This window comes from Eubalaena glacialis, chromosome 4, assembly GCF_028564815.1.
Source record: "Eubalaena glacialis isolate mEubGla1 chromosome 4, mEubGla1.1.hap2.+ XY, whole genome shotgun sequence".
In the NCBI taxonomy this organism is placed as follows: domain Eukaryota; kingdom Metazoa; phylum Chordata; class Mammalia; order Artiodactyla; family Balaenidae; genus Eubalaena; species Eubalaena glacialis.
This window is the reverse complement of record NC_083719.1, coordinates 125,131,303-125,203,391: the sequence shown is the minus strand read 5'-3', so window position 1 is coordinate 125,203,391 and position 72,089 is coordinate 125,131,303. Positions and strand designations below refer to the sequence as shown.

Genomic DNA, 72,089 nt, shown 5'->3' with positions numbered 1-72,089 from the left:
TGTGGGAAAGTAGATTAAACTCACTGCTGCTGTTGCTGCCCAGACCCAAGAACAAAAACTAGGGCCAAAGTTTGGGAATTAGAAGGAAACATTTTAGGCCAAAACAATTAGGAAATATTCCACGAGTCAAAGTTGTGAAAAAGAAAATTTTAAATATCTATCATTTTTTAATATATTCTCTGTGCTGGAGGCTGTGCTGTTTGATCACACTTAAGTTTCTTAACAAGTCTGAGAGCTAAGTATTATAATCTCTGCTTTACAGACAGGAAAACTGAGGTTTAGAGAGCTTAAGTAACTTGCCCAAGATATCATTGGTAGAGCAGCAACCGAACCTAGTTCTGCCTGACTTCAGAGCCTGGAACAGAGCAGAAGCCTGCAGCACACCCCCCGTCCCCCAAGTTCCAAGGTTCCTCCATGTCCCCTGCCTCTTGTTTGTAGAAAAGCTGAACTCTCCCAGGCCTCCCTGAGTCACAAAAGAGCAGGCTCAAGCAGTTAATGATTAGGACAACAGAGTCACAGATTCAATATCTGATCCACATTCCTGAGTCATTTGACAGATACTACAGCTGCCACCAGAGGGGAAAAGTTACCTGCATGATGACCAGACTGCAGCCGTGACATAAGCTGCTCCATCTTGTGCGGTACTCAATCTATGGCTAGCACGATTCCAAGAACTAGCCCTAAGAGAATGGGATTAACACTGTTGCTCAGAATAATCCATATTTTTGTGGGCATCAAAATAATTGTAGCTTGTTCCGCCCGTATATGTAAACGGGCAACTCAAACTGTCAGCAAAGGGCTTCCCTGGTGGCGCAGTGGTTGAGAATCCGCCTGCCAATGCAGGGGACACGGGTTCGAGCCCTGGTCTGGGAAGATCCCACATGCCGCGGAGCAACTGGGCCCGTGAGCCACAATTACTGAGCCTGTGCTCCGCAACAAGAGAGGCCGCGATAGTGAGAGGCCCGCGCACCGCAATGAAGAGTGGTCCCCACTTGCCGCAACTAGAGAAAGCCCTCGCACAGAAACGAAGACCCAACACAGCCATGTAAATAAATAAATAAATAAAATAAAATAAATAAAATTTCTTAAAAAAAAAAAAAAAACTGTCAGCAAAGAGATGTGACAGACCCATGTCTACATCTTCCACACTAAGAATACAGCACCCTATGTCAGCATGAAGAAGTACAGAAGACGGACCTTTGTTCCTAATTCCATAGAAATCGAATGATGTTCTGAGAAGTGGGGATTGGTAAGCAGCTTCTGGCAGGAAAGAACTCTCTGCAGGAGGCTCCCTTTCTCTTGTCACTTTAGCAAAACTATATTGTAACTAAACAAACCTGGCACCCCCATGCTCTACTCTTCTCTGGCCCAAGCACACCTTTCAAATCTTTTGATCACACAATACCTTGCCTAACCCATTCTTTCTACAGCTCAGAGAATTAGAAATGAAGAAAAAGTAATTAACAGATGACCAGATCTCTTCCCTAGCTTCCCCTTCAGTAATCTCAAGAACAAACTGTGTGATCAAACTGTGTGAATGAGAAAGCATCTAAATAAAGATCACAAGAAGTTGACGAGCCTGCACGCAGTGAGGGATGGTGACAACTCTGATGCCCTATCTCAATGATTAACTGAGATTACTTCCCTCTTTCCCTTTAAAAACTTTCATGGCTGGACAGAATCTTGGGAGTTGGTTTTTGGGAACACTGAGTCTGCCTTCTCCCCAGATTTCTGGCTTTCTGATTAAAAGCAATGTTTTCCCTTTCTACTAACACTTGCCTCTCGGGTATTGATTTTCGAGCTTCTAGCAGCCGGACCTGAGTTCAGTAACAAGCCAATGCCATGGAGCCACCACTATGCTGTCTGAAGAGGTAGTGAATGCCCATCTCTAGAAGTGTAAAAGCAGTCTGGATGCACACTTGGGGGAACAATAGAATGAGGCTCTAAGCAGCTGAGGAGCTGAATGCAACCTTTGAGAATAATTCCAACCCTGACTTTAGCCGTCCCAATCACATGAACCTTTAAATTTTAAATAGTTCTATAATATGATAAATTCGACAGGACATTTAAGATGCAAGCAGCAGAATTAGCAAGAGCAGAATATGATTTCTCTCTGTCTCCTCTCTATGCCAAGATTATGACTTCATCATATTCTGCTTTATATGAATGTTCTTTATATTTCATGTACTTCTGAAATGGAGTGGGGCTGTCAACACCTGTGTTTCACAGATAAGGAAACCAGCTCTGAGACATGCTTGTTCTCATGGAATCTACTTCCTTGATTCTCTCACAGCGTGTAATGAGGCTTATCACCACCACTCCACTGGCACTCCTACAAGTGACCAAAGACCTAGCTGCTATAGTTATAAAATATCACAAACCTTGTCTTCCTTGATCTCTGAGCCACATCCAACACAGCAGAACGGTACCCTCTTCCGTTAAGCCTCTCTTCCCTTAGCTTCTGTAGTATCTAAATATCCTCTTTTTTCCTTCTTTATTTCTAACAGCTTTTTCTAAATTTCTCCTACAGGGCCTTCTTGCTTTGTGGGGTCCTTACGTGATGATATTTCTCAAGTTCCTGTGTAAGTGCTCGTCTAATTCTATCCACTATCCTTGAATAGTCTCATCTATTCCCATGGCTTTATTTTTCAGTGATGACTCTATCTTATGCGAAGTCCTCTCTTCTGAGTATAGGTCAGAAAATATTTGTTGATAAATGAGTAAATGCAGGAATTAATAAATAAGTTTATGAGAAGTAACCAGGTTCCCACATTTCAGACTAGAAACAAGTAAAATGCATTCTTATCACTGGTTTTGTTCAAGTCTAAGCTCTCCCTTACTAGTAGCATGACACTGGATTAGTGAATTAAAAGGCCTACACCTTAGTTTGTTTTACTTTGTCATTGTCGCTGTTAATTTTTTTCTTTTTAATAATTTACAAAATGAGGATAATTATACCCACTCTGACCTACATTTCAGGTAGGGTAATTGTGAGGAATGCATGAGTTCTCACATGGGAGAGGGCCTTAGGAATAGGAATTAATCTTACTAAACTGTATTGAACTCTTCTATCAAGAAAGGCAGATAGCAGGATGCCTAGCAGTGTGCAAGACAGACGTTTGGCTTTGTTCTGTTTATCCCAAGGCTCTGGGGAAATATTGATGGTACCTGTTCACAGCTCAGCCATTAACAGCTTGGTAAAGGAAGGCTATGAAGGATACATAGTGGTGGCCAGATTAACTCCAGCCCTAGACATCCCCAACACACACCTACCTGTAATGTATGGTAATGGCTCAGAACGTGAGCCCAGCCCAAACCTCAACCAAAGTGCCTGGTCTCAAAGACTGAGGGAATAAATACAAAGCAACTAGAGAAATCACCTCCTCAGTCATCATAGAATGCCAAGACTAGAAGGCATTTTATTCTAGTCATTATCCCATTCAACATTTTCATTGGAAAAACAGAGAAACTTGGGCCCAGAAAGGGGAAAAACAAGTTAGCTGCATAGCTGGAGTACAAACGTAAGCCACCACCCCACTATACATCCCAGCCTCTCCGACTACCTCCACCATCCACAAGGCTATTATAATATTTGTTTCTTTTTCTTGATTTGGATATAACTTACTTACAGTAAAATATTAAGGTATAATTTACACACGGTTTAAATTTACCCTTTTTAACATGAAGTTCTGTGAGTTGTACCAACAAAAAAAATTATAACTAAAACCTTCCTCATGGCATAAAATGTCCATCACCCTGAAAATTCCCTCATGCCCATTTATAGTGCTATTAGAAATGATATATTTTAATTTCAACTTCTATTTGTTCTTTGCAAGCACAGAAACATCCAATTGACTTTTGTACCTTAGTCCTGTGTCCTGCAATCTCATTAAATTCATTTATCAGTTCTAATAGCATTTTTGTAGTTTATTTAGGATTCTATACATAGACAGTCATGTCCTCGAATAGAAACAGTTTTATTTCTTCCTTTCCAATCAGTATGCCTTTTAACTCTTTTTCTTGCTGTACTGCACTGGTAAGGACTTCCAGTGCAATATCAAAAAGAAGTAATGACAGAGTATATCTGTATTTTGTTCCTGATCTAAGGGGGAAATCATTCATCTTTCAATATTAAACATGAAGTTAGCTGTGGATATTTTACAGATACTCTTTATCAAGTTGAGGAATTTCCCTTTTATTCTGGTTTGTTGAGAGGTATGTGCATATAATGAGTATGGAATTTTGTTAAATGATTTTTATATCTATCGAGATGATTACATGGGTTTTCTTCTTTAATCTAGCCACATGATAAATTGCATTTATTGATTTTCAAATTGCATTCCAGTTATAAGCCTAACTTACTTGATCTGCTAGTACTTTCTTTGGGGTTTTTATGTTTATGTTTCTGAGGGATATTGATCTGTAATTTTCTTGTCTTGTAGTTTCATTTTCTGATTTTGGTAGCAGGGCAATTTTGGTCTCAAAATGAGAGGGCCAATAAGCACAATGAAAGATGCTTAGTATTAAGCTATTAAGGAAATGCATATCAAAATCAAAATTATATACTACTTTGCACCTACTAGGATGGCTAGAATCAAAAAGACAAGGGTTGGTTAGGAAATGGAAAAACTCATACACTGCTAGTGAGAATGTAAAATAGTGTAGCTGTTTTGGAAGAGTATGGCGATTCCTCAAAAGATTAAACACACAGTTAGCATATGACCCAGCAGTTCCACTCCTACCTATGTATATACGTATGAGAAATAAAAACATACATCCATTTAAGCACCTGTATAAGAATATTCATAGCAGCATTATCCATAATAGCCAAATAGTGGAAACAATCCATATTTCTATCAACTGATGAATGGATAAATAAAATTCAGTATATCCATACTTTGAATATTATTTGGTAATAAAAATGAATGAAGTGTGATACAGGCTACAACGTAACTGAACCTTGAAAACATTATGCTAATGAAAGAAGCTTGGCACAAAAGGCCACATATTGTATGGTTACATTTATATGAAATGTCCATTACAGGCAAATCTATAGAGACCAAAAGCAGATTAATGACTGCCTAGGGCTGGAGGGGGAAGGATTAGGGAGAGATGAGGAGTGGCTACTAACAGGTATAGGTTTCTTTGGGGGGGCAATGAAAAAATGATAAAATTGGTATGACAACTCCATTAATACACTAAAAAAGATTGAACTGTGCACTTTAAGTGGCTGATTTGTATGGTATGTGAAATATATCTCAATAAATCTCTTAAAACAATTAGTGGGGAACAGTTCCCTCCTCTTCTACATGCTGAATGAGTGTTCTGTAGATCCATTATTATTTGTTCCCTGATAGAATTTACTAGTGAAATTATCTTATCCTGGAGTTTCTTCTATTGGAAAGTTTTAAATTATGAATTTCATTTTTTAATAGATATGAAACTATTCAAATTAGCAATTTACTCATGAATGACCTTCTTCAGTTTGTGTCAAGGAATGTATCCATTTCATCTAAGTTATATCTATGGGCCTAGAGTCGTTCATATTATTTCTTATTATTTTTAATAACTGTACAGTCTATAATGATATCCCCCCTCCAATCCTGATATTGGTAATTTGTGTCTTTAATTTCTCTGTCTCTCTGATTGGCAAGTGTGCCCAGATATTTATCAATTTTATTGTATTTTTCAAAGGGCCAGATTCTGGTTTTACTGATTTTTCTCTTTCTCAATTTAATTGATTCATGTTCTTATCATTATAGTTATTTCTTCCATTTGAGTTTATCTTGAACTTTTTCTAGTTTCTTAAGGTAGAAGGTGAAGTCATTGATTTTCTTCTCTTTTAATATAGGTCTTTAACGCTATAAATTCACTGCTAAGCTCTGCATTAGCTGCTCTCATAAATTTTCATATATATATTTTTTAGTTTTTATTGGAATATAGTTGATTTACAATGTTTAGTTTCAGGTGTACAGCAAAGTGAATCAGTTATACATATACATATATCCACTCTTTTTTTTTTAGATTCTTTCCCCATATAGGCCATTACAGAGTATTGAGTAGAGATCCCTTTGCTATACAGCAGGTTCTTATCAGTTATCTATTTTATATATAGTAGTGTATATATGTCAGTCCCAATCTCCCAATTTATCCCTCCCCCTTTATCCCCTAGTAACCATATGTTTGTTTTCTACATCCGTGACTCCTGTTCTGTAAATAAGTTCATTTGTACCCCTTTTTTTAAGATTCCACATATAAGCAATATCATATGATATTTGTCTTTCTCTGTCTGACTTACTTCATTCAGTATGGCAATATCTAAGTCCATCCATGTTGCTGCAAATGGCATTATTTTGTTCTTTTTTATGGCTGAGCAATATTCTATTGTATATATGTACCACATCTTCTTTATCCATTCCTCCGTTGATGGACATTTAGCTTGCTTCCATGTCCTGACTATTCTAAATAGTTTTTTAATCCAATTCAAAATATGTTTCAGTATCTCTTGGGGCATCCTCTTTGATCCATGGATTATTTAAGACTTTTAAAATTTAATTTCCAAATATTTAAGAACTTTTGACATACCTGATTTTTTGATTTCTAGTTTGATTCCATTAAGTAAAAAATATACTTTGTATTATTTCAATTCTCTTAAATGTGTGAGGCTTATTTAATGATCCAATAAAGTCTATCTTGAACAATGTTTCCTTTGCAAACAAAAAAATGTGTATTCCACTGTATGAGGCAGCATATTTTATAATGTAATTTAGGTCAATTTGGTTAATAGTGGTATTCAGGTTTTTTGCATCTTTCCTGATTTTCTATCTTGTTCTATCGACCACTGAGAGACTAGTTTTGAAGCCTTTATCTGTAATTGTGGACTTGTTTATTTATCCTTTCTTGTCTGTCAGTTTTTGCTACATAGATTTTGAGGCTCAATTGTAAGCTGCATACACATACAAGATTATTATATATTCTTAAGGAATTGATTCCTATATGATTATGTAATGACTCTGTCTCTGGTAATATTCCTTGATCTGAATACTACATTTTCTGATATTAATATAACCACTCCAGGTTTCTTTTGATTAGCGTTTGATGATATATGTTTTTGCATTCACTTATTCTCACCTATGTCTTTATATTTAAAGTGAGTTTCTTTATACAGTGTAGTCTGACAATCTCTGTCTTATTTTTGATGGGTTTATATTGTTTACATTTAATATAATTATTAATATGGTTGTGTTAAAATCTACAATGTTGTGAGATGTTTTCTTTTGATCCCATCTATTCGTTCTTTTCCCCTACTTTTTGCCTACTTTTAGATTAAATGAGTATTTTTTATAGATCTATTTTTATCTCCATTATTATCATTATTATTATTTTGGCTACATCGGGTCTTCGTTGCAGCATGTGGGATCTTCACTGCGACATGTGGGATCTTTTGTTGCAGTGCGCGGGCTCTTCATTGCAGCCCATGGGCTTCTCTCTAGTTGTGGCGTAAGGGTTTTCTCTTTTTAGTTGTGGTGTGTGGGCTCCAGAGTGTGTGGGCTCTGTAGTTGTGGCGCACGAGCTCCAGAGCGCATGGGCTCTGTAGTTTGTGGCACATGGGCTCTCTAGTTGAGGCGCGTGGGCTCAGTAGTTGTGGTACGCAGGCTTAGTTGCCCCGCAGCATGTGGGATCTCAGTTCCCTGACCAGGGATCGAACCTGGGCCCCCTGCATTGGGGTGTGGAGTCTTACTCACTGGACCACCAGGGAAGTCCCTATCTTCATTATTGACTCAGTAGACATGCCTCCTTTAATTAATCACAGTTTTTCTTCTATTTATAGTTCTCAATTTATAGTTTGACAATTTGTAGTTTTCAAATCAATTCTGTATCCACTACCTCATTTGATATCAGAAAAGCCTTGTGATTTAAGTATTATTATACCCTGATCTGGCAAAGATAAATTATATATGACTGGCATAGAAATTTTTACACTGTGAATTTAGTGCTAGGGTCTTCATAATTTGGGGGAAAGTCACTATTTCCATGTGATTGATTTATGCTTAATTTTTTGTTAACTCCGCATCATTCCATCCCGTGTGCCAAAGGCATGACCAAGTACCTCTTCTGGAATGTTGCCTCCACCCTCGGCTGTAGCTCTAGCTGCTAGAAAAACAAAAGCCACTAGACTCTTAACTAACCTTCCTTGTTTATACCTGGTCTGTTAGTCTGAGTTTTGGCTCTCATTCCAGTGGGGCTCATGAATCGCCTCTGCCACTGACTCCAAACGTCCATTTACACATTTAATGAGCATCCACTGAACACTCATTGCATTTATTCATCACTGTCTACTTGCGAGTCATGGTTGTGGGCGAATGGTATTTGAGGACAAATAAGGCATGGCCCACACTTGAGGAACTTGTAGCTTAATGAAGGTGTCAGAAATAAAACAATAACTTATGATTCAATGCAATACATACTGCAATAGAGGTGTGTGCAGTGTGGGCCCACAGCAGAAGTGGTGAATTCTGCCATGGATTAGGTCAGGGATGTGACCATGATGTTTTTCTGAAGGATGTAATATTTGAAGTTGAGTTGGTGTGGGTTGGATAATCCATGCAAAACTAACAGGGTGATAGAATAAGAAACAGTCTGGAGGTATGCCTAGTAAAGTAGGAGGGGAAGTCATGTGCTCAGAGAGTGGTGGGAAGTTATAATGCAAATAGTAACATGTATTAGACCCACACTGTGCTGAGTTTTTTGTAGCATGATCTCATTTATTCTACAAAAATTTTATGAGGCTGCCACTCTTGTTATTTTCATAATGAAGAAGGAAAACTGAAGTTAGAAGAGTATCACCAACTTGCCAAATCACACTGCAAAGGACTGGGAGGATATTGTACTATATAACAATGAGAATACAAATACTGACCCTTCATAGTGGACCGGATATAAACAAACAGTGTGAGCATTCCAGTACATGCCAGGCAAATACTAACCCTGATGAAATCAGAAATGGAATCCAGGCCATCAAACTGTAGACCCTGTGCTCTAAGACTTATTCTATACCACAACTAAGATAAAACTGGAACTATTGATTGAGAATAAAACATGAAGGGCTTTAGGTATACACAGTAAGGAGGCATGGAAATTATTAGAGATGGGAAATGACAGAAGATGTAAACATAATTATGTTTGAGAAAGATTAAATGACAGCAATATTTAGGAGATGGGGGAGACATACATCAGGAAGACTAGACTACTATTGCAATAGTCAAGACAATGGCCCAAACTATGACACTTATTGTGGAAATGAAGAGAATTTGATAAAGCTGAAGGCTATTTGAGTGGAGAATTGATAGGACTTTGTGAGCAAATAGGTTCTGTGATGAAAAAAGAGTTAAAGAAAATTTGTACTTCAGGTAATTGGATGGATGGCAATATGCTTATCTAAGATTGGAACAGGGAAACAAGAGCAGGGGAGAAGCTGACTCTGAGCTCTAATACGTAGTGACTTGTGATTTCTTACTCCCCCCAGTGTTCTCTGTTTCCTCTTCTCCCTTTCTCTCTCTCTATTATCTCTTCCTAGCATGTTCATTAATTAAAACGAATTTCAAGATTCAGTTAGCTCACTTTAATTTTCACTTCTAATATCAAAACTCAGGAATTTGAGGGGTCATTCTTAGAAATATGCTCAGTCTTCCATGCCTCTGTGCCTTTGCAGATGCCATTCCTCCCACCAAGGAGTCTTCTCCATACCTTGCTTGCATAGTGAACACCTACAAACCCACTTTTCCAGGCTCCAAACAAATGATACCCCCATGATTTCCTCCCCAGGCAATGTTACCACTCCCTGATTGTCTTCCATAGGAATCTGTTCATACCTCCATCAGCATTTCTTATATTTATATTGCAATTGTTTGGTTACTTGTTCACCTCCTCAACAAAGGCGAGGTCAGGGACTGGTGTTTTGCATTTTTTTTTGTCCCTGTTGCCTAGCAGAGCACCTGGCAAACAGTGAAAGCTCAAGATGTGTCCACTGAATAAGAAATTAATGAATTGATGGGTGGCATGAGGATTAAATAAGTTATAACGTATGTGTAGAAAGGTGATTAGGGTGACAAAGACTATAGCCACTTCTCAGCACATGGATACCATGGGAATGGGAGCTCTTCCTGCAGCCACGTGCATCCCTTCCAGGGCTGGTCTGAAACTTTAGGTAGAGTGAACCAAGGACAAGAGAGGGGCTAATGATTTTCTTATGAGGAATACAGGTGTGAAATATGCCCCAGATGTGATATTAAAGAGGAACTGGGGCTTTTCAGTAACTTCCACTTTCCATATATGATTTTAACTTCTCACATACTATGTTTTAATCATTTCTTTGATCCCCCCCTCAGTCCTGTCCTTTACTCTCTGATCTGAGGTTCAAAGTAAGAAAACACTGATGAGGGCCTCTCCAGGAAGGGTTGCCAGATTCAGCAAACAAAACTACAGGATGCCCAGTTAAATTTAAATTTCAGCTAACCAACAAAATTTCTTTTAGTAAAGTGTCCTGTGAAATGTTTGGGACATACTTATACTTAAAAAATTACTCACTGATGATCTGAAATTCAAATTTCATGATGCATCCTGTATTTAATTCTGTAGCCTTAGCTCCAGTTCACTTTCTGCCAAGGATCGAGAAGGTGCTCTGTACCCTGCACCTTTGATAGATCAAACTGAGCTCAAACACAGGTGAATGATGCAGGTCAATGGGAACTCTAGAGACGAATGGGGAAAACAGAGCAGATACAGAGGGATCTGTGCACAAACAGGCCGGTGACTGCAGGGTTCATTGCGTGACCCAGTCTTTCCACCAGTTACAGCACTGAGCATGTGCCGGCGCAAATAATTTAATAGTTAAGAGCACAGACTTTGACAGGGAAACTTACTCAATACTCTGTAATGACCTATATGGGAAAAGAATCTAAAAAAGAGTGGATATATGTAGTATGTATAACTGATTCACTTTCCTGTACAGCAGAAACGAATACAACATTGTAAATCAACTATACTCCAATAAAAATTAATTTTAAAAAAAAGAGCACAAGCTCTGAAGTCACATGTCCTTGAGTTCAATTCCTTGTTCTGGCTTATACATGATTTGTAATGCTAGGCAAATTATTTAACTTCTCCAAGCTTGAATTTCCTTATATAAAATTAGGATAATAATGGCAGCCTCTCAATAGCTTTGTTGATATTTTTCATCTAGTTTGATTCCTGGTCAGAGTCAACAACATTAGCCTACTACTATTATTATTATTATTATCATCATCCCTAATGCTGCTTGCATGACTAACTCTCACTCCCTCCTCTGGGACAATCCAAGGTAGAACAGGAAAAGGATAGGGTAGGATAGGATAGGATAGAATAGAATAGAAAAGCAAGTTTACTGTTTAATTTTCGCTTAGTATATACAAGATACTGTGTTGTTTGCATGTGTTTTTCATCCAGTCCTCATAACAACCCTGAGAGATATCATTATTCCTATTTTGTAGACATTGGATCCAAGGCATAAAGAAATTAGGAACTATTTCTAAGATCACATAGATACACAACTTGTAAGTGGCAATCTGAAACTTAAACTCAGTTGTCTGATCCCAAAGCTCAACCACTAACACACACATCAAGATCTGGCTATGAGATTTCCAAATCAGACTACAGGTATTTCCTACCTGAAGAAAGTACTCCGATGACTTTCAGTTACACAAGGAAATGTTCATTGGAATTACAGCATGCCATATTCCTTTTATTTTCATATCCTCTTGCCAAGCTAGAATGGCATTCTGAAATAAGGTACTCATTTCCTCTTCCTAGCTTGGGTAAAACTGTCTTTCATAATCCCAGTTTCTCCTCTACCTAAAGTCAAATTCATTTGCTTATGCCAATGGAGGGTAAGTCACAAGTTCTTGACTGCTTTTGATATGGCACACATTAAAGGTTCTGTACATTTTAACAGGCATTTTATCTGCTGTCTCCTATGTCCTTAAGATAGTGCAGATGACTAGGCGGGAAAATATGTTTCAGTTTTACAGATGAGGAACCTGAGACTTAGAGTGGTGTCAGCCATTTGCCAGAGTTACAAAGATAATAACTGATGGAACTATTACATGAGTCCATGCTTCTCTTCTGAAAATTATTTATTAACTCATTTATTCAGTACATATTGATGGGTATCTTTTATATGTAAGGCACTATCCTAGAAACCAGAGCTACCTCAGTGAACAACATAGACCAGATTTTAACATTTCTTGGGAAGAGAGATATTAAATAATCAAACAAAAATATAATATTTAAGTGCTAAGAAGGAAGAATACAGAGTGTATAAAAGATTATAATAGAGGGATCTGAGTTGGATTAGAGGGTCACAGAAGTTTTCACCAAAAAAAAAAAAAAAAAAGAGAGAGAGACATTTTAGCTGACACCTGAAGCCAAAAGGAATCAACCAAAAGAAGGGAAGTGATAAGAACACGAAGAGAAAACAATGTCAGGCCTGGAGAGTATTTAATCAGGGGTACTGACAGGAATAGAAGCCAGCTATTCCGCCCCTCAGGATGATGCTGTTTCCTTGACACCAGACCACTGAAAGAAGCTGATTCAGGACTAGTCTGCATACCCCATTTAGTTGATATCCTTGAGAAGCCAGCAGGCCTCTCATAGGTTGTAACATCCAGAACCTTTGCTTGCCTGTACAGTGTTTTTGTGGTGAATTAGAAAAATATACCCCCTTCTGGGCTGACTAAGCCCTGAGGACTCGAAGCTTGTGCAAAGTAAAAGGTATTTTTGGCCTTTCTCAGGCAAATACAGCCACTTGTCAGGGTCCATGGCAGGGCTAACTTGAATGTTATTTCCCCTTGGACAGCACAGTGCTCAGTCCTAAGCAGTGACCCTGATGGCACAAATCTAACTTGCTGAGATCTCCCTACTGTGAACACTATCTCCAGATCACAATGCTTTGTATAGGAGAGACAGGACCAGAGTCTTCTTTTTTTTTTTTTTTTTTTTAAATAAATTTATTTATTTATTTTCGGTTGCGTTGGGTCTTCCTTGCTGCACAGGGGCTTTCTCTAGTTGCGGCGAGCAGGGGTTACTCTTTGTTGTGGTGAGCAGGCTTCTCACTGCGGTGGCTTCTCTTGTTGCGGAGCACGGGCTCTAGGTGTGCGGGCTTCAGTAGTTGTGGCACGTGGGCTCAGTAGTTGTGGCTCACGGGCTCTAGAGCTCAGGCTCAGTAGTTCTGACACACGGGCTTAGTTGCTCTGTGGCATGTGGGATCTTCCCGGACCAGGGCTCGAACCCGTGTCCCCTGCATTGGCAGGCAGATTCTTAACCACCGCGCCACCAGGGTAGCCCCAGAGTCTTCTTGAGAGGATAGGTTGGAGAGGCCTGGAAGGGTCCAAGCAGAGCTGCCTGATGGCTTTCGAGTGCTAAACCAGGAGAAAGAGGGCCTAGCCTTGGCCCTGTGACACCAGACAAGCCCCCGTTTTCTGTACTTCAGTTAATTTCTCCATTTATTAAAAGGACCCTCTGACACTCACAATGTATAAGTTTTGGTCAATCTGTAAGTTTAGGGACCACCCCAAGTCCTCATCGCAGGTAACTGTTTTATTATAGCATTCCTCAAGGTAATCAGTATCATCCAGACTTGAACCAAATTTTATCCCCTTGAATGTTTGTATCCAAAAGGAAGGGTATTTTACACCTGAGCTATATAACAACATCTCAAACCCAATATTCCTTTACACTGAGTGCAGTAATTTAATTATTTTTTTCTCTTTTTTAATGTTTGCAATAGTCCTTGAGTAATATACATTCGACTCCGGCAAAGATAGTCTTGCCCTCAAGGAGCCTACGGGCAACTGGTGGAGATATTTAAACAGGTACCTATCAGGTACATAAGAAGAACAATTAGCTCTGCCTGGGAGAACCAGAACAACCTTTCCAAGGAAGTAAAGTCAAAGCTGAGACCAATGCCAAGCACTATATTAGTCTCCTTGAGGATTCAAAAGTGAATAAAATACTCTTCCCTTAACATATCTATAGGCTAAAGGAGAAGAGAGCTATTAAAGTACTTAGTTCCCAGACAACTGGTCAAGGGTGATATGGCAGGTGATGGAGCAACTATCTGGAGTAGGGTGGAATGGCCATGATGGAGATTTTGCAGAGAAGGGGGCATTTGAACCTGAGCCTGAGGAATAAGTAGGAATGCGCCAAGGAGAGATAATAGGGAAGCTATCCCAGGAAAAATAAAGGGCATGAGTAACGGCATGGGAGTGTGAATGGGCACGCCCAGGTGGAGACAAGATACTAGCTCAGAGCATGGGAAAGAAGCAGAGCACACAGGGAGGCAAGTAGGCACACCTCACCAACTGCTGTTGCTTGCTCCTTGGCACTGAAAAGCACTTCTGCCTGATCCCCATCTAATTGTGAATGCTGGCAGTGGAACTAACTCCAAAAGAATGATTCCAGTGCCATTTATAAACACACATTAGAAAAACCAGGAGGGTTTTTCTTTCCTTATCTGTAAAACTCTTAGTTTGAAAGCTAGGGCAGGGCTCATTAGTAGAGATCCAAAAGCAAGTTGTGTCTATATCTTATGCAACAACCTAAATTCCATAGCAGATGATGTCACCTATAAATGCCCTATAAATGGAGCAAGGCTTCAGGTGCATCTGAACAATTTAACTGCATCGATACCCACTGCTACAAACATGGCTGTCTCAGTGCTACGGCTGACACTTGTTTGGGGACTGCTTGTCTTAATCCTGACTTGCCAAGCCGGTAAGTACCTGCAATCGCAGCACATGCATTGTGCAGTAGTTAGCCATGACTGGAGGAAGTCAGTGGCACAGATCCAGAACATAAAGGGGAGAGAGGGGAACTTTGGGCACTGCAGAAAGAGCACTGGACTGGAAGACAAGAGACAGATCTTCTAACAAAAAGAAAGTAGGACTTTTATTCAAATGTGCTTAGGTTACAGTCTCTATCCTCAGTGAATGTATGAAGTTTAGAATGATTTTTTTTCTTATATCTTCATGTGATATAGTGACACTATTATAAATTCCTTGAGAGCTGGGGGTGTTTATTTTTTAATGATTATAACTAATAATACTCAAAGGCGAAGAGTCTGGAATAAGACTCCTAGGTCTCGCTCTACCACGAGTCAGAAATGTAACTTCAGGCATGCTCTTTAACCTCTAAGGGCTTCACACTTAAAAGGGAATATCAATAGTTAACTTTCTCATTTAGTTGTCATGAAAATTAAATAAAAGAGACAAAACATATTGGAAAAGTATCTGGTCCATCATAAGCACCCAATAAATATTAACTGTTATTGTTATCATGTATCATCTCATTTGATTCTCATAATCTTTTTAAGTAAACATGCACCGTTTTATCATTTCCCTTTTTGCAGGTAAATAAACTGAGCTTGCAGAGGGAAAGTTACTTGAGCATAGACACAGGTAGAAGTGGCACACCTGGGATTGAAACCCAAGTCTTTCGATTCTTTCTATTCTAAAGCATCTACTTCTTTCATGTCTGTTCCAAGCACATAGAGGACCAAAAGGCAACATGCAGAATTCTCATTAATTAATTTTTGGTTTACAGAAGACAGTGAGCTCTTAACTTGTCTCCAATCAGAATGATAGGTCAGAAAACACAGACAGTACAAATAGTAACAGAGCTTTCTGAGCTCTTCTAAATGTAACTTGGCAGAACTCCCACCCTCCGTCACCCACTGTCCACTGGCACAACCCACAGGCAGACACTCCAACAAAGCTACAACAGGGATGGGCTCAGAGACTACTGTGCCCATCTACCTCTATAGTAATCACCGTGGTAAAGTAAAAAGTAAGATTTATATCCTAGAGACCAGTCCCAGGTCTGTCTCTCATGAACTCTGAAACTGGTTAAATCAGTTCACTGCTTTGAACCTCAGTTTCCTCATCTGTAAAATGGGATAATTACCAACTGCACCAGGTGAAATGAGCATGCTTTTGTCACTTTGTAAACTATAAAAACTGTATAAATATCAGCATTACTGTGTTTTTTCAGAACTTTATGATTATATTGACTAAGAAACTCAATCAGGTAGTTAATGTAAATAAAGGCTACCCCATATTTTAACTGAAAGGAGAAAATATTCAACTATTGGCTTTGATAATTTGTTTCTGGTATGTCAAATTTCTTAATTTTTATTATTTTTCAGCATTTTCAAAGTTCTTAATATTTTAGCAGCATTTTAAAATTTTTGTATCTTTAAGCACTAGCAGAGAAAGCTACTATGAATCATTCTGTTGCTACTATTATTAACAATAGTAATAATAATACAATGAGCATTTATTGTGGGCTCACCTTAGACCTGGTACTGCAATAAGTGATTTATATAATATAGATATAGAGATACATAGATATGCATATATATACATACATATATATGATATACATCACACATAAATAAAGTATCTTTCCATCTTGACAATAAGAAACTGAGAGAGTAATTAAATATTGTTTATACAGTTACATGGTGAACTTTTTGCTGAAGACAGAATCAAACTCAGGTATATAGGACTCCAAAACATCACCCACCATACTCTCATACCTCTCATTATATATGCGATCCAAAGGCTGGAGCCAAGGATTTGATCTTCACACACACTGCAATCCAGGGCTCCTTGCATTTTGAAAAGTTAGCATTTAGCATCATATTACAATAAAAAGTTAAAGTAAAAATAATAAAATTAAATTGTTATGCAAGTAGGCAGATAGGAACACAGAAAAAAGGAACTCACTTTTCATGCACAGAATTTCTGGTTCGCAGCTGGTAAATGTCTCCAGGGGACAGTTGTTTGAAGGCAGTATTATATCAAATGAGGAACATGCTCTGTGAAATTAAAAAAAAATAAAAGTTCAAACCCTGGCTCAGCCACTTTCTATATGTGTGACTTTAAGAATTTCTCTGAGCATCTGTTTTCTCTCCTGTAATCCTATCACTGAACTGAATAAGGATTAGGCATGTGATGAAAGCACATCCTAGTACCTGAGCATCACAAATATACCTTCTCTTTCCTTCCCCTTCATGTAATGAAAACAAAGCAATTCTGGTCACCGTGGTTGCCCTGTGCTTTATGTAAGGGTCAGGTCCATATATGCCCATTTTTGCCTTAACTCTTAGCAGCATATGCTATGTACATAATAGTAGGCTCAAAAACACTTGTTGAATGAAAAAAACCAACAGCTGAATAAATGAATACTTGGTGGTTAGTATATTGATCTTGGTTATAGGTCCCAGACTGGTAGTGCTCCTATTGAATCTTTTGCAGTGGCATAGTAAACAATAAATGTCTGCAGAATTGAAAGCCATATTTTTTACTAAGACTTTCTATTTTAGGATATAATATAAATGCAACTCTTCTCACTAATTTGACAGCCTCCACACCAAAAGCTAGTTACATCTCCTTCATTCAGAGTAATGGGATACATTGTATAGAAGTTGCGTCTTCTTGAGTCAAAATTTGTGGTGGGATTGACAGATAAAATACAGGGCACCCAGCTAAAGTTGAATTTCAGATAAACAATAATTTTTTCGTTTAATTATGTACTAAATATTTCATGGGTCATTCTTACACTTAAAAAGTATTGTTATTTATCTGAAATTCAACTTTAACTGGGCATCCTGTAATTTTATTTACCAAATCTGCCAACACTACTTGTGAGGCTACAGTAAAACTAAAAGATAAAGGTCCTACTTCATCCTGGCACCAGGGTGCAAAGGTGGGGCTGTTCGTATCTTTAATTGCCGCTCTTGCATTGCTTTTTAATCTCCCAAACCACTTAGACCACTAAGCAAAGCCAAAACCCCCCAAGGGACCTTGCACGTCACCAACTTCACTCTGGATCTTTGGCCTCATTCCAAAAGGCACTTGACTAAATATCAAAAGTAAGAGACCTGCAGTTACAGTACCATCTTCTCTTGCTATTTGTAAGATCTTCTGCAAGTCACTTAATGTTCTCAGTTTCTGAGTCCAGTGAGCTCTGCATACCCCACAAGATTGGTCAAGCTTAAACTTACACAGTAGATGTAAAATCATTATTTACAGAACTATCACATGCTGTACAAGTGACAGAATTTCTCCTTGTCATCATTATTATACTACTTTCAACCTTATAACACACTTGTAGTTAGATCATACCTTTTCTGTCAAAGACTATGCAGTTCATCACAGAGTGCTTAAGAACCTGGATTTTAATACCAGGCAAACATGGGATTGAATTCTGATTCTGCCACTTACCATCTCTGTGACTTTGACCCCCTCCTAAACCTCTCTCAGCTTCCATTTCTTTACCTTTAACTTCGGATAATAACTTTGCCTCCCTCATAGTGTTGCTGTGAGAATAAAATGAGATAATGCACGTAGATTGCCTGTCATAGGTATGTGCTCAGAAAACGCTACCTATTATTATATCATCCTCCTTATTATCATTTCCATAGGTCCAGGGATTACATGAGAAAAATACATTAAAACCAAGCAATCTGCATTTCGGTCCCAGCATTGGCATTTACTAGCTGCTTTAACTCTGAACAAGTTACTTAACCTCCATGAGCTTCAGTTTTTTCATCTGGAAAGAGAACCAATGTCTGCCTAAGCATCAATATCTGTTGCTCTGTTTGTTTTCAGGAATAAATGACACAATGCACGTGAAGACAATCACCAGGCAGGCACTAGATACGCAATAAATATAACTATATGAGGCTATATAATTAGTGAGAGGGGGTATATAGAGCTCTAGTGTTCCCTACAATGAAAGAAACTTCCCTTTCTTCTTGCTGAGAATCACCCCGACATTCCATTCTGTTTTTCAGATGACAAACCAGATAGCAAGCCAGATGACAAGCCAGATGACTCAGGCAAAAGCCTAAAACCAGACTTTCCAAAATTCCTAAACCTCTTGGGCTCGGAGATCATTAAGAATGCGGTGGGGTTCATCGTCTGCTCCATGATAAGGAGCAAGTAAGCACTGAGATAAACCTTGCTTTTGTCCAGTTCGCCGTTGGTAATGACCACATTGCATTAAAATGAATGAGAAACAAAATTGCATGCATGCCAATGTATTGTTTTAATTGAAACTTGTTGCCTACCTTAAGATATATTTGCATCTGCATGAATTTCCCTGAACTCTTTTGAGGTGAACACATTCCCAAGGAATTTATGGAACAAGGGGTTCCATAAAATATTTTTTATTTCAGGACCAAGTAGAGAGGAAGAAGAGCACCGGACCAAGGGACAGAAAGCCAGGTTCCAGTCTTGACACAGGTGTTATTTATCCAGGTGTTATTTACTGGGTGATCTGGAGTTAGGCTTTCCCTCCCTGAGTGCCTCTGTTTGCTAATCCGTAAAATTAAAGGAATAAAGGACCCGCCCAGTGCAGACACAGTAATTTGCTGATGAAGGTGGTGGGTAGAGGTGTGCTCATTAGTGAGAGGTATGATGAGTTCTGTCTTTATTTTCTGGTTTGAGTAATTCAAGAGGGTTAGCAGACACAGTAGCTAATCTCTCCTCAGAGGCAATCTGGAGAACCTCTCTTATGAGGGTTTGTTTTGATCACGAGAGATTGCCTTGATGGCAAATTCCACAACCCAGAATCTTCCCATTATTTTCAACCTGCTTTCAAGCTCCTGTGCCCAACTCCTAATACATCCTACCCAAGTTTACATAGCTCTGATTTTTACATCTACTTTACCCTTTCTTCATTCTTCCGACATTAATCTCCCCAAGTTCAGCTCTCCAGGGTCTATTTCGTTCTTTTGAATTTCTAGGTGCTTTCAATCTCCACCTCTCTGAGGCTCTGCTCTCTAATTCTCTCCTTCACAGCCCCCTAAGCAGAGTTTGACAAAGTGCAGTCTATTACCTGCTTCAGAATCGCCTGGAGAACTATCCAAAACGCAGGTCCCTTCATCCCATCTTGCACCTTCCTGGGGCAAGGCTATATAACATGCCTTTATAACAAGCGTTATAACAAGCTTTCAGGTGATTCTTATATACAACAAATTTTGAGAGCCCTTGATTGGATGCTCTGGGTTACATGGCTGAGCCTTAAAGTTCCACACAGCCTTTAAATTTGTATTCATCTTTTGTGTAGATGTGAATCTTTGTATTTTTCTAGGGAGAGTGCTTCTGACTTTATAAGATTCTCAAAAAGGTCTATCACCAGTAACAGATTAAGAGCCACTTCTATATAGAAGTGATAAGTGGCCATTTTGTATCCCTTGATCTGCTTAAATCCATATATTACTATCATGTGAATGGGCATGATTCTGCATACAATCATCATGAACAAACTGTTAAAACACAGATGTTTATTTTGTGTTTTTATTTTTCATATTGTGGTTGCTTTTGCAACTGTTGAGTTCCCATGACTGTTAGTGTAAACAAGGAAAAAACTGAATAATACCTATTATGTACAAAGTAGAGTTTAGACTCCAGTTGAATTCATATTGTTATAAATCACAACAATAGCAAGGCAAAGAATTAGAATAATAATTCTTTTTATTCCTTCCCTGGGGAATTCCCTAGATATAAAATAGCACACGTTTTCTCTGTTAACTCTGAAAGTTGACTATCTGAAATACTAAAGAATTGTTGTCAGCTCTGGGTTCAGAAATGGCACGTCTACCATTTTCTTTTTCCCTCATTTTATTCTGGGTATATGATATTCTTTCTGTTCTTGGAACTTACAACTGTCTCAGGCTCTCTGCTCTTGCTTTAATTTCTGCCTAAAATGCTCTTTTTTCCCTCCTAGCTAGTGCTTTGTCCTGCCTCTCATCTAAAAGTCACCTCCTCCGAAAACGATTCTATAACCACTCTTATTAATACAAACTTCTTTTATTCCCTGGTTATTCTCTATCACTTTACCTTGTCATTATGTCTTTATAACATATCAGCATCTCAAATGATTAATTTATTTTTAATCATGTAACTATATGAAAGTAGAGATCAGATATCTCTAGCTCATTGCTATAGCACAGTACCCTATAAGTCATATCGGGCACTTAGTAAATAATTGTTGAATTAATTAAATAAGGAAAGGAATCTTAGAGATCAGATCTAAAGCCCACATACCCCAATTTGACTGAGACATTTTGAGGGATCTTTGTTGAAAGATACAGCAGTCCTTGCTCAAGGGAACAAATCTAACTGTCCTCACTCTGTCCAAGAAAAGACCATAAATATAACAGGGGATGGGAAATGGGAAGAGACCAGCAAGAAGTATTCCTAAGAACTTAATACATGCTTAGGAAAGTAGGGGCAGATATTGTGAAGGAAAAAAGTCTAGACTGTAAGCCCCTTCTCCTCAAAGAATTTGCTGTCCTTATTGTATAAGATGGCATGAGCAAATGCAATGATAACTAAAATACTGAATAAGGTAAATGTCAGCCAAACATCACAGTTAATGTCTAAGGAAAGGAGCTGTCACTGAGGCCAGGATGCTTAGGGGAGAGTTTATGGCAAAGGTGAGAAGAAATTTGGGTCGTAAAGGACTCAATGAGATTTGATTAGAAAGAGAGAATTGCAAAAATATGGAACTTCATAAAGATAGAGAATTTGCTTTATTTACTCCTATGTATCCGATGCCTAAATACTGTGTCAAGCACATAATAAATGCTGGACCATAATTTACTCATCTCTTACCTTCTCAGCAGCTACCCCACACCCAATCCTTAAACAGTGGAATGGCCTCTGGCATTAATTCATGCTTCTGGAGACCTAAGTTTTAGACTTTGCTTTGCAATTTACCAGCCATGTGACTTGGACAGGTTTTTAATCTCTTTGAGCTTCAGAGGTTCTTTTCATATGTAAAATGATTAAAATTCATTCACTTATCCGTTCAACAAATATTTATTAATTCATACTATATGCTAGGCACTGTTCTAGGTGCTGGGGATATATTATGAAACAAATATATCAGAATATCTGTCTGTATAGAGTTTATATAGGAATAGACACCAAACTAATAGATTTGTTGGCAGATTTAAAGAGATAGTTATGCATAATGGCTTGTCAAATTTGAACTATTATGGAAATCTTAGACCTTACTACTGTAAGGTAGTAAGAAAAGTATTGCTCAAATATTATAAGATACCTTAGTGATGATTCTAACATTCCTGATCAGTCTAAATCATAATTCATTTTTTTCTCTTTTTTTTTAAGAGGATTTATGGAATGTGATGATAAACAAGAAGATAAACAAGAAGAAGAACATTCATCAAAGTGACTTCAACCAGGTGATTTTAACCTAAAAACTTACAACCAAAAAATAGTATATTGAACAAAGGAAAAAGGGTCTGTCTGATTTACTTAATAAATTTGGGCACCCATATTTACCCATAAGCAGAAAAGGGGTATTTTTTGTGTGTGTGTTTGCTTTATTCTTGCAGTCGTTTTTTTTAAATTGATTTTAAGTAGATGTATTTTTATCATCTCAAAGTCACTGACTTAATAAGATTCTCTTAAGAGAAGAAGCACAGTTGTGGGGTGAAACAAGTAAGCACTGGAAGTGAGGAGATCTGGTCCTGTCACAACTCTGCTTGGAACTTGACTTGTGCAAGTTCCGCCTATGAAAGGAGGGGCTTATATGCACTAAAATCTAAAGACCCAGGTAAACAGGCAATTAGTTACTCATGAGAAGAGTGAGATTTACTGAACCTAATTCCAGGAGAAAAGACTAGTAAGTTCTCTAATCCTGCAGTTAGATTTATGTGCAAATAGTCTGGTTTGAGTCCTCAGAGATACCTGCTGTTTCCTTATCCAGTTCTCTCCTGAGAATGGATATCGAAATATAAATACAGAAATGTTAGACTTGAGAAAGTAATTCTATAAGTAACTAGCATGAAATTAGTACTTCTGTTTTAGGCAGTAAGCTAAATGCTGTATATGTAGTACCTAATTTAATTCTAACATTCCCTATGAAAAATATGTATTGTTATTCTAGATTTTATAAATAATGAAACCAAGTCTCAGGGAGCTTAATTAATTGGCCAAGTTAATAAGGGAGGAGGGGTGGATCTGAATTCAAACAGCCTGATTCCAGTCTGTGCTCTATCACTCAGCAATAGAGCTGCTGAACAGCGAATAGTGTAGGAAGAGGCAGTAGAGAATAGTGATTAAGCTGTGTGATCTTAGACATACCTCGAGGTGCCCATAGAAATAAAACCCTACCCCTTTGGTTAGTTGAATTACCTTATATGCATCTCCAGGAATCATGGCCTTTCCCAACTTTTTCCCTACCGGCTTCATTTCATAACAAGGGAGTGATTGGCGTGAGCTTAGAAAGCTACTATCATATTACCCTGGAACTTAGCCCACCCTTTTCCTTAAGCTTCTAAGGATGGAAATCAGACTTGCGCATTGGAATCAAGGTGTGCCCAACGCAGACACGCCTGAATCTCACCCCAAAGACAGCTAAGCTTCTAAAAACACTCACTTATGTTTGCATCTTCCCATTCCCATCTTCTCAGGGAACAGCCTACCTCTTGTTGCAGGTATCCTAACCCTTTGCCTTCATTCAGGCTCATTGGTGCTCACACCCTGAATCTTTGGAGTGCCACCCTAGAGGTTCAATGTATGAGACAGTCCAATAAGCAAGGCAACATGAAATTTTAGAAAGAGCAAAAGCCATAGAGAAGATGTAAGTTCAGCTTCTATCTTGGCCTCTTATTGGTTGTGTGACCATGGGGAGGTCAGTTGGTCTCCTTGAGTCTCACTTTACTCCTTATTAATATTTAAAACGTTTGGAACTTAATTGTTCCAGACCTTAATGTCGGAAATTTTTTAACTGCATATAAAAAAACTTTGAGTGGATTCACGAACCAACTGTAGATGCCCTAATGGGCAGAGAGGAATGGCTCTGTCTAGGGATATAAACCAAATGGACTAGAGAGAAAGAAGCCTCTAAGGCAGAGATTAAATTTTGGATGGTTTGATCAAGGCTGTCTCTCCTAACTCCAGTGACTGTTCATTTAATAAATAGTTTTAAAAGTTGCATTTGTATGATAAGTGCCTCATCTAATCAAAAGCAAATCATGACTTTAGAATTAGTGATTCACAGCAATGCCTATTTCTCCAGTATAGAAAATTTGGCCAAAGTTTTAGGTATTTCCTAAATTAAGATAGGTAGATAAATAGATACATATATAGATATCCCATTTTTCTCCTACGACATATGCCTCTTTCTTACATAGTCCTTTAATGCTTATTTAACCCATGCGTACTATGTGTCAGATTCTGCCAATGCTACCAAGATGAATAACACTGTCTCATGATTAACAAGTTTATGGTTTGGACTATCACCTAGCACAGTGCACCCCAGGATTGTGCAGGAAAATAATGAAGTTCTATGTACAAGTGCCGTGGGCATGCCTTGGAGAAAGAATATAAAAAGGAAGCCCTGGAGGAAAGGGTGGGCATTAAGAGGGCTTCACAAAGAAGGTGAATTTCTGCATGCAATCTCAGATGATGAGCAGAAAAGGGCAAGTTCTCAAAAACTAATCATCCAATAATTGGACACCTAATTAATCTGAGATTCTCCCAACCTCAGCTCAATCACATTGATATGATTTCCTTATGTTAATAAACTTACAATCTTAACTCCTAATGTCCTGCATCACTTGAAATCATGGGGATTCAAGTCTCCCAGTGTCTTAAGTCATTTGACATCTTAAAGTATAAATTACCTTTCTTGTGTTAAAATAAGAATCCAATGAACCTCACCAAGATTATGGAAGAAGTAAAAGATGGGAAAGCACCTTGTGAATTCTTAATATCTATGTACATTTTTAAAATTAAGAACATAATATACTTGGACACACTAGATGACATGTTTAGACCTGCTGAGTCAGAACTTCCTAGGGAGGGAGCTAGGAATAAATAAATTTAATAGGAAATCCTCAAGTAACTAATGAGTAAAATTGCAGATGGGCATGACATCACTCAATATCCACCCCATGAAGTCTGATGGGAAATATTTCTTTTAGAATTTAGAGCAAGAAAAAAAAAATTTCCTTCCCTCAGGACTGCTTCCTCATTTCTGGTTATAAGATTTATGTAGCTTGGTTTATTTCATTTATTTAATTTTCCTGTCTATCCAGAAACTCAAAGAGAAACTGATGACTCAGTTTACCCCAGTAAACATATGTGCATTCTCCCTTCATCCCTGTTGTTGATTCTTGCCTTTTCATTTTTGTTGTTGTTGCTTGTTTCTTCAAATATATATTATAGTTGATTTCATTATAAATCATCTCAAGTTCTAAAGTGGAGAGACATAAAAATGTTAAAGAAAAGATTAAAATATCTTTGTATTTTTCTTAAGTCTTTAAGCCCTCTTCAGCTGGTAATTGTTTCCCTGTCTCTGGTTTGTGTTTCTAAGGACATACGTGCATGGCTCCAGAATAAGGCAAGGGCAGCTGAATCCTGCTTTTCCAGTTCTTTTGTTTCACAAGTCCTCCAGGACAGAGGCCTCAAAGCAGCTCCCAGCAAGTTCTCAGGATTCAGGTCCTGGCTTCAACCAAAGACAGCTTCTTTTGAACATCCTGACTTTGCATTTTTGCTTCTAGAAGTCAAAATAAATGTGTCCTCTTTAGGGACACATATCCTACTTCATTAAGATTTTTGTTGGAGGAAGTAATTTTTCCTGAAGCATGTTTAAAGTTTTTAATGATGCAAAAAATATGAAATATATAAAAATTATTATTATCCAGAATAACTGAAGAACATATCAAATTAAGAAAACTAAATTTCAGATAACATAAGGCCAAAGTCACAGAACCAGTAAACAACAGAAAGAAGATTTGAACCTGACTCCAAAGAAAAAACCATTAACCCTTAAAAATGCATGAGATTTCAGAGTTAAAAGTTTCATAAATCCTTTTTGGAAAAGTCTTTCAAAAAATCTGAGCCTACACTCCTGGGCTAGTAAAAACCGACCTATAAAAAAAAAAATTAACAAGGTTATTGCTGTTCCACAGTTTTTATTTTTCTCATAGAATAGCAGAGTGCCCTTGAAGACATTTGAAAACGGTGGATGGAAGAGTCCTTGACAAGTCTAGTGCAGTTCTTTCATTTCTTCTACCACTTGTTACACAGATGTGGGTCCTCAGTGGCAATTGGTGTGGTTCTTGCCCACTTGGTCATAAAGGATTGAACCATTGTCAAACCTGACCCAGCTGAGCCAAGAAGATTCTCCCAGAATTATTTAATGTGGACAGTAAGACAAGACTGAAATCATAAAGCACAATGACAATTATGGTAGCACTCTAGTCTAGATGGGAGGGAAGCTCAAGAGGGAGGGGATATGGGGATATATGTATACTTATAGCTGATTCACATTGTTGTATGACAGAAACTAACACAACATTGTAAAGTAATTACACTAAGATAAAGATATTAAAAAAAAAAACTATGTGCTTCTGTCCTGGATTCCTGTTCTTCCCAAGCACTTTGACTCTGAAAGCAACTCCAGTGTATTTTCAATAAACCTTTTTCTTTTTAACATCTTTATCGGAGTATAATTGCTGTACAATGGTGTGTTAGTTTCTGCTGTATAACAAAGTGAATCAGCTGTACGTATACATATATCCCCATATCCCCTCCCTCTTGCATCTCCCTCCCACCCACCATATCCCACCCCTCTAGGTGGTCACAAAGCACCGAGCTGATCTCCCTGTGCTATGTGGCTGCTTCCCACTAGCTATCTATTTTACATTTGGTAGTGTATACATGTCCATGCCACTCTCTCACTTCGTCCCAGCTTACCCTTCCCCCTCCCTGTGTCCTCAAGTCCATTCTCTACGTCTGCATCTTTAGTCTATTCCTGTCCTGCCCCTAGGTTATTCAGAACCTTTCTTTCTTTTTTTTTTTAGATTCCATATATATGTGTTAGCATACGGTATTTGTTTTTCTCTTTCTGACTTACTTCACTCTGTATGACAGACTCTAGGTCCATCCACCTCACTACAAATAACTCAATTTCGTTTCTTTTTATGGCTGAGTAATAGTCCATTGTATATATGTGCCACATCTTCTTTATCCATTCATCTGTTGATGGAAACTTAGGTTGCTTCCATGCCCTGGCTATTGTAAATAGAGCTGCAATGAACATTTTGGTACATGACTCATTTTGAATTCTGGTTTTCTCAGGGTATATGCCCAGTAGTGGGATTGCTGGGTCATATGGTAGTTCTATTTTTAGTTTTTTAAGGAACTTCCATACTGTTCTCCATAGTGGCTGTATCAATTTACATTCCACCAACAGTGCAAGAGGGTTCCCTTTTCTCCACACCCTCTCCAGCATTTACTGTTTGTAGATTTTTTGATGATGGCCATTCTGACTGGTGTGAGGTGATAGCTCATTGTAGTTTTGATTTGCATTTCTCTAATGATTAATGATGTTGAGCATCCTTTCATGTGTTTGTTGGCAATCTGTATATCTTCTTTGGAGAAATGTCTATTTAGGTCTTCTGCCCATATTAGGATTGGGTTATTTGGTTTTTTTTGATATTGAGCTTCATGAGTTGCTTGCATATTTTGGAGATTAATCCTTTGTCAGTTGTTTCATTTGCAAACATATTCTCCCATTCTGAGGGTTGTCTCTTTGTCTTGTTTATGGTTTCCTCTGCTGTGCAAAAGCTTATGTTTCATTAGGTCCCATTTGTTTATTTTTGTTTTCATTTCCATTTCTCCAGGAGGTGGGTCAAAAAGGATCTTGCTGTGATTTATGTCATAGAGTGTTCTGCATATGTTTTCCTCTAAGAGTTTTATAGTGTCTGGCCTTACATTTAGGTCTTTAATCCATTTTGAGTTTATTTTGGGGTATGGTGTTAGGGAGTGTTCTAATTTCATTCTTTTACATGTAGCTGTCCAGTTTTCTCAGCACCACTTATTGAAGAGGCTGTCTTTTCTCCATTGTATATTCTTGCCTCCTTTATCAAAGATAAGGTGACCATATGTGTGTGGCTTTATCTCTGGGCTTTCTATCCTGTTCCATTGATCTATATTTCTGATTTTGTGCCAGTACCATACTGTCATGATTACTGTAGCTTTGAAGTATAGTCTGAGGTCAGAGAGCTTGATTCCTCCAGCTCCGTTTTTCTTTCTCAAGATTGCTTTCGCTATTTGGGGTCTTTTGTGTTTCCATACAAATTGCGCAATTTTTTGTTCTAGCTCTGTGAAAAATGCCATTGGTAGTTTCATAGGGATTACATTGAATTTGTAGATTGCTTTGGGTAGTATAGTCATTTTCACAATGTTGATTCTTCCAATCCAAGAACATGGTGTATCTCTCCATCTGTTTGTATCATCTTTAATTTCTTTCATCAGTGTCCTATGGTTTTCTGCATAAAGGTCTTTTGTCTTCTTAAGTAGGTTTATTCCTAGGTATTTTATTCTTTTTCTGGCAATGGTAAATGGGAGTGTTTCCTTAATTTCTCTTTCAGATTTTTCATCATTAATGTATAGGAATGCAAGAGATTTCTGTGCATTAATTTTGTATCCTGCTACTTTACCAAATTCACTGATTAGCTCTAGTAGTTTTCTGGTAGCACATTTAGGATTCTCTATGTATATTATCATGTCATCTGCAAACAGTGACAGTTTTACTTCTTCTTTTCTGATTTGTAGTCCTTTTATTTCTTTTTCTTCTCTGATTGCTGTGGCTAAAACTTCCAAAACTATGTTGAATAATAGTGGTGAGATGGGGCAACCTTGTCTTGTTCCTGATCTTAGTGGAAATGGTTTCAGTTGTTCACCATTGAGAATGATGTTGGCTGTGGGTTTGTCATATATGGCCTTTATTATGTTGAGGTAAGTTCTCTCTATGTCTACTTTCTGGAGGGTTTTTATCATAAATAGGTGTTGAATTTTGTCAGAAGGTTTTTCTGCATCTGTTGAGATTATCATATGGTTTTTATCCTTCTATTTGTTAATATGGTGTATCACGTTGATTGATTTGCATATATTGAAGAATCCTGGCATTCCTGGGATAAACCCCACTTGATCATGGTGTATGAACATTTTAATATGTTGTTGGATTCTGTTTGCTAGTATTTTGTTGAGGATTTTTGCATCTATGTTCATCAGTGACATTGGCCTGTAGTTTTCTTTTTTTGTGACATCATTGTCTGATTTTGTTATCAGTGGATGGTGGCCTTGTAGAATGAGTTTGGGAGTGTTCCTCCCTCTGCTATATTTTGGAAGAGTTTGAGAAGGATAGGTGTTAGCTTTTCTCTAAACGTTTCATAGAATTCGCCTGTGAAGCCATTGGGTCCTGGGTTTTTGTTTGTTGGAAGATTTTTAATCACAGTTTCAATTTCAGTGCTTGTAATTTGTCTTTATATTTCTGTTTCTTCCTGGTTCAGTTGTGGAAGGTTGTGCTTTTCTAAGAATTTTTCCATTTCTTCCAGGTTGTCCATTTTATTGGTATAGAGTTGCTTGTGGTAATCTCTCATGATCCTTTGTATTTCTGCAGTGTCAGTTGTTACTTCTCCATTTTCATTTCTAATTCTATTGATTTGAATCTTCTCCCTATTTTTCTTGATGAGTCTGGCTAATGCTTTATCAATTTTGTTAACTTCTCTAGACACAGCTTTTAGTTATATTGGTCTTTCCTATCATTTCCTTCATTTCTTTTTCATTTATTTCTGATCTGATCTTTATGATTTCTTTCCTTCTGCTAACTTTGGGGGTTTTTTGTTCTTCTTTCTCTAACTGATTTAGGTGTAAGGTTAGTTTTTTTATTTGAGATGTTTCTTGTTTCTTGAGGTAGGATTATATTGCTATAAACTTCCCCCTTAGAACTGCTTTGGCTGCATCCCATGGGTTTTGGGTCGCTGTGTTTTCATTGTCATTTGTTTCTAGGTATTTTTTGATTACCTCTTTGATTTCCTTAGTGATCTCTTGGTTATTTAGTAGTGTATTGTTTAGCCTCCATGTGTTTGTATTTGTTACAGATTTTTTCCTGTAATTGATATCTAGTCTCATAGTGCTGTGGTTGGAAAATGTACTTGGTACGATTTCAATTTTCTTAAATTTAGTAAAGCTTGATTTGTTACCCAAGATATGTTCTATCCTAGAGAATGTTCCATGAGCACTTGAGAAGAAAGTGTATTCTGTTCTTTTTGGATGGAATGTCCTATATATATATCAATTAAGTCCATCTTGTTTAATGTATCATTTAAGGCTTGTGTTTCCTTACTTATTTGCATTTTGGATGATCTGTCCATTGGTTAAAGTGGGGTGTTAAAGTCCCCTACTATGATTGTGGTACTGTTGATTTCCCATTTTATGGCTGTTAGCATTTACTTTAGGCATTGAGGTGATCCTATGTTGGGTGCATAAATATTTACAACTGTTATATCTTCTTCTTGGATTGATCCCTTGATCATTATGTAGTGTCGCTCTTTGCCTTCTGTAATAGTCCTTATTTTAAAGTCTATTTTGTCTGATATGAGAATTGTTACTCCTGCTTTCTTTTGATTTCCATTTGCATGGAATATCTTTTTCCAACCCCTCACTTTCAGTCTGTATGTGTCCCTAGGTCTGAAGTGGGTCTCTTGTAGACAACATATATATGGGTTTTTTTTTTGTATCCATTCAGGCAGTCTATGTCTTTTGGTTGGAGCATTTAATCCATTTACATTTAAGGTAGTTATCGATATGTATGTTCCTATTACCATTTTCTTAATTGTTTTGGGTTTGTTATTGTAGGTCTTTTCCTTCTCTAGTATTTCCTGCCTAGAGAAGTTCCTTTAGCATTTGTTGTAAAGGTGGCTTGGTGGTGCTGGATTCTCTTAGCGTTTGCTTGTCTGTAAAGGTTTTAATTTTTCCGTCGAATCTGAATGACATCCTTGTTCGGTAGAGTAATCTTGGTTGTAGGTTTTTCCCTTTCATCACTTTCAATATGTCCTGCCACTCCCTTCTGGCTTGCAGAGTTTCTGCTGAAAGATCAGCTGTTAACCTTATGGGGATTCCCTTGTATGTTATTTGTTGCTTTTCCCTTGCTGCTTTTAATATTTTTTCTTTGTATGTAATTTTTGATAGTTTGCTTAATATGTGTTTTGGCATGTTTCTCCTTGGATTTATCCTGTATGGGACTCTCTGCCCTTCCTGGACTTGACTGACTATTTCCTTTCCCATATTAGGGAAGTTTTCAACTAAAATCTCTTCAAATATTTTCTCAGTCCCTTTTTCTTTTTCTTCTTCTTCTGAGACCCCTATTATTTGAATGTTGGTGCTTTTAATGTTGTCACAGAAGTCTCTGAGACTGTCCTCAATTCTTTTCATTTTTTTTTCTTTATTCTGCTCTGCATTAGTTATTTCCATTATTTTATCTTCTAGGTCACTTCTCCATTCTCTGCCTCAGTTATTCTGCTATTGATCCCTTCTAGAGAATTTTTAATTTCATTTATTGTGTTGCTCATCATTGTTTGTTTTCTCTTTAGTTCTTCTAGGTCCTTGTTAATTGTTTCTTGTATTTTCTCCATTCTATTTCCAAGGTTTTGGATCATCTTTACTCTCACTACTCAATTCTTTTTTAGGTAGACTGCCTATTTCCTCTTCATTTGTTTGGTCTGGTGGGTTTTTACCTTGCTCCTTCATCTGCTGTGTATTTCTCTGTCTTCTCATTTTGCTTAACTTACTGTGTTTGGGGTCTCCTTTTCACAGGCTGCAGGTTCATAGTTCCTGTTGTTTTTGGTGTCTGCCCCCAGTGGGTAAGGTTGGTTCAGTGGGTTGTGTTGGTTTCCTGGTGGAAGGGACTGGTGCCTTTGTTCTGGAGGATGAGGCTGGATCTTGTCTTTTTGGTGAGCAGGACTGCACCCGGTGGTGTGTTTTGGGGTGTCTGTGACCTTATTATGATTTTAGACAGCTTCTCTGCTAATAGATGTGGTTGTGTTCCTGTCTTGCTAGTTGTTTGGCATCGGGTGTCCAGCACTGTAGCTTGCTGGTCGTTGAGTGTAGCTGGGTCTTAGCGTTGAGATGGAGGTCTCTGGGACAGCTTTCACCATTTGATATTACATGGGGCCGGGAGGTCTCTGGTGGACCAATGTCCTGAACTCGGCTCTCCCACCTCAGAGGCTCAGGCCTGACACTCGGCCAGAGCACCAAGACCCTGTCAGCCACACGGATCCCATCTGCATAGTCTGTATCTGCTCCACCCCACCAGACATCCGAGTCAACCTCCTCTGCGTCTGCTGTGTCAATCCAATAAATCTTTTGTTTGTTGTCTTCCTATTTATACTAAGCCAGGATAGGTTTGCATGCAACACAAAGAACTTTTAATAATGCAGATAGCTAAACAAAGAGCGAATTTGTACTAAATATTGAAAAATATATATTACTTTCTACAATAAATTTAGATAATCCACCCTCTAATTTTCCAGAGACCTCCAGTTTCTTTTTATCCCCAACTTCATTGAAATATAATAGACATATAACATTGTGGAAATTTAAGACGTACAACGTGAGGATTTGATATACATATATATTGCAAAATGATTCCCACAACAAGGTTAGTTAACACATCCATCACCTCACATGGTTACCTTTTTGTTTGTTTGTTTTGTACTGAGAACTTTTAAGATCTACTTTGTTAGCAACTGTCAAGTACACAATACAGTATTATTAACTACAGTCACCATGTTGTATATTAGATCTCCAACTTATTGATCTTATAACTGGAAGTTTGAAACCTTTGGCCAGCTTCACCCATTTCTCCCACCACCTCCTCTGCCCCTGGCAACCACCAATCTACTCTCGACTTCAATGACTTCCATTTATTTTTTAAGATTTCATATATAAATGAGGTCATACAATATTTGTCTTTCTTTGTCTAACTTACTTCACTTAGCATAACATCCTCATAATTCATCTATATTGTTGCAAGTGGCAGGATTTCCTTCTTTTTTAAGGTTGAACAATATTCCATTATATATATATACCACATTCATCCTTTGACAGACATAGGTTGTTTGCATGTCTTGTTTATTGTAATTAATGCTGCAATGAATGTGGAGGTACAGATATCTCTTTGAGATAGTGGTTTTATTTCCCTTGGATATATAACCAGAAGTAGGATTGCTGGATCATATGGTAGTTCTATTTTTATTTTTTTGAGGAACCTCCATACTGTTTTTCTTTATGGCTACACCAATTTACATTCCCACCAACAGTGCACAAGTGTTCCCTTTTCTCCACACCCTTGTCAGCACTTGTTATCTCTCGTATTTTGATCATAGCCATTGTAACAGGTGTGAGGTCATATCTCATCATGGCCTTGTTTTGTATTTTCCTAGTGATTAGTGATGTTGAGCACCTTTTCATATACCTGTCAGCCATTTTTATGTCTTCTTTGGAAAAATGTCTATTCAGGTTTTTTTAGGTCTTTTTCCTATTTTTTTAATAAAAATATTTGTTTTTGCTATTGATCAGTATGAGCTCCTTACATATTTTGGAAGTTAATTCCTTACCAGATATGTGATTTGCACATATTTTCTCCTATTCCATAGGTTACCTTTTCTTTTTGTTGATCATTTCAATACTGTGCTAAATTTAAACATCACATCCTCTTAATCAAAGTTACCTAAGATTTCTATGATATTCAGCATCTGACATGCAGACTGCTTCTTCCCAACAAATGTGACCCAAGAATCCCTCTTCATATTCTGAGTGCCTAACTTGTGCTTGGGAAATATATTTACTATAAGTAAAAGAATCGGTGTACTCCCTATGTGAGAGAGACGTGCCCTATCAGAGCTTTGTCTTTATCTTCACCTGTTTGTTGTACAATTTGAAATCTCTCTTTCATGTTGGTAAAATAGCAAAACACAACACAACAAAACAAGCAACAACAACAAAAAAAGCAGGTACCGAATCAGTACTGGATTTTGCGCACTACAAAGAAATACCTGTCTAAGATCTCCAGCAACCTATAGAGATTTTGAAGATTTCCCAATTTCTTTACAATGCATGTTACTTCTCTTCCCACCCTCCAATAAGACCCCTCTACTGCAGCCAGCAGGAACACCTGTTTTTGAAGATGAATCTCTCACATCTTCATGGTGTTTTTGTTTTGTTTTGTTTTGTTTTTATGGTCCCTTCACACTATTATCTCACTGTAACCTTTAATTGCAGTACAATTGAAGTAACCTGGTCAAGAATTATTTTCTTCACATGACAGGAGAGGAAACTGAGGCTCAGGGAAGGTAATTGACATCATGCCTAAGATATGAGAGCTGATGGAGGCTGAGTGGGAGGTTGGTCTAACCTCCAACACAACTCTGCTGCCCTGTGACACCCTGAGGATACAGTCCACTGCATCGCTCTGTCCCCAATCCCAAAGTCCCTACCATGACATCAGCACTTGAGGGAATTTACCTCCTGCACTTTACAGAGATGCTGAGCAGAAAGAGTACTTCTATTAAAATATAATTCAAATTGTATACGTTCCTTCTGCTACGTTCCCATCTCATTCTGAACAAAAGCTAAATTTTAAAATTTTCTTACAATGTTGGCTGAGAACCTCCCTGAGCTACCCACATCACATTTCTTCTACTGCCACTCATTCCTTTGCTACCTCCACTGTAGCCCTCTGGGATCCTTGCTGTTCTCTAACACTCCAGGAATGTTTTTTCCTCAGAGCCTTGCATTTATTCTATCTTTTGCCTAAAATACCCTTCCCCAAGACAGCCACTGGCTTGCTGGCTTGCTCCCTCAGTTCTTTAAATCTTATCTTTGAGATCACCTTTTCAGTGAGACCTTTGTTGGGTACTCTGCTTAAAATTGCACCTTCTGGGCCCACCATTTCTTATCCCTTTGGGCTGCTGTATTTTCCTCCATAGTGCTCATCTTTTAACACAATTTAAAACTTCTTCATTTATTTTGTTCCTTTTTCTGCACCCCTAATAGACTATAAGCTCTATGAGGCAATAATTTTACCTCTTTTGTTCAATATTCGTGGAACTATAGTGAGCAATTAGAACAGTATCTGTCAGAGAATAACTGGTCAATAAATATTTATTGTGCTCTGTGTTAAGCAAAGAAATTAAAATCATAATATTTCTACTTAAGGACAAGATAGTAAGGATGCAAAGTTGGACATTCTGTGGTTCTTGCCTTCAAATAGCACACAACCTTGATGCAGAAGATATGAGCACATAATCAAGTAACCACACTCAGCATGATCTTGTGTAACAGAGGCACAGACACAGTAGCATACAAACCGGGACAGCCATTAATGCTCCCTTGGAAACTCTGGGAAGACTTCTCAGTGGTAATAATATTCGAGCTGTATCTTGATAGATGAGAAAGGATTTGGAGACACAGAGAAAGTGGAGGAAGGGTAATTCAACCACAGGGGACAACTTAAATTAAAGCTCAGACTGTGACAATGTTTGACATTCAATGGTGGCTCTTCAAAAGCTAGCTAAGTTGGTAAAACAATAGATATTGTTGGGACATTACCCATACTTGGACCTTCAGAAATGTTGCCTCATTTAATCCTCACTTTAAGTGCAAAAATTAGATATTAGCATTCCCTTTTGAAATAATGCAATTGAGAACCTGAAAGTTTAAGGAAACGTCCCAAGATCACTCACATCACTACCGCTGGAGCCTGAACTTGAAGAAAATTCTGTGTGAGCCTAAAGCCCTTGGTTTTTACTTCATTGCTTTTTAAGTTTGTGATAGGATTTCCTTCTGTTGTTTTTGTTTTTATTTTGAGAGGGAGGGGAACTTACTGTCTAATGTGTATTAATTGACAAGATGTTTTATTTAAAATTCCTCTTCAAAAATGATTAAAGTACCATATGCTTACCCTAAGGGGAAAAATGATGGGGAAAGTGGGAAAATGTATACATTTTAAAAGTTAATCACCTCCCACTCAAACACCATTATCCCCAAATCAGCCTTTCCAGCAACCAATATTGACTCCATTCTCCTGTCCATCCAAATATACATACAAATGTAGAGGGAGATCTGTGTGTGCCCTCTATTCTGCAGTTTGCCCTTCTTATTTAACAATATCTCATTTTATTTACTTTAGATAAGTAGATACAAATCTTTTAAAGGCTACCTGATAGCTCAAAATTTAAAACATTATAATTTCCCTATTGATGGGCATTCATAATACAATTTATTCTGCTTTTTCAGCTCTTAAAGGATGTTGCCATAACCATCCTTATACGTATAAACACATGCACTTATTTTTTATTTCTTTATAAAAGACTTCTAAAAACTGAATTGCTAGATCAAAGGACATTTTTATTATTATTATTATTTTGGGGGGGTAGCAGTGTTTTATTTTATTTTTTATTTATTTATTTATTTTAAACATCTTTATTGGAGTATAATTGCTTTACAATGGTGTGTTAATTTCTGCTTTATAACAAAGTGAATCAGCTATACATATACATATATCCCCCATATCTCCTCCCTCTTGCATCTTCCTCCCACCTTCCCTATCCCACCCAAGTATCTTTTCTGACCACAATGCTATGAGACTAGATATCAATTACAGGAAAAAATCTGTAAAAAATGCAAACACATGGAGGCTAAATAATGCACTACTAAATAACCAAGAGATCACTGAAGAAACCAAAGAGGAAATCAAAAAATACCTAGAAACAAATGACAATGAATACACAACAACCCAAAACCTATGGGATGTGGCAAAAGCAGTTCTAAGAGGGAAGTTTATAGCAATACAATCCTACCTCAAGAAATAAGAAACATCTCAAATAAACAACCTAACCTTACACCTAAAGCAATTAGAGAAAGAAGAACAAAAGAATCCCAAAGTTATCAGAAGGAAAGAAATAATAAAGGTCAGACCAGAAATAAATGAAAAGAAATGAAGGAAATGATAGCAAAGATCAATAAAACTAAAAGATGGTTCTTTGAGAAGATAAAAAAAATTGATAAACCATTAGCCAGGTTCATCAAGAGAGAAAGGGAGAAGACTCAAATCAATAGAATTAGAAATGACAGAGGACATTTTTTAAAATTATGATGGATATTGTCAAAAAATCTTCAAAATGTAGCAATTCTCTTACAGGCCCAAATTGACATTGTATTGACAAAAATTAGCTTAGATCTGTATCTCACAGTGTATGAGTAACTTTTTATAACTTTACTGAGGCATAATTGATGTATAATAAACTGCACATATTTAAAGTACACAATTTGAAGAGTTTTTACATATGCATATACCCACAAAACCACCACCACAATCAAGATAATGAATATATGCATTACCCCCCAAAGTTTTCTCTTGTCATTTGTAATTCATTCCTCCCTTTCACCATTCCCTGTTCTAGCCATAGTCAACTACTTATTTGCTTTTTGATACTATAGATTAGCTTGCATTTTCTAGAATTTTGAGATTGACTTTGAAGTACTAATTTTTTCCTTACCATGTTCTCAGTCCTGTCTCAGACACTGAGACAACACTTGACAACATCATGTCTTATGGCTTATGTGGGTCCTGAGCTACCTTGAGAAAGCCAATACACATGACTGATATACTTCTAGCCCCAGGTAATATGTGAGGGAAATCAGGGGGATTTCTAGCTTTTCAGTGTAATCCTCTTACCAATGTGGGTGGAGAATATAGTGCTAATTTAAAGCCAGACTAATACTAGGATAATGCAGTCCCCATCCTTTCTTTAAATAAAATGCCTTCTAGAGTATCTAGAAAATGGATCATCTAAGAGGTGTATATTAATTCGTGTTACTCAATCATTTAATCATAAAATACCTACTGAATATTACTATGCCCCATGCTCTATGCTAGGTACTAGACTCTACCCTCTTGGAGCTTGCAAACAAGTGGGAGAGACAAATAATGATCACATAATCATATATAAGTATGTAATTATTTTTGAGAGACATGCTCAGGAAGGAAGGAACATGATTCTACTAGAGCCTCTAACAAATATATTTCACCTGGACAGGGAGGAGGGTTTCCTAAGTCAGTGAGACCTGAGCTGTGATCTGGGAAAAAAAAAAAAAATGACAAGGAGGTAATGAGAAAAAAATCAGCAGAAGTAAATGAAGAGGAAGTACTTATGAGTGAACAGCCTTTGCAAAATCCCTGTATCAAGCATCCTCACGCCAGAAGGTCAAGGTGGCTGGGAAACAAATGAGAGCAAGGGACAAAAGCAAGTGCTAGGCCTACAGCACTCACAGGTTTAATCAGGATTTCATTCTTAACTCCAAGAACAATGGAAAGCCACCAAAGGGTTTTAGGCATTAGAATGAGAATGATCATTGTTGCATTTTGAAAAGATCACTTGGCTGCTGTGAGGACCAGACTGAGGGGTTCAGAGTAGAAGAAGGAAACCTTCTAGGAAGCTCTTACAAGAGAAGAGAGAGACTTGGATGAGGGAGTATCAGTGCAGATGGAGCCATGTGGGAGGATTCAAGAGAATATTAGGAGGCGAGGTTGATAGGACAAGGTGATGAGTTGGATATGAGGTGTCACGGTTTCAAAAATGACTCCCAGTTGTGTGACTAATATAATTGGACCTGTGGTGGTGCCATTGATGGAGATTGGGATACTGGATACAAAACTGCCCATGACTCTTAGGATATTTGCACATTCAGGCAACTCAACCCAGAATATTCTTTGGCCAAGATGGCTTCTTCACAAGCTCAAGTCCCAACTTAAACGACATTTCCAAAGAGGGACTTCCTTAGCTACTCAAAATAAAACAGGGAAACTCTTGTCACTGTTACCATTCTTAAAATCTTATTTTTTTTTTTATTGTTCTGATCATAATTTGTAATGATCTACTTACCTGTGTTTACTCACACAGTTTCTGTGTCTTTCTTTAGACTGTAAAATCTGTGGGGCCATGTTCATTTTGTTTACCACTGTGTGCTCAATTTTTGGCACAGATACGGTGATTAATATTCAATATCAAAAACCAGTATATTGGGCTTCCCTGGTGGCGCAGTGGTTGGGAATCCGCCTGCCAATGCAGGGGACACGGGTTCGTACCCCGGTCCGGGAAGATCCCACATGCCGCAGAGCGGCTAGGCCCGTGAGCCACAACTACTGAGCCTGCGCGTCTGGAGCCTGTGCTCCGCAACGGGAGAGGCCGCGACAATGAGAGGCCTGCGCACCGCGATGAAGAGTGGCCCCCGCTCGCCGCAACTGGAGAAAGCCCTTGCACAGAAACGAAGACCCAACACAGCCAAAAATAAATAAATAAATAAATAAATAAATAAATTTATATAAAAAAAAAAAAAAACCAGTATATTGACATCAATACATAGATGATACAAAGCATTTCCACTGCCATAAAAATTTCTCATGGGGCCCTTATATAGCACACTCACTTCCCTCCTACTCCCATCCCCTTCTTAGCCCCTGGAACTCACAAATTTGTTTTCCTTTTCTGTAATTTTGTCATTTTGAGAATGTTTATGTTTATATAAATGGAATCATACAGTATTTAACTTTTGGGAATTGACTTTTTTCACTTAGCATAAGCCTCTGAAGATTCATCCAGGCTATTGTGTGTATCAATAGTTTATTCTCAGGTTATTGATGATAGTATTCCAGTCCTATAGATAGATGTACAGCAGTTTGTTTAACCATTTGTCCATTGGAGGACAACTGGGTAGTTTCTAGGTTTTGACTATTACAAATAAAACTGCTATGAACATTTGTGTACTGGTTTTTGCATAAATATAAATTTTATTTCTCTGGATAAATGTCTGGGAGTACAATTGCTGGGTTGTATGGTAGTTCCATGTTTAGTTTTTTAAGAAACTGTCAAAATATTTTTCCAGAGTAGCTGTACCATTTTACATTCACACCAGCAATGTACTAGTGATCCAATTTTTCTATATCTTTGCCAGCTTTTGGTGTTGTCACTTTCATAATAAATTGTATCAACTTCTGCCAAAATCATCAGGTTCTGCCTATGTTCCTAAACATAGTCTGTCTTCTAATTCCTTCTTAACTAAGTCATTCCCTTTGATACACACCCAGAAAAAAAACCTCCAGACACAATAGACTGCTATATTACATTTATTACTCAAAACTTCATGACACAGAACTCTTTCCCCAGACTTCTCCATTTAGCACCTTGAATGAAGGCATAATCATCCTCTCAAATATGCAAAACACAGCAAGCTAGGAGAAATAGTAATGCATAGCTTAATAATATGACTGAAGGGAGAGAACAAAGGGTCAACCCAACAAGATAAAACTTAACAGAAAGATATCCATCTATTCAAAAACATAACCCAGTGCTGACTACCTACAAGCTCTGTGCTACGTGCTGAGAATACAGACATAAATAAGTTCAAGTTCCTATTTGATTTCACAGTTGAGAAAGGAGATTTTGAAATAAGTATGAAAATAAGTATGTCTAAATCTGTGTTTTGAATATGTTTGTTGGTTTAAAATAGTGTCTGACTTTTTTTCAATCAGCACTAAAAAACTTTCAATGAGTTTGAAGCTAGGGAGTGACTCGTATTTTAAGAAATCACTTTCCCTTTTGTGCAGCTGACAGATTGGAAAAGATCAGCTTTGGGAATACAGAGGCCATTTGGGAGATTAACAAAGTAGTCTGGTGAGGAATGACAAGGTTTTGGGAAAAGCAGTGATAATGAAAGTAGTGATAATGAAAAGTAGTGATAATGAAAAGTAGTGATAATGAAAATATGTATATGATAGATATGGAAAAGGCTTATAATTAACAGGGCTTTCTTACCAATTAGAAAATAAGGCTGAGAAGAGGGAATACTTAGAATGATTCCCAAGTTTCTGACCCATGCAACAAGGAAAATAGTGCTATATATTGAGATAGGAAATTAGAACATCAGAGTGTGTTTTGAAAGACAGACAAGAAGTCCAGATAAATGTCTGTTGAGCTGAACTTTAAAAAACAGCATCTATTAGAAGTGATTTATGGGTAATTGAATCTCTTCTCCTCAAAGGAAAAATACAGGTTGCAGCAATAGATTTTAGAGTTCTTAACATGGAGATTATATTGACAGCTACAGGAACACATGAAAACCCCCAGTGAAGGCTATATGTAAAGTGAAAAGAGAAAAGGAATCAAGTTTAGAATTTTTGGAGGCATCAACATTCAGAGGAAGTCAGGATAATGAGGGCCATTTTAAAGAAATGGAAAAATAATGGTCAAATAGTAAGAAGGATACTAGAAGTGGGAGGAAAGAAAATCCAGCAGAGCAGAAAATTACAAGTAGAGTGGAGATATGGCAGCTGGCAGTTACTTGGAAGTAGTCAAGTAATGTGGTAAATTACATTATGTTAACCCATATTTGGCACCCTTCCATTTGTAGAAATGTATATGCCCTTCCTAAATAAGTCAGGCATGGTCTTGTGACTTGCTTTGGTCAATGGAACAGGACAGGATCACTTCCAAGAAGAAGCTTTAAAAATTAGCCTATGGTTCACTAAGTTCTCTTTCCTCATGAGCCATGATGATCAGAAATGCTCCAGACAAAGACTGTTCCATCGTTCTGGGTCACAGAATTCAGGCAACATGGGGAGAGCTATAGCCAACCCAAGATGGCCATATAGTATGAGAAAAAAATTTAAATGTTGTGGATGTAAGCCCCTGAGATTTGGAGTTATATATTAATACAGCTGGTCAACCCAGTCTGTTCTTAGTAGACGCAGGCAAAGTGAGAAAGGAAAACAGGAAGTTTCACAAGGTTCAACAATTTTAGCTGTAAAAAACACGGGGGTTAAGAAATGGCAGGAGGAGGAGTCAAGGTGGTGGGATAGGAGGTTGCAGAATTTGTCTCTCCTCACAAGTACATCAAGAATCCATCTACAAATGGAACAATTCTCACAGAACACCTGCTGAACGTTAGCGGAAGACTTTGGACACCTAAAAGGACAAGAAAAATCCCCTCGCCAAGTAGGATGAAAGAAAAAAAGAAAAGAGGAATTAAAAAAGGGACCAGCAACCATGGCGGGAAATTGAAGGTGAGGAGAGATTCCTGCACTCAGAAAAACCCCTGCACCATGGGGAAATTAGCTGGGACAGAAAGAGAACTTCGGGGGATCAAAGGGGAACACAGCAGACAGTCTGTGGAAGGCAGGAGAAAGTAAGAACTGTGCACACGGTCTGTGTTACAGCCCTGCGCACCCCAGCCTGAGTTGTGTGTCTCCTGTTGCAGAGAGGGGCTGGGTGCTGGAAAGTGAGGTTTGAAGCGTGGACCCAGTGAGGGGACAGCTGTTGGCTGTGAAAAGACAGCCTGAAGAGACAGGACTAAGGAGCTCCACAACCAGGAAAGTCTGCAGAGGAAGCCTGGGACACCATAGAAGCAAGGCGTCATTGTTGAGTGGCACGCAAGGGGCAGGGCCACAACTGCAATCCCCTTCCCCACCTGCCGGCTTCAGCCTCCATGGGTACTGGGAGGGGCAGCCATCTGAGCAGGCTCACCCACCCCTCAAGCCAAGGCCTCCTCTGCCCATGTAGGCTCTGGGGTCCTGAGTGCTACCCATGCCAAAGCCTCCTTGGCAATCAGCTCTGGACACCCCTGCCTGAGATGGTAATCTGCCAATGCTGGCAGGGGCTGAGCGATTAAGCATGGGATTAAGAGAGTGGATCCAGGGAGAGGACTGATGTTGGCTGCGCGGATACAAGAGAGGGAATGGGAGTGACTCTGCGGCCAGGAGTGCCCCTAGAGGAAGAACGGTCTGCCTAGGAAACAAGGTGCCATTGTTGCGCATATGGGGCAGGGCCGCCACTACCCTCACAAGCCAGCCCCTGACTCTGCAGGCACTGGAAGGGACTCCCACCAGAGTGAGCACGCCCCAGTCTGTTGCAACGGTGTGCTGGTCTCTGCCACTTCACACACACCCCAGTTGTCGTCACCATACCCCTCCCCAGCCTGAGTGAGTAAGTGTGCCCCCATCAGCTGCTGCTTTCGCTCTCTCTCGCCTGGGTGGGGAGCAGACGCCTGAGGGTGGTGCACATGCAGAGGTGGGACCAAAACCAAAGCTGAGCCCCAGGGGCAGTGTGACTAAGTAAGAGGAAGAGAAATCTCTCCATGCAGCTGCACAAGCTGTAGATTAAGTCCCCGTGCTTGGCTTGGTAAATCCTGTGTCTGTGGAATATCTGAATAGACAATGAGTGTTCCCACAACTGAGAACAGTCTAGCTTTAGCAGCAGTGGACTCTGGGGGCAAGTACACACAGGACTTGGGCCAGGTCAGAGTCTGAGCTGGCCCCATAGTGCCCACAGCAGGTCCAGAGACCTAGCTAGAAGTACTGGGGGGCCTCTTGGAGAGGCAGGGGTTGGCTGTGGCTCACTGTGGGAGCAAGGACACTGAGAAAGAGTCCCAGGAAAATATTCTTATTACTATTATTCTTTCTTTGTTTGTTTCATTTTGTTCTGTTGTTGTTGTTGTTCTTATTATTTTTACTTTTTTTTTTTATTTTTTATTTTTTATTTTTTATTTTTTTTAAAGGTTATCTATCTCCTTGGTTGATTTTTTTTTTTTTTTAAGACACAGGCACCCCAAAGTTTAGGGCTGCTCTGTTTATTTATTTATTTATTTATTTATTTATGGCTGTGTTGGGTCTTCGTTGCTGTGTGAGGGCTTTCTCTAGTTGTGGCAAGCGGGGGCCACTCTTCATCGCGGTGCACGGGCCTCTCACTATCGCGGCCTCTCTTGTTGCGGAGCACAGGTTCCAGACGTGCAGGCTCAGTAATTGTGGCTCACGGGCCTAGCTGCTCTGCGGCATGTGGGATCTTCCCAGACCAGGGCTCGAACCCGTGTCCCCTGCATTAGCAGGCAGATTCTCAACCACTGCGCCACCAGGGAAGCCCCCCTACTTTTTATTTTTTAATATATATTTTTTCTATTTTTACTTTACTTTTTTTTTGTTTTGTGTGTTTTCTCTTGTTTTTGCTCTTTGGTTTTTTTGGATCATTTTTGTGTGTTTGTTTTATGTTTTCTTTGCTTTTTTTTAGTTGCTCTGTTTTTGTTTTGTTTTTCTTTTTTTGTTTTTGTTAGTTTAGGCTTTATTCATTGTTTTCATCTTTGAGTTCTTTGTTTCTTCTCTTGTTTTCTTTTCTTTTTTGTCTGTTTCTTTGTTCCTGTTTGGTTGGTTTTGTTTTATCATTTGTCTTGGGTTTGGTTTGTCTGTTTGTTTTCCTTCTTTTTTGTGTGTTGTTATCGTTGTTGCTGTTTGTTTTTGTTTTTGCTCTTTGTCTTGGGTTTTGTTTGTTTTGTTTTCTTTTTTTCTGTTTTTCTTTTTTCTCTGGCTGCGCTGTGTGGCTTGGTTCCCCAGCAAAGGGTCAGGCTTGGGCCTCCGGGGTGGAAGTGCTGAATCCAGGACGCTGGACCACCAGAGAATTCCCTGGCCTAGGGAATATTAATCAGCATGTGCTCTCTGGAGGTATCCATCTTGACACCAAGACCCACCTCCACCCCACTGCCTGCAGGCTCCAGCACTGGACACCTCACACTAAACAACCAGCAAGACAGGAACACAGCCCCACCCATCAGCAGACAGGCTGCCTAAAGCTGTACTAAGTTCACAGACACCCCAAAACACACCACATGATGCATCCCTGCCCATCAGAGGGAAAAGACTCAGCTCCACCCACCAGAGCACAGGCACTAGTCCCTCTCACCAGGAAGCCTACACCAGCCCCTGGACCAATCTCACTTACCAGGGGACAGACAACAGAAGCAAGAAGAACTACAGCCCTGCAGCCTGCAGAAAGGAGAAAACAAACACAGTAAGTTAGACAAAATGAGATGACACAGAAATATATTGCAGATGAAAAAGCAAGGTAAAAACCCACAAGACCAAATAAATGAAAAGGAAATATGCAATCTACCTGGAAAAGAATTCAGAGTACTGATAGTAAAGATGATCCAAGATGTCAGAAATAGAATGGAGGCAGGATCGAGAAGATACAAGAAATGTTTAACTAGGACCTAGAAGAAGTAAAGAACAAAAAATCAGTGATGAACAACACAATAACTGAAATGAAAAATACACTAGAAGGAATCAGTAGCAGAATAACTGAGGCAGAAGAATGGATAAATGAGCTGGAAGGTAGAATGGTGGAAATAACTGCCATAGAGAATAAAGAAAAAAGAATAAAAAGAAATGAGGACAGACTCAGACAGCTCTGGGACAACATTAAACACAACAACATTTGAATTATAATGGTCCCAGAAGAAGAAGAGAAAGAGAAAGGGTCTGAGAAAATATTTGAAGAGGTTATAGTTGAAAACTTCCCTAATATGGGAAAGGGAATAGTCAGTCAAGTCCAGGAAGGGCAGAGAGTCCCATACAGGATAAATCCAAGGAGAAACACGCCAAGACACATATTAAGCAAACTATCAAAAATTAAATACAAAAGAAAATTTAAAAGCAGCAAGGGAAAAGTAACAAATAATATACAAGGGAATCCCCATAAGGTTATCAGCTGATTTTTCAGCAGAAACTCTGCAGGCCAGAGGGAGGATATATTTAAAGTGATGAAAGGGAAAACCTACAACCAAGATTACTCTACCCAGCAAGGATCTCATTCAGATTCGACAGAGAAATCAAAAGCTTTACAGACAAGCAAAAGCTAAGAGAATTCAGCTCTACACCAAATGCTAAAGGAACTTCTGTAGGCAGGAAACACAAGAGAACAAAAAGACCTACAAAAACATACTCAAAACAATTCAGAAAATGGTAATAGGAACATACATATCGATAATTACCTTAAATGTAAATGGATTAAATGCTCCAATCAAAAGACACAGACTGCCTGAATGGATACAAAAACAAGACCCATATATATGCTGTCTACAAGAGACCCACTTCAGACCTAGGGACACATACAGACTGAAAGTGAGGGGATGAAAAAAGATATTCCATGCAAATGCAAATCAAAAGAAAGCTGGAGTAGCAATTCTCATATCAGACAAAAGAGACTTTAAAATAAAGACTATTACAAGAGACAAAGAAGGTCACTACATAATGATCAAGGGATCATTCCAAGAAGAAGATACAACATTTGTAAATATTTACGCACCCAACACACACTCCAATACATAAGGCAAATACTAACAGCCATAAAACGGGAAACTGACAGTAACACCATAATAGTGGGGGACTATAACACTCCACTTACACCAATGGATAGATCATTTAGACAGAAAATTAATAAGAAAACACAAGCTTTAAATGACACATTAGACCAGATAGACTTAATTGATATTTATAGGACATTCCATCCGAAAACATCAGAATATACTTTCTTTTCAAGTGTACACGGAACATTCTCCAGGATAGATCACATCTTGGGTCACAAAAAAAGCCTCAGTAAATTTAAGAAAATTGAAATTGTATCAAGCATCTTTTCTGACTACAACGTATGAGATTAGAAATCAATTACAGGAAAAAAACTATAAAAAACACAAGCACGTGGAGGCTAAACAATATGCTACTAAATGACCAAGAAGTCAAAGAGGATATCAAAAAATAACTAGGAACAAATGATAATGAAAACACGAGGACCCAAAACCTATGGGATGCAGCAAAAGCAGTTCTAAGAGGGAAGTATATAGCAATATAATCTTACCTCAAGAAACAAGAAAAAACTCATATAAACAACCTAATCTTACACCTAAAGCAACTAGAGAAAAAAGCACAACAACAACAACAAAAACCCCAAAGTTAGTAGAAGGAAAGAAATCATGAAGATCAGAGGAGAAATAAGTGAAATAGAAAAGAAGAAGACAATAGCAAAGATCAATGAAACTAAAAGCTGGTTCTTTGAGAAGATAAACAAAATTGATAAACTTTTAGCCAGACTCATCAAGAAAAAAAGGGAGAGGACTGAAATCAATAAAATTAGAAATGAAAAAGGAGAAGTAACAACTGACACTGAAGAAATACAAAGGATCATAAGAGATTACTACAAGCAACTATATGCCAATAAAATGACAACCTGGAAGAAATGGACAGATTCTTAGAAAAGCACAACCTTCCAAGACTGAATCAGGAAGAAATAGAAAATATGAACAGACCAATCACAAGTAATGAAATTGAAACTGCAATTAAAAATCTTCCAACAAACAAAAGTCCAGGACCAGATGGCTTCACTGGCGAACTCTATTAAACATTTAGGGAAGAGCTAACACCTATCCTTCTCAAACTCTTCCAAAAAATTGCAGAAGGAGGAACCTCCCAAGTTCATTCTAAAAGGCCACTATCACCCTGATACCAAAACCAGACAAAGATACTACAAAAAAAGAAAATTACAGGCCAATATCACTGATGAACATAGATGCAAAAATCCTCAACAAAATACTAGCCAACCAAATCCAACAACACATTAATGGGATCATACACCATGATCAAGTGGGATTTATCCCAGGAATGCCAGGATTCTTCAATATATGCAAATCAATCAATGTGATATGCTGTATTAACACATTGAAGAATAAAAGCCATATGAACATCTCAGTAGATGCTGAAAAAGCTTTTGACAAAATTCAACACCCATTTATGATAGAAACTCTCTGAAAATGGGCATAGAGGGAACCTACCTCAACATAATAAAGGCCATATATGACAAACCCACAGCAAACATCATTCTCAATGGTAAAAAACTGAAAGCACTTCCTCTAAGACCAGGAACAAGACAAGGGTGTCCACTCTTGCCACTCTTATTCAACATAGTTTTGGAAGTCCTAGCCACGGCAATCAGAGAAGAAAAAGAAATAAAAGGAATCCAAATTGGAAAAGAAGAAGTAAAACTGTCACTGTTTGCACATGACATGATACTATACATAGAAAATCCTAAAGATGCCACCAGAAAACTACTATACTAAAGATCATCAATGAATTGAGTAAAGTTGCAGGATACAAAATTAGTACACAGAAATCTCTTGCATTCCTATACACTAACAAAGAAAAATCAGAAAGAGAAATTAAGGAAACAATCCCATTCACCATTGCAACAAAGAGAATAAAATACCTAGGACTAAACCTACATAAGGAAGCGAAAGACCTGTACTCAGAAAACTATAAGATACTGATGAAAGAAATCAAAGATGACACAAACAGATGGAGAGATATACCATGTTCTTGGATTGGAAGAATCAATATTGTGAAAATGACTATACTACCCAAGGCAATTACAGATTCAGTGCAATCCATATCAAATTACCAATGGCATTTTTCGCAGAATTAGAACCAAAAAATTTTACAATTTGCACAGAAACACAAAAAACCCCAAATAGCCAAAGCAATCTCAAGAAAGAAAAACAGAGTTGGAGGAATTAGACTGACTTCAGACTATACTACAAAGCTACAGTAATCAAGACAGTATGGTACTAGCACAAAAACAGAAATATAGGTCAATGGAACAGGATAGAAAGCCCAGAGATAAACCCACACACTGATGATCACCTAATCTATGACAAAGCAGGCAAGAATATACAATAGAGAAAAGACAGCCTCTTCAATAAGTGGTGCTGGGAAAACTGGACAGCTACATGTAAAAGAATGAAGTTAGAATACTCTTTAACACCATACACAAAAATAAACTCAAAATGGATTAAAGACCTAAATGTAAGGTCAGACGCTATAAAATTCTTAGAGGAAAACATAGGCAGAAAACTCTTTGACATAAATCACAGCAAGATCTTTTTTGATCCACCTCCTAGAGTAATGAAGATATAAACAAAAATAAAGAAATGGGACCGAATGAAACTTAAAAGATTTTGCACAGCAAAGGAAACAATAAACAAGACAAAACGACAATCCTCAGAATGGGAGAAAATATTTGCAAACGAAGCAACTGACAAAGGATTAATCTCCAAAATATACAAACAGCTCATGCAGCTCAATATCAAAAAAAACCAAACAACCCAATCAAAAAATTTGCAGAAGACCTAAATAGACATTTCTCCAAAGAAGACATACAGATGACCAACAAACACATGAAAAGATCAACATCACTAATTATCAGAGAAATGCAAATCAAAACTACAATGAGGTATCACCTCACACCGGTCAGATTGGCCATCATCACAAAATCTACAAACAACAAATGCTGGAGAGGGTGTGAAGAAAAGGGAACCCTCTTACACTGTTGGTGGGAATGTAAATAGATACAGCCACTATGGAGAACAGTATGGGGGTTCCTTAAAAAACTAAAAATAGAACTACCATACGACCCAGCAATCCCACTACTGGGCATATACCCTGAGAAAACCATAATTCAAAAAGACACATGCACCCCAATGTTCATTGCAGCACTATTTACAATAGCCAGGACATGAAAGCAACCTAAAAGTCCATCAACCGAGGAATGGATAAAGAAGATGTGGAATGTATATACAATGGAATATTACTCAGTCATAAAAAAGAATGAAATTGTGTCATTTGCAGAGACATGGATGGGCCTAGAGAGTGTCATACAGAGTGAATTAAGTCAGAAAGAGTAAAACTAATATCGTATATTAACGCATATATGTGGAATCTAGAAAAATGGTATAAATGATCTTATTTGCACAGCAGAAATAGAGACACAGATGTAGAGAACAAACGTATGGATACCAAGGGGGAAAGGGGGTTCAGTAGGATGAACTAGGAGATTGGGATTGACATGTTTACACTACTATGTATAAAATAGATAACTAATGAGAACCTACTGTATAGCACTGGGAACTCTACTTGGTGCTCTGTGGTGACCTAAATGGGAAGGAAATCCAAAGTAGAGGGGGTATATGTGTATGTATGGCGGATTCACTTTGCTCTACAGCAGAAACTGACACAGCAGTGTAAAGCAACTATACTCTAATAAAAATAAATAAATAAATAAAAAGAAATAGCAGAAATCAAGGTAATCTTCACAGAGGAGATGAAGTTAATACTATATTAGACAGGAACCAACCAGGAAACAGAAACTATTTATATGCTTAGAACAGAGGGAATGTAATGCACAGAATTGACTCAATAGATGATAGAAGACCTAAAAAAATCAAATAGGTGATGGTGAGGCAGCTTAGAAACTGATAACAGCAGGAAGCCAGTATGAACTTCAGCTGGAGAGAAAAAGAAGAGATGGTGTAACAAGAGTCCAGAGACTGGAGTCACCTGCCAAAAGCTGAAACAAATATAAACTTATCCAGCAGGACCTGGTGGCTCAGACATAGTGCAGGCACTTCCAGAGACTTCTCCCAAATAGAGAGAGAGAGAGAGAGGGGAGGCCACACTCTGGCCTCTCCCCTCTTCCCACCTCCCATCTCCTGCCTGGGCCTTCTGGGGCAGAATGCAGCCCAGATATCAACTGACATGGGAACCTGAGAAACTGACCTGGGAACCACCTGCAAGGGTCAGCATCATGTCCCCTCCCTCCCCCTAATATGGAGCAGAGCATGGAAAGCATGGGGAATGGATCTAAGGGCAAATAGCCCCAAGATTGGCACAAGCCCAAGTCTGGAGGCAGACTGGGGCAGACATTGTAGGTGGGAAGAAGATTGAGTTTTTTCATTAAGGCATAAAAGTGTTAGCAGCAAAGAGATTTAGTTATCTCTTCAGCATGGCTGAGGCTGGAGCACATGTGAAGAAAGGAATATTGATGAGACTAGACATGTAAAGTAAGGTCAGATCATGAAAGACCTTGTATGCCATGCTAAGGAGCTTGAAATCTATTTTATAGGTGGTCGTATAGAGCCAGAATTATGTCTTGGAAAAGATGATTCTGGAATCATAGTACACGGTAGCATTGAGGAAAGGAAAGGATAGTTCAGAACCATTTGCCAGAGAATGACGTAGTAGAGGCCTAACTTGGTGGAAGGGTCTGTGAAGCTATGGAGTGGCACTAATATAACTGCTAACTTAATCAAACCTCACATTCTGGTGATGTAGACTCCAAACAAATGAAGCTTGTAAAACTTCCCTTTTCTTCACACCCTCTCCAGCATTTATTGTTTGTAGATTTTGTGATGATGGCCATTCTGACCAGTGTGAGGTGATATCTCATTGTAGCTGTGACTTGCATTTCTCTAATAATTAGTGATGTTGAGCATCTTTTCATGTTTTGGAGCATCTACTCTATCCAAACTATCAGAGTGTCACCAGGTAACACCAGTGGAAGAACTACCCAGGTGAATCCAAGGCAAACTGCAGAATTATAATCAAATCAAGTGCTTTTATTTTAAGGCTTAAAAAAAAAAATTCCTTAGAAGTAGGGGAATAGGAACGTAAGGCATCTGGAAACATTGTCAGATAAACAACAGTTGAAGAAAATGGAGACGTTCAAGTTAGAGATAAGGAGATGGAAAAAATCATTATGCCTTACTGAAAATGCGAGTTGTCTTTATAACAACAGGCTCTCTAGAGTTTATAACCCAAGGAAAAAATTATCTAGTTAGGCCCTTCTGAATAGAGCTCCCCAAATAAAAATAGGACAAACTGAAGTCTGTTCATTGCTTTATTCATTCTCTTCAGGGGTCACTGAATTTTAGGATGGAAGGAGTTTCAGCCAGGGAGGAGGAGAGCATCATCTCCTTCCCTCCTCCACTCTTGCTTTTTTCTGCTGTCACACCAAGTATGAGAGTGCCTCCTGAAAGTCAAAAAGGCAATATTAAAAATAAGAGCAGGGGCTTCCCTGGTGGCGCAGTGGTTGAGAGTCTGCCTGCTAATGCAGGGGACACGGGTTCGAGCCCTGGTCTGGGAAGATCCCACATGCCACGGAGCAACTAGTCCCGTGAGCCACAACTACTGAGCCTGCGTGTCTGGAGCCTGTGCTCCGCAACAAGAGAGGCCGCGATAGTGAGAGGCCCGCGCACCGCGATGAAGAGTGGCCCCCGCTCGCCACAACTAGAGAAAGCCCTCGCACAGAAACGAAGACCCAACACACCCACAAATAAATAAATAAATAAATAAATTTTTTTAAAAAATTAAATAAAATAAAAATAAGAGCAGCTACATATCATTAGCACATCACCAAAAATAGTCACTATCCTATTTCGCTACCATTTTACTTACAAAGAAACAAAAGCTCAGAGTGGTTAAGTCCCATCCAGAATCACAAAGCTGGGAAGTGGCATACATTTCACGACTAGCATACGTCTCTCTCATTCAAAAATTCCTTCTAGAAGTGTGGATATTGCACTTTCCTTGAGATTCAAGGACATGCAAAATGTGTATGAGTACAGTAAGCAAGGGGGAAATACAGGTTCACAAATGAGAAAAAGGTGGGGTGGGAGTGGGGTGGAGAGGGTGAGCACTCAGGGTGACTAAGCCCTGCCCTTTGGTGAGTTAGCCCCACAAGCTGTAGTTACCAGCAGTTTCTTCACGGCCTCAGAGGCCTCTGGTCCCAGCTCACTCACACACTTCCTCAGCCCTTCCACAAGGTGCTCAACAGAAATGCCCAGAGTTTTCAGAAGAAGCTTAAGTGGGTCCTTGAGGGGGAGATCGTTGTCCAGAGGTAAAGGTAAAGCCTTGTTGACAGGAAGTGGTAAACTGTTGATGAGGAAGGCGGTAGCTGCAGAGCAAAAGAGATCCCAAGTAAAACAAGGCACTTCCAGTTCCTATGACCTCACCACCTTCCACTCTCTCCATCAATGGCTCCATTCCAGCCCTACTCATCTTGATTTCTCATGAAAACATCTGCTTCTGGACCTTTGCCCCTCCCATTCCATCTCTCTAGAACTTTCTTTCCCCAGATAACTACATGCCTTTCTTCCTTACTTGTTTGGTCTCTCCTCAGATGTTACATTCTCAGAGATGTATCTAAAATGGTATCACCCGTCACCCTCTATCTTTATTTTTTCTTACCACTACTTAAAGTATTAAATCTTTATTCATTTCTTTACTTTGCCTTCATCCTCTCACTAGAATGTAGGATCCATGAGAATAAGAAATTTGAGTTTTATTCACTACCATACCCCATGCCTAGCACAGACCCTGGCATATAGTAAGCACTCAAAAGATACTGGTGATTGACTAGATGGGAGTATAGTTTGCATGTGGCTGTCTCCACAGCCCACAAGTTTGAAACCAAAGGGAAGATGCCATAATGAACCTCCACTAGGAGACATGAATGGACCCAACCACAGCCCAGGAAACTGCTCCCAACCAGTCCAACTCAATGCTACAAACGTAAGTGAACAGAGACTCTATGCCAGTTGGTGCAGATACACAGATGAATAAAACAAGATATTCCACTCAGAGAACCCACACAGTCTGGTGGACAAAAAAGATTTGTGTATGCCACAGTGCAGCATGTGCTATGCTAATATTATGGACAAAGCTCTATGGAAACACAAAAGAAGTGATGATTAATTCTAACGTAGGAGAACGTTACAGGAATCTTCCAAGAATAGATGTTGCAGGAGATGTGTCTTGAGGCAAATGTCAGGATCACAGGTAAAGAAGGGGAGCAGCATTTTAAAGAGGAACAAAATTAACCAAGGCATTGAGATATTAAGGTGAAAGTGCATACACAGGATGGTGAGTCTTCTTCAGAATTCCAGTGGGGTGTGCTGAGGAGGGATTAAGAAGGTTAGGCTGCAACTTGGGTGGGGCGGATTTTCAAAGCCTTGAATGTCATACAGATGAGTTTGAGATTTTTTTTCCCCAAGGGTAATGGGGAGCTATCAAGGCTCTTATATGGAATAATTGCATTTTATATCTTCAGCTTTAGAAAGATAACTTTCACATAGAAGAGGTTAGAGAATGAGGAAAATGCTTATGATACATATTTTTACAAAACACATTTGCGTATGTATAAATACACACATGCAGAAGCACACACGAGGCATACATCCTCCTGCTGGCTGAGACCCTGCCAGTGCTTCATTCTCTTTGTAATACTTTTTATTTTCCCATTCAAATCATAAAAATGGAGCTTGTGCAGCTATTTCCCCTTCATTTTCTACCACCCATTTTCCCTCCAAAACTCTCCCCCAGAAGGGGGATATTTATTTCCCCTCCACCCATCTTTCTGCTGCCACCTCTTCCCACATGTCCTTAGACACCAAAGGACAACAAAATAGCCAAAACTGGTGACGTTACAAATTAGTTCAAAAATTCAAAAAAAATTCACAAGCCAAAGTTGCCAATGTAGGCATGGGTATCACACAGTTTCTCATGATTAATCTCTGTACTTGTTATTTTCAACACTTTGGTGACTGTCTTCTCTGTATGTACTTACATATTCCAGAGGGGAGACCCTCAAAGCTTTTTGTTCTCCAAATGAGCAGTGGCCATTATGATGGATTTTGCAGATGTGCCCAAATATCTCTTCCTATAGTTAAAATGACTCCCTCCAAAAAGAAAGGATCAGTTCCCATTCTCCTCCAAGAAATCAGCCTCTATACCCTACCTAGAAATGGAACTGTTCACCCCTCAGCTCTCCCACAGAGCTCTATCTGTATTGTCATTGTGCATTAATGACTGGTCTAGTACGGCAGTGACTTCTGTAGAAGTCTTCTCTCCCTTGCCAGACTATAAGAACCTTGAGAACAATATTTATGTCTGATTCAGGTCTGAATCTTCGAATGCCTATCCAGTGACCAACGGCTTACAGCCATTCAACAAATACCCACTGATTGTGTGAACAGATAAACGTAGCTATGTCTCAAGAGAACCAACGTTGCAAACTGATTAGAGATGATAGCAAGAATGACTCCATATAGTTTCAGAAACATAAAAGAAAGAAGTCACAAAATCAGATCTTAACTCAAAATTAAGGAAAATTAATGGTGGCCGAAGTTCAATAATGAAGTGCGTTTGTTGAACCTCTGTGGGAGCTGGTTAACTTCTTTGTAGGATACACCAGGGATAGTACTTGTACTGGGTTAGAGCTTGGAGCTGGGAGCAGGGGACATCTGAAGTCCCTTCTGACCTTACTATTCTGTGGCTCTAAAACTCCCTCCACCATATTCCACTGGGAGCCTAGGCTTACTAGTTGTGTTCCTGTTAACAGAAAAATACAGAAATATCATATGTTCCCAGCTTACTTACCAGAGTAACTGCAAATGCTGATGGTCACCAGCAGGAACACAGTGACCAGCTTCATTGTACGTTATCTGTGATATTTACCTGGAGTTTAAAATTAAACTGGAAAACCTAATGAGTCCACCGAGCCAGTGGTTCCCCTTGCTGTACCAAGTGTGGCAGTGGCTTTTGCACACACACATATTTATACACCAAACAGGGACCTGAATTTCAGTCACGACCACTTGACTCGCCCCAGGGAAGAAAAGCATGGAGGTCATGTTTTCTCACTAAACAAACTGGAGGTTTTTTCCGCTTTCTCTCATGTTCCCATGAGAAACAAAGCCCTAACTTAAAACACTCTCAAGGATCTGTTGCATAAGCTCTTACACAGAGTTGCGGGTGGGAAGCAAAGAGCTCTAAAAGTCCTTCTCCTGGAAGAACTCTGAAAAGAAGGGAAGGTTTCATATTGGGATTAAAGAGAGTGAAAATTCTGTTGCTTTCCTCCAGTTTTCTATTCATTTAAAGTTTGGAGAAACACATTAACTGATGAGCTTGCCAGTTGTAGGAGTAATCCCGACGTCCCTTCAGTCCTGAAATAATACAGACTCAGCTTACTGGCATTTAGTGCCACGTTTCTCTGGAATTTACCTCCACCCACCCCATCCCTGCTCACACATCTACATGGCAAGATCTTCTACCATTTCTAGTGTCTCCCACTTATTTGGGGAACAGCCAGGGTCATGCCTTCTCTGTGTTCTCATATAGCTCAGGATCGAAAATCAAAATGCCTTTTTAAAAACCTGGGATTCAATATTTACTCTTTGTGTAACCTTAGATTTGACGTATTTTATTCTATAGTATTGTTCTCCTCATCTAAAATGGGACATTTAACAGCTAACAGCAAGATGGTCTCAAAGGTGTGTGACCCTGAGAAAAAAAATTTTTTTACAAGACCCCATCCATATAAACAACTTGGGTCACCAAAATATGCATGTCAGAACCCTTCTGGCAGTCCAGTCCCTTGTAATCATGCAAAAGAAATACTGTGCTGGCCACAGGAACAATCTGTTTGCAAGGCCTGCCCTCCTGCAACCAGGACTCAGCCATGGGGCCCTAGGATGACCCTATTTGTAAGCCCAAGTCCTAGAGTTCCTTGGGGTATCTGGTACAGGAAAGAGAGAAAGAACGAAACTTGAAGGGGAGAAATAAGATCCAGGGTCCAGGTGGATCCCAGTCCCAGCTTGGAGCTCCCTGACCAAATGACATTGCTGGCCCCAGCCAGCCCCTGCCACTGAAGGGGTACTCAGAACATTGTGAGGAAGATACATCAAGGCATAGTCCCCTCTAGGTGCAAGGCCAGGAGTTGGGGCCCCACTTGAGGGTGTGGTATTGTTATGAGGATTTAATGTAATTATGTAGACCCAGGATATAACTGTACCAAACCAAGATTAACACTTAACAAGTGTCACCTGCTCTTCATTTCTGTGCATTACCGAGTTATAACTGCCATTTCTTTATTTTTCTGCTACATTATAAACTGCATGGAGGAGATCATGTATTACTGCCACACATACGCAATCCTGCCCCTTCTACTGCTTTCTCTGCCAGAGACGGCTTCAGTTTTTCCTGGGGAGTTATCACCTAGCCAGGGATGTTGATGTTCCAGAGCTCTCACAGGGCCAAGGTTGTGTGTGGTAAAGTGGTGGCGAGTTGATGCCGTCCTTTATTTTTATGTTATGACCTTTCTACAGGATACGAAAACTGTACTGCCCTCATCTCTGCTGGTTGTTTCCATTTTGCTCTCACATCCTCTCCGTGCACGTCCCCCCCTCTGCCCTGCACTATAGGAGGCTCAGTTTTTCAAACTGTGGTTTCCAGACTTCCTGGCCAACTGCGTTCTGGTTAGGATCGGCTAATGGGAGGCACTGGGAAAAGATTGGAGGGGAGAGAAAGGGAGAAATCAGGGTGCTTCTCCCTCTCCCTGCTTCAGGAGACATCTCGGGCAGTGACGGCCGCTTCTCCATGGCTCCAGCTCCTTCCAGAAAGGCCCTTTCATCTGCGGTCCCCCACACACCAGGCAGTCCCACCATCGTTCCGGCTTCCACAGTGCAGCCCCAGCCTGGGCCCAACCTGCTGTCCCTATCCCTCCCGGCCAAGAAGCAGCAGCAGCTTCCTGCACTTTCTAATCTCAGAGTTGACTCGCCTTTTCCCCCGCTTGCTTTAACTGCCTTTCTAGCATCTTGTGAATTATCCTTCAAGTTCAATTTTTCCTGTTTGATCACCTGGCATGGTTTTGACTTTCTGGCTGGGTTCTGACTAACACAGCATACTAAAATATAGTAGAGCTTTTGGCAAAAAACAGATATTTCTGTTTGGAAACATAGCCTCTCTCTCGCAACTGCCAAGTTATGAGTCCACAAGGGGCTGGACCAATCCAAGAGAAATAGAGCAATACACACACACGGATGCTTCTCCCTTTCTACCTCTGAAGTGTGTGGCACTGTCTCCAGCTTGTCTGCTGGTCCTGGAGGTGAGTCCTTTCCCAGGAAGTTCCTCAGACCTCAGTTCTTTCCCAGGAAGTGCTAATAGATTTCTGGTGGGCCCATCTAATAGTCGACCAGACATTGTCTTGACCAAAACCTGGTAGTAAACATGGATGGCTTAGACTAAAGGCTAGAACCTCCTCCATGCAAAACACACACACACACACACACACACACACACACACTCTCTCTCTCTCTCTCTGTCACACTTACAAACACAAATGTCCACATGCTTACACATATATGAACAGTAATATGTGCATGTGAACAGACAGACATCACATAACCTTCAAGTACTACTGTTTTCATTTCTTTTGTTCAACAAATAGTTATTGAGCATCTACTCTGTGCCTGACACTGTCAGGAACTAAGACTGAAGTAGTAAATGAGGCAAGCAAATTTCTTGCTTTCGTGGAGCTGACAGTGTATGGGATAAACAGACAATAAACAGGTAAACAAATAAAGAACTAGTAGTAAGTCCTATGAAGAAGCTAATAGGGTGCTCTGATTGTAAAGAACAAGAGGATTGGGGGTACAGTCAGACCTGAAAAGAGACTCAGACTTGGCTACTCCCATGCTTCCTGCATTCTGAGCCCATGTATTAGTCATGTCTTTTTATTCCATATTGCTGATGCTTTGACATTTTGGAGGCTTGCTGACCTTGGAGGGACTGCCCCTCCCAGGGCTAGCTAATTCTTAGAGATAGCAAATGGCTCACCTGGGAGTGTACCTTTCATATGCAAACCAACCAATCCAGAGCCCACACTGCCAACCACCTCCTTCAGGGAGCCCTTGTCCCCGACTGGGCCACTGCCCACCTGCCTCAATCACCCCCCGGCCCAGGCAGGTACCAGACAACTAGGGACAGTCCCTACACCCCAGAGCCCACTGAAATTATTCAAACTAGCCTATTCTAAACCTGCTTACCCTGTCTCCCCATCCCTTCCCATGGAAAACTGCTGGGAAGTTTGAGTAAAGGCTCCTGCCCACTCACCTGCCCCACCCTCCTGACAAACACAGTTCTTCCCATGTGCCCTTACTGCCCTGTGGTGTGGCATGACCCTTTTCTTGGGAATCTGTCAGTATAACAAGCTATCTTTTCAATGGCAGTTATCTCCTGATCTGATGACCTGAATAATAATAAAACATATTTTAAAACAGCCTTCTATGCTCTTCTTGTGCCGTTGTTATGCTACTGATACTGATATTATTTGTATTAATGTTTTCTTTCCCAGGACTAATTTGTAAACATCTCAAGCGGCTTTGTCTTGTTCATGTTTGGATCCTAACGCAGAATTCTACACACTTGATAATATTATTAAGAACCACCAATCAGTGCCAGGCCCTACGCTTTGCATATGGTATCCATTTCATTCTCATAAAGCCCCTGAAGATAAGAGCTTTTATCCCATTTTATAAATGAGAGTTCTGAAGCTGGAAGCAATGAATTAATTGCCAAGGTCACTTAGATAATATATAATGTGGCCAGAATTTGAGTCCTTTCTTCTGATTTGTATTTCTTTACCTTTAAACACTTAACTAATATGCTTTTCCAGTAAGCATTTGTTAATAAATTAATTCATGAAAAGAAATGAAAAGGAAATGAATGCCAGTGTTTCTAAATTAATTTTCAAAGTGTTTTTCAAATGAATTTTTTGTGGAGATTAAATTTATAAGCGAGAGTGGAAGTTCAATTAGCCATTCAACAAGTATTTATTGAGCATGTTTGGTGGATCTGCCTCTGTGGTAGATTCTGGGAATACAGCAGGAAGAAAGCCGGCATGACTCTTGCCTCATCTTAATTATATTAAAGGAAACTGTTAGAAGCAAGTCAGTAAGTCCAACATAATAACGGCCATATATGACAAACCCACAGCTAACATCATACTCAATGGTGAAAAACTGAAAGCATTTCCTCTAAGATCAGGAACGAGAAAAAGATGCCCACTCTTACCACTCTTATTCAACATAGTTTTAGAAGTCCTAGCCATGGTAATCAGAAAGGAAAAAGAAATAAAAGGAATCCAAATTGGAAAAGAGGAAGTAAAACTGTCACTGTTTGCAGATGACATGACACTATACATAGAAAATCCTAAAGACACCACCAGAAAAACTACTAGAGCTCATCAATGAATTCAGTCAAGTTGCAGGATACAAAATTAGGTTGCATTCCTATGCACTAACAACGAAAGATCAGAAAGAGAAACTAAGGAAACAATCCCACTTACCATTGCATGAAAAAGAATAAAATACCTAGGAATAAACCTACCTAAGGAGGCAGAAGACGTGTACTCCAAAAACAATAAGATGCTGATGAAAGAAATTGAAGATGACACAAACAGATGGAAAGATATACTGTGTCCTTTTTGTCTCTGTGAGGAGAATGACAGTTCTAAAGAAGCCAGCTGAATGTAGATTCAAGACACAAATCAGAAAAAGAAAAGAATCAGCCTGAGATTTCATCTCACACTCTTTCTTCTAGCTGAAAAGAGACAATTATTGGGAAGTCACACTGGAGACATCAAAGTAGAGCTCATTATCTTCTCTTCTACTTTCTGTAAATTGGATGGTCAAAGTGACAAAGTGAAACCTAAATAAAACGGGATATAGCCTCAAAATTTGTCTTGAAAACACAAGCATGTAACAATCAAATGTCACGGCTTTGCATACCAACCTTATAGAGTTTGGAGAAAAGCAAAAATAAAATAAAATAAAATAAAAATAACCTGTTCCTGGCTCTCTTCCCTATTGATTGAATCCTATTTAGTGAAAAATCAGTCCACTGTTGTTTAAGGCTAACTTTTAGCCCCTGTAGAGGCACTGCAGGGAAATCCAGATGGAACATGAGCCCATGAGGGTGAAACACAGGAAGTGACGCATAAATCAAGACCAAACCAAAGTAAAAATCTAGGAAGCCTCAAAAACGGAGAAAAGTGATTTGCCCAGCCTGGATTTTTCAAAGATGACTTCAAGTGGTTCTTGAATTCAAAGATTTGGATAAGAAGAGAAGATGAGAACTAAAAGTAGAATTTGTAATGTTTTATTTTAAGAAACTAATTGAGACAAGTAAGTAAGCTAAAAAGGAAGATGTGTGGAAAAAGTCTCTTTTATCTTTCTCTGTCCAGCACTGTTCATCCACATGCCTGACCATGCAAATTTCAAACAAATGCTTAGTTTACAATCAAACAATCAATGAATTGCATCAGATGAGTTAATGACAAGGTACGGCTATAAAAAACTAAACTCTGGTGGCCTGAATGAGACTACCACTTGATCTGGCAAGACTTGATCCATAGTGAGAAATATGGGTTCTTGAGCAGGGACAAACCGGGTCATAGGGGTTTATAAAGCACATTAGTGTAAGGGAAGCAGAAAGGAGGTTCAGTGAGGAGGAGTCTGGGCCCAGATGACCCCATACTCCCAAACCATGGCGCAGTCCCACATTCACAGCTAATGTCACTATCTTGTTAGGGGGCCAGAATAGCATCTGCTATAACTTCCTTCCAGCGAGGATGTCAGCCCTCCCAGAGGGCAGCTCTTCAGTGCCTAGCAGACATTCTCCATGACATGATCATGTTCTAAGTCCTACCTTTCAACTGCCCTTTATAGGGGAATTACTTTATTTACCATATTACCTGGTAACCTTGCAGGGATCCACATATGTGAAGGGTCGAACCATTGCTTATCTGAGTCTTGGGGGAACACCTTGCGATCCTCCTGGAACCCGAGAGGATGCGAGGACTACAGTAGCTGCTATGAGCCATCTCCCATGTGCCTTCACATCTCTCCAGGGAAGCTGTCATAAGACATTGCCTCCCAGGTCCTATGAGGTGTGGGACTTTCTGCCCTAACCGCCCTTGGAACAGAACTGCAGAATATTAAAACCTAAGCCTCTCAGCTGCAGTCTAGAATTAGCTCCCCACAACCGGCTTTGGAGTCATCCAACCCCTTCTGTTTCATTGTCATCCTTTTTAATGAATGGGACAAAGATGATAGGGAGCTGACACTTTTGGTCTATTCTTCTCTTTGCTGTCTATGTAAAGTGATAAACTGTCTAAATCTAAAAGTGGCTCATTGTATCTTTAGCAACTAAATCAGTGAAGGCCTCGGCCTTGCCTGCTCTTGAATATGTGAGCTTAACACCCTTTCAAGAAACAGCCAAACTGCACATTCACACTGTGGGTGTGACTCAAAGAAGAACATGAAAAGTTCATGGCGTACTTTGCCAAGTTACAGGTCCTCACTCAGTGCCTCTGCTATAAATCATTTCCCCCTTTCCAAATGTTTACACTATGACTCTTGACCAGAAGTACAGGGAGGGATAGGCCTTTTTACTAAGATGAGTGGGCTCCTGGCAAGCCTCAGGATGAGCATTCAATTTATGTTAGATATGATAATGATGATGATGATTGCCATTATTTCCCTCTCTACTTTTTGTTTTCCAGCTTCTTAACCGTAACCTCACAGCAGCCACCATTACCAACAAGTTCATCAACACCACTTCTCCATGATTTAATTTTGAATGATATTTGGGGATTTTTATTTACAATTTTCTCTTTAAAGAAGTCTGTATTTCTTTTGGCTTGCTTTATAGAATAGAAGGAGGGGAATGGATAATCACTGTATCCGGTAAAGAAATAATGGAGGTTTTTTGGTATAAAGTTTTAAATTTGAGACAACTTCACACTTACAGAAGAGATCTGAGTACAGTACAAAGAATTTTTTTTGGAACCATTTGAAACTGAATTGCTGACCCAATGCTCCATCACTCAAGGAATACTGGTGGGTATTATGTGCAACGACACCCTCCTACATGACCATAATCAGGAACTTAACATTGATACTTTACTACCACCTACTGAATTATACCTAATTCAAGTTTCACCAACTATCTGAATACTGTCCTTTGTAGCAAAAAGATGCGGTTCAGAATCATGTATTACACTTTGCCATTATGTCTGTTTAGTCTTCTTCAATCTGGAAGAGTTGCTCAGCCTTGCCTTGACTTTCATGAAATTTTTGAAGACCACAGGCCAGTTTTCTGGTAGAATGTTGCTCAGTTTGGCTTCATCTGATGCTTCCTCATTGCCAGGTTCCGGTTATGCAAGAAGCCAGGTTGTATTCTCAGTGTATCCTATCAGTTGGTACATGATTCTTCCCCTTACTGATTTATACTAGTCATCTTGATCCCATGATTAAGGTGAAGTCTGCCAGACTTCTCCATTTTGCTCATTTTCCTGTTTAATTAACAATTGTTTTGTGGGAAGTTACTTTGAAACTATGTAAATATCCCATTCCTAAGCAAACGTTCAATTTCTGCTTAAATACCAGAAGGGACTCAGGTTTTCCTACTTTATTAAATGGAGTATCATCCATTACAGTAATATTATATTTGATAACCAAAATGTCTCAAATATTGCCAGTGAAAGCCCCTGCAGCTGGCCTCTTTGCCTTTTGGTGTTTCCCTGTCATTCTTTGTGCTTGCTTTCTGGTACTACAAGATGATCCAGGCTCATCTTCAATATTCTCTGCCCCAGCCCAAATAAACTCTTTTTCCAAGAAATGACCCTTAGTTCTTTTTAGAAGAAAAGTAATATTGTGGAGTCATCCAGGTACTAGGTTACTCATTTCAACCAGGATGTCCTGCTTCAAGGCCCTCTCAGTGGACAGAGCTAGAAAGGATATGTATACATATGTAGGTATATGTAAATGTCCTCTTCTCACTGCAAGGGCTTTGACTCTCTTGCTATTCGGTGTCCCCTCAGTAAATGCCCTTCTTACTCTACTTGGGCCCTGACTCCCTATGCCAGGCCAAACCCCAGGGATGCCCTCACCTCTCTTAGTTAAATCAGTTCTCCAGAGAAAAAAAGTTGTACTGTTCTTATCCTGTGTTCAGGCCTCAGTTTGCCAGCTTCGTTCATTTACATTGATGATGAAACAGAAAGAACATTTGACTAGGGTCAGAGAAGTTTTAATGAATCTCTTTCATTTAATTCCCATAGCAAATCATTCACCTTTCTGAATCTCAGCTCATTAACCTATAAAGGAAGATCATATATTAAGCATATATGGTTGTATGGATTAATTGAGATGGTGCATGTTCAGGTCCTTGGTTTACATGTAGGTATTACAATAATAAAATAATGGTTATTGTTCCATCAAATCTAGAAAAAAATTCAGGACTCATTCTTTGATTGGCAAAAGAGGGAACTGAGAAATAAGACAGAACTAATTTCAATGATTTTTTTTTTTTTAACATCAATATGAGCAAAAAGTGTTCTGATCTCAGAAATCATTTCAAACTCCACAGGCTCTGAAAATACAGCTATAAAAATCTACCAGAACTGTAAAACTGGGGTATCAAAATCAAAGAAGAAAAAAAATTTATTTCGTTACTGGTTATTAGTCACAGTCAACATATTTAGATCTGAGTCTAATACTTTGAAGCCATTTGCAACCTGGACCTATTAGTTATTTAAAGCTGCATAACAAATTATTCCAAAACTTAGTGGCTTAAAACAACCACAGTTTATTTTTTTCATAATTCTTTGAAATGACTGCATTCTTCTGCAGCATTCTGTTTACTAGTGCACTGCGATGTCCTGATATACAAAATACTGGCATTTGTAGTTGGCTTTGGCCAGGAGCTCAGCAGCAGGCTGTCTGCAAGAGGCCTTTGTGGTCCATGAGTTCATATTGAAAGACATGAAAATTAAAACTGTAGATGTTCTAATGATTAGCCTCAAAAGATACACAGCATCTTTTACATTACATTCTGTTATTCCAATCAAGCCATAGGACCAGTCCAGATCTGAGCAGAGAGGAAACACACTCTACTTCTTGGTAGGAAGAATTGCAAAGAACACGTACCCATATTTAATCCACAACAAACCCATATTAAGAGGGTGTCCAGGCTTTTGAAAGATCATATGAGAGACAGTTAATGAACGTGGGAACATCAGCCAGGAGATAAGACAAATCAAGGAGACCTTAAAATATTGTTCAAATACTTGGGGACCTATCACTATGAAGGAAGAATAGACTTGGACGTAAAATAGAATTTGAGAGTTCTTTTGAAATACGATTAGAAACTACAGGAATGTACAGTTTAGTGAATCAGTATTGAAACCCCAAAATAGAGGTTAGCTAATGTCACATTTACTGTAGAAAAGGTTCTTATAATAGATAAAAGGATAGATAATATCCTCTTTATTACCCTTTCCAAGTCTATGATCATAGATTCCAACAGCTTCCTTAACCTGAAGCTTAATTCAAGAAGAAAGTGCTCAAGATTGCAATAAACCACTTTAAAATTAGTGAAGCTTCCTCACCACCATTTCTCAGACTCTATCACAAGCAGAAGTCTCCAACTCAGTGAATGCTGATGCACAAATATTTTTCCCTATGGGTCTCAAATTTTTTAAGGTTTTGACTATCAAATGAGTAAAGTTATAATAATTCTTTTTTTTTTTTGCCACACCACGTGGCATGTGGGATCTTAGTTCCCCGACCAGGGATCGAACCCACACACCCTGCATTGGAAGCACATAGTCTTAACCACTGGATTGCCAGGGAAGTCCCAGTAAAGTTATAATAATTTAAAGTCAAAAGGAAAACTACTTGGTGCCCAACACCAATTTAAATGCTTAAAATATTTCTTTTTAAAAATATTTAAAATAACTCACAGTGCCTCACCAATATTTAAAAGAGTAACACTATCACAGGTCCTGCCATCTGGGGCTTTCAGGTTGAGAAGCTGAGTTAGATTATGTCTGATATGACTCCCTGCTCTAGAAGCTCCACAAATGTACGTTTTATTTCTTCCAAGGAGGAGTAAGTCCAAACCATGGGAAACCGTGAGGGTTTGTGAAATTTGATGAACACAAATCAATTTTCAAAACAGTTCACAAGTACCCCCTTGCGGCCAGTTCAGAGATTGTGTTACAGTTTGCTACAAAACAAAGCAAAGCAAAACAACAGACAATGGGTGAGTGAATACCTTCTTTATGTCAGGGCTTGTGCTACAGAGCAGTAATGAATTGCAAAGTTAAAAAGGAGGGTGGGGGAATTATTGTTTTTGCTTCTTGTTTTATTTCTCAAATGATAAGCTAAAAGAAACACTGTCTCAACTGTAGCAGAAGGTTTGGAAACTATATTATAGTGGATTTGGGGGATATGTGTGGGTGTTTACGGTTGGGAAGAGGGGGAAGGTGTGCAGAGTGATGGCAGAGTAAGCAAAATGACTAATGTCCCTGGAAGCCCTGAGAGCCTCTAATCCTCAGAGATTTTTACAGCACCCCTAAATATTTAGCAGTGTAGGGGGACACCTTCAGGATCTTTCTGTCATTCCAGAACCTGGATAGATAAGAAGGCATTCTGGTGAACACAGGCTGCATTAATATTCAATCCTCTCTGCATTCCCTAGTCTATGGGTGCCAAATCCAGGACTTCCAAGATATTGTCATCAATAATAGTAGAAAGCATTTAGAAAGGCTAGAGCTGTTTTCTGGTTCCACATATAAGGAGCTTCAAAGTCACTGCTCTGTTCTAACAACAAGTAAAAATCTCAAAAGACTAAAAAAATCAACAACTCATCTTGGATCCGTAACACCCATGAGGACACCAGGTAAACTGCCCCAAGACTGGAGAGAAAGCCAGGTGATTATAAGGAGTCACGGCTTAGGGAAGCAGACTCATGAGTGGAAACCACCTGGGGATCTAGTGCTGGGGTAGGAAAACCTGAACTATAATTGATGAAATGCTGGAAGCTCAGCATGGACAACTCTGGGAGTTAAAAACTCCAGAGGGACTCAGTCATGGGTGGGGAGGGGCACAATATTATGAGATCTATCTCCAAGAGCTCAACAAGATTCCCAGAGTAAATATCAGAGAAAAATCTCTTGGGCTTCTGGCAGAGGAAGGAGGAAAAGGAATCAATTTGAAATATACCAGAGCACTTTGTTCTTAACAAGGCCTGCCATCAGGAAAAACTAGTTAACCAGAGCCTAACCAGCTGGAGTATCATCGGAGCCTAACTGATCTGGGGAAGGGAAACACCCAACTCCAGCCCACTCTAGCCCTGTCCCTCCTTAGCGAGGAGAAAAAAACTGAGAAACACGTGTGAAGTTCACAATCCAGAGGCACAGGCTCACTAAGACTGAGACCTGATCAAAGGACGAAATGTTACTTTCCCTCCCCCAAAACATCAGCACCACATTACTAAAGGCCTATTTACAGCAGTTCCTTTTACCCAGTACATCATATCCAGCTGTAAGAAAAAAAAAAAAAAATTACAAGGCAGGCCAAAAAGCAAAAAACACAATTTGAAGAGACAGAGAGAGCAAGTATCAGAATTCAACATGGCAGGGATGTTGGAATTATGAGACTAGGAATTTAAAACAAATATGATTAATATACGCTTGCTAATGGATAAAGTAGACAGCATGCAAGAACAGATGGGCAATGTAAGCAGAGAGATCGAAATCCTAAGAAAGAACCAAAAAGAAATGCTAGAGATAAAAATGAACAAACACTGTCACAGACAGAAGAATGCCTTTGATGGTCTTAGTAGTAGACGGGACTTAACTGAGGAAAGAGTCTTTGAGCTAATGGTTATATCAATACCATCCTTGAAAACTGAACATCAAAGAGAACAAAGACTGAAAACAACAACACAGAATATCCAAGGACTCTAGGACAACTACAAAAGGTGTAACATACATGTAATGGGAATACAAGAAAGAGAAGAAAGAGAAAGGAACAGAAGAGATACTCGAAACAATAATGACTGAGAATGTCCCCAAATTATGGTCAGACACCAAACCACAGATCCAGAAACCTCAGAGAACACCAATCAGGGTGAATGCCAAAAAACAATACCCAGGCATATCATTTTCAAATTACAGAAAACTAAAGACAAAGAAAAAATTCTGAAAGAAGCCAGAGGAAAAAAAACAAAACACCTTACTTAGAGAAGAACAAAGACAGAATTACATCCGACTTCTCAGAAACCACATAAGCGAGAAGAGTCGACCAAAACATTTAAAGTGTTGAGAGAAAAAAACCATCAACCTAGGATTCTATACTCTGTGAAATTATCCTTCATGAGTGACTTTTATCCTTCATAAAGACTTTCTCAGACAAACAAAAATTGAGAGAATTTGTGGCCAGTAGACATGCCTTGTAACATGTTTTTTAAAGAGTCCTTTAGAGGGAAAGAAAATAATATAGGTCAGAAACCTGGATCTACATAAAGTAAGGAAGAGCATCAAAAAAGGAATAGATAAAGGTAAAATTAAAATTTTATTGTTCTTATTCTTAATTATCTAACAAACAACAGTTTGTCAAAAATAATAATGGCAACAATGTATTTGCTTATATATGTTATGTATATATATATTTATGTATTCTTACATATTTACGCATATATATGAAAGTGAAATGAATGACAGCAATGATACAAGAGATAGGAGGGAGGAATTAGGATTACTTTGTTATTATAAGTTATTTACACTACCCATGAAGTGGTGTGATGCTATGTAAAAGTGGACTTAGATTAGTCATAAATGTATACTGCAAACTCTAGGGCAATCACTAAAAAAAGTTAAAAAAAAAAGAAATATAACTAATATGCTAAGAAATGAGAGAAAATAGAATCATATAAAATGCTCAATTAAAACCCCAAAAGGCAGAAAAACAGTGGAAGACCACATAGAAATAAATAAAAAATAGTAATGAACATGGTAGATATTAATCCAACAATATCAATTATCACTTTGAATATCAGTGGCCTAAATGCACCAATTAAAAGACATAAATTTTCATAGTAGAGCAAAAAACATGACCTAATTATATGTTGTTTACAAAAAAAAAACAAACCTCTTTAAATATAAAGACACTTATAGATTAAAAGTAAATGGTGGGGGGGGGGGGCATCCCATACTAACACTTATCAATAGAAAGCAGGAGTACAAATTTTAAAACTCTTTGTTCTAGTTCTGTGAAAAATACCATTGGTAATTTGATAGGGATTGCATTGAATCTGTAGATTGCCTTGGGTAGTATAGTCATTTTAACAATATTGATTCTTCCTATCCAAGAACATGTATATCTTTCCATCTGTTTGTGTCATCTTCAATTTCTTTCATCAGCATCTTATTGTTTTTGGAGAACAAGTCTTTTGTCTCCTTACATCGGTTTATTCCTAGGTACTTTATTCTTTTTTCATGCAATGGTAAATGGGATTGTTTCCTTAATTTCTCTTTCTAATCTTTCATTGTTAGTGTGTAGAAATGCAACAGATTTCTGTGTATTAATTTTGTATCCTGCAACTTGACCAAATTCATTGATTAGTTCTAGTAGTTTTCTAGTAGCACCTTTAGGATTTTCTATGTATATTATCATGTCATCTGCAAAGTGACAGTTTTACTTTTTTTCCAATTTAGATCCCTTTTATTTCCTTTTCTTCTTTGATTGCTGTGGCTAGGACTTCCAATACTATGTTGAATAAAAGTGGCAAGAGTGGGCATCCTTGTCTTGTTCCTGATCTTAGAGGAAATGCTTTCAGCTTTTGACTGTTGAGTATGATGTCAGTTGTGGCTTTGTCATGTATAGCCTTTGTTATGTTGAGCTTTGTTCCCTCTATGCCCACTTTCTGGAGAGTGTTTATCATAAATTGGTGTTTAATTTTATCAAACGCTTTTTCTGCATCTATTGAGATGATCATATGGCTTTTATTCTTGTTTGTTAATGTGGTGTATCACATGATTGATTTGCAGATATTGAAGAATCCTTGCATCTCTGGGATAAATCCCACTTGATCATGGTGTTTGATCCATTTAATATATTGTTGGGTTTGGTTTGCTAGTGTTTTGTTGAGTATTTTTGCATCTATGTTCATCAGTAACACTGGCCTGTAATTTTCTTGTTCTGTGGTATCTTTGTCTGGTTTTGGTATCAGGGTGATGGTGGCCTCATAGAATGAGTTCAGAAGTGTTCTTTCCTCTGCATTTTTTGGAATATTTCAGAAGGATAGGTGTTAACTCTTTTCTAAATGTTTGGTAGAATTCACCTGTGAAGCCATATGGTCCTGGACTTTTGTTTGTTGGGAGTTTTTAAATCACAGATTGAATTTCAGAACTTGTAATTGGTCTGTTCATGTTTTCTATTTCTTCCTGGTTCAGTCTTGGGACCTTTCTAATAATTTGTCCATTTTTTCTAGGTTGTCCATTTTATTGGCATATAGTAGTCTCCTGTAATAGTCTCTTATGGTCTTTTGTATTTCTGTGGTGTCAGTTGTGACTTCTCTTTTTTCATTTCTGATTTTATTGATTTGGGCCCTCCCCCTTTTTTTCTTGATGAGTCTGGCTAAAAGTTTATCAATTTTGTTTATCTTTTCAAAGAAATAGCTTTTAGTTTCTTTGATCTTTTCTATTGTTTCCTTAGTCTCTATTTCATGTGCTGTTATTGCATGCTTCTGACACCAAAGTACAGGACAACAGAGAGGTTAAAGGTGCCCTCTACCTCGTATTCCATAAACATGAGCTATTACTGTTATAATTAATATCAAACTCGACTATGCTTATGCACTCTTTTATTGGTCTTTTAAAAACTATTTGTTTAAAAATATTAGACAGAAATTCCATCAAGGATAAGGTTACATTTCCTAAAAGTTTCAATTATCTGGACAAATAGCCACCAAACTTCAAGTTCCTGATAAGTAAAAAATGTTCTTATCCTGGGCTCTTACCCTAAAAGAATTCTAGGATTTTAGATAGACAAACCCTATTACATGTCCTCAAGTTGCTTTCTTCAAATGCTTAGGGAATGGCTAGTATAAACCAAATGAAAAATAATAAGGACAACAAAAATAACATCAACAAAAATAATAATAACCAACATCATCAAGTATTTTTGATGTATCAGATATATTTCCAAGTATTTCACAGGATTATCCCTTTAGAGCTTAGCAACAATGCTATAAGGTATGAATACTATTTATCCATGTTAAGGAGGAGGAATATAACACTCAGAGAGATTAAATCTTTTGCCTAAGATATTAGATGGTAAAAGTAAAATAAGATGTGATTTCTAAGACATATATTGAGACAATGATTTGATACATAGGCATTATTGCTGAAATTAAGCATATACCACATACTATGAACAATCAGAGGAAGAAGCAACTCAGTCCACTAGAATATGAGTGTGCAGGAATTCACCAATAGAAAAGGGTGTGGGGGAGTCATTCTAGGCAGCAAGAACAGCATAAGCAAAAACCTGGAGTCATTAATAGTCAAGTCTGCTCTTGCCATCTTTTCCATGATAGCCTACTCAGTGACTTTCCTCCTAGGCTTGTATGGCAATGGCCTTGTCATCTGGGTGGCTGGTTTCTACACGCCCTGCACAGTCAACACAGCGTGGTACCTCAACCTGACCGTGGCTGACCTCACCATCATCCTCTCGCTGTGTCTCCAGTTCGCCATGTGGCTCTGCACTACCACTAGCCCTTTGGCTGATGCTCTGTAAGCTAAATAGCACCATGTCTATCCTTAACTTTCCAGCCAGTGTCTTCCTTCTGATCCTCATCTCTATGGACTATTGTGTTGTGATCTTCTGGCCAATCTGGTCCCCCAAACCACCTCATACCAGCTAAAGCAGTTTGGGGGCTTTGAGAGGTTGACTTTTGGCAGTCTCCTTCTGTGTCCCCTACTTGGTCTTCAAGAAAACAGTTCTGGTAGAAGGGGTCACCTATTACTTCAACCAATATGACCCGTACAATGAAATTCAGGGGCATTACCAGCTGTGGAGGGAGATCATCATTCCGCAGTACCAAATGCTGATCTCTGGCCATTTTGTCCTTGGCTTCATTCTCCCCCTGGCCATAATCATCTGCTGCTCATCCTTGCGGCCCTGAATTAAGGCAAAGCCAGATGACCAGGTCCAGCTGACCCTTCTGGGTCCTTGCAGTCATAGTGATTGCCCTCTTCCTCTGCTGGTTATCCTTGCAAGTGTCCCTCTGGCTGGACTTCGCCTCCTCCCAAGAGAACAGAGGGGACCTGTACCAGGTGGCCTAAGCTCCCTCGCCTGGTCTATGGCCTTTACAACAGCTGCTTCATCCCACGTTTCTATGTCTTCATCGGGCATGATTTTGGGAGCACCTAATAGTCCAGCAAGGCCAAAAGAAAACAAGAGCCCTTCCCTGCTTAACACTTATGATATACATGATGTAACAAATTCCCTTTGGGTTATAAATAATAAATCTTCTGCTTAAGTGCTAAGTGGTTCAGATGTTCATTTTTTCTTTGGTTAAACCCATACAGAGGAAAGACCTAGAGGGGAAAAAATAGATCAAATACTAAAAAGAGGACCTAATTCCTTAAGAGGCAGGCAGGAGGTAAGATGGAAGATGTTTGCCATTTCAATGAGAACATTGTCGTGTCAGGGGTGATGCATATGGATAAATAATAATCCCAAGGTTAGAGCCTATTCCAGGAATTATAA

The 72,089-nt window shown here is 38.8% G+C and overlaps 2 protein-coding genes across 2 annotated transcripts; one reads left to right on the top strand and one right to left on the bottom strand.

The window, feature by feature from the left end:
• Positions 1-14,730: 14,730 nt before the first annotated feature.
• C4H5orf46 (chromosome 4 C5orf46 homolog) lies at positions 14,731-25,554 on the top strand. The gene is made up of 4 exons (XM_061188307.1): positions 14,731-14,808; positions 18,893-19,040; positions 22,239-22,312; positions 25,453-25,554. Exons 1-3 carry the CDS (start codon positions 14,739-14,741, stop codon positions 22,300-22,302), a joined length of 282 nt encoding a protein of 93 aa, XP_061044290.1. The 5' UTR covers positions 14,731-14,738; the 3' UTR covers positions 22,303-22,312; positions 25,453-25,554.
• A 25,970-nt stretch (positions 25,555-51,524) lies between these two features.
• On the bottom strand, positions 51,525-55,201 carry SCGB3A2 (secretoglobin family 3A member 2). Its single transcript, XM_061188306.1, has 3 exons — positions 55,069-55,201; positions 52,383-52,585; positions 51,525-51,661 (listed from the first exon to the last, which is right to left on the bottom strand). Exons 1-3 carry the CDS (start codon positions 55,121-55,123, stop codon positions 51,638-51,640), a joined length of 282 nt encoding a protein of 93 aa, XP_061044289.1. The 5' UTR covers positions 55,124-55,201; the 3' UTR covers positions 51,525-51,637.
• Positions 55,202-72,089: the final 16,888 nt, after the last annotated feature.

Bases quoted from the DNA above. Each gene is read 5' to 3' on its own strand.
- SCGB3A2 (XM_061188306.1), bottom strand. From the start codon at position 55,123: ATGAAGCTGGTCACTGTGTTCCTGCTGGTGACCATCAGCATTTGCAGT. The intron at 52,586-55,068 runs GTAAGTAAGCTG...TTTGCTCTGCAG, and splicing joins CAGCATTTGCAGTTACTCTG to CTACCGCCTTCCTCATCAAC. The intron at 51,662-52,382 runs GTAACTACAGCT...TTTGACTTTCAG, and splicing joins AGGCCGTGAAGAAACTGCTG to GAGGCACTCTCATACTTGGT.
- C4H5orf46 (XM_061188307.1), top strand. From the start codon at position 14,739: ATGGCTGTCTCAGTGCTACGGCTGACACTTGTTTGGGGACTGCTTGTC. The intron at 14,809-18,892 runs GTAAGTACCTGC...TCTGTTTTTCAG, and splicing joins AATCCTGACTTGCCAAGCCG to ATGACAAACCAGATAGCAAG. The intron at 19,041-22,238 runs GTAAGCACTGAG...TTTTTTTTTAAG, and splicing joins TGCTCCATGATAAGGAGCAA to AGGATTTATGGAATGTGATG.